This window comes from Artemia sp. Qi Xiang Cuo, chromosome 1 (assembly GCF_049724085.1).
Source record: "Artemia sp. Qi Xiang Cuo chromosome 1, ASM4972408v1, whole genome shotgun sequence".
Taxonomy (NCBI): Eukaryota; Metazoa; Arthropoda; class Branchiopoda; order Anostraca; family Artemiidae; genus Artemia; species Artemia sp. Qi Xiang Cuo.
This window is the reverse complement of record NC_142794.1, coordinates 79,065,263-79,137,351: the sequence shown is the minus strand read 5'-3', so window position 1 is coordinate 79,137,351 and position 72,089 is coordinate 79,065,263. Positions and strand designations below refer to the sequence as shown.

Below are 72,089 nucleotides of genomic sequence, written 5' to 3'. Positions count from 1 at the left end.
TATGGCAAAGCTTCTTATACGATTCCCTGTTCGCTGCAGTCCGAAGCAGTACCGACAGGGGATGGCTGGGAAAGTTTTCCCTCCAGCGCTTGGGAGGTCGTCCTTTTGGGCGGGAGGCATCAATCCTTCCTTCAAACGCAATTTTTGGAAGTTGAGCTGGGGACATCCGCTGAACGTGGCCCAACCATCGAAGCTGTTGAAGCTGGATGATCTGCATGATGGTCTGGGAATAGTTGAGCGAAGACAATAGCCGGTCGTTTGATATTCGGTCAAGGTAGGTGATGCCAGCAAGCTTCCTGAGGGATTTTGTTTCAAAGGCCGCCAACCGGTGTTTGTCTTCAGCTTTCAAGGTCCATGTCTCTGCTCCGTACGTTGCTACTGGAACCACAAGAGCTCGAAAAAGGCGTGTTTTTAGTTTCGGCGACAGATGTTTGTTTTTCCAGATCGATCGCAATGACTTGAAGCATGCTGAGGCAAGGGCGAGGCGTCGTTTAATGTCTTTTGAGGAGTCGTTTTTTGACCTCACCGCACATCCTACGTAAACGCAAAGGTCAACCCACTCGATCTCTTCCCCCGGGATCATAATTTTACTGGGTTGAAGGCCTGTATCTGTATGCCGCGCTTCCTTCATGGCTTTTGTCTTGTTAGCACTGATTTTCATCCCAAAGGAACTAGCTGCATGATCAATATCGTTAGCGCTTGATTGCAGTTCCTCTAGTTGTTCGTTTAGGCGATTAATGTCATCGGCGTATGCAAGCAAGTCAAAGAGGTGTCCACTCATGAGTGCTCCCGTGTCATTGGGCACCAGTACCATTACAGCATTCAGGAATAGGCAGAACAGAGTGGGGGAGAGTAGGCATCCTTGCAGCACTCCTGAAGAGGTTGCGAATTCTTCAGTAAAGCCTTCGCTGGTCTGCACCATGCTTCTCGTCTTCTCGTACATGCTCTTGACACTGTCAATAATGTCAGTGGGAATACCGTAGTGTGCCAGGATGTGCAATGGGCCATCTCGCCAAATTAGATCGACAGCTTGTTTGAAATCGATAAACAGCTGGTATAGCTCTTTCCCGAATTCCAGGTATCTTTCCCTAATCTGTCTGATCACAAAAATTTGGTCTATGGTGGATCGGTTTTGACGGAAGACAGCTTGATATTCAGGGATTACGTGTCTTGTCAGGTTTCTGATCCGATCAAGGAGAATTTTCGTAAGGATTTTAGCTGGTTGGCAAGTAAGCGATATGGGTCTGTAGTTTTCGCACTTACTTTTAGATCCTCTCTTGTGCAAGGGCACTATGACAGATTTTGACCAAGACTCAGGGAAGTATTTTATTTCCCATACAGCTGGTACTTTTTTGTGGTACAGATCAACGACGACATCAGATTCCACTTTTAGCAGTTCTGCCTGTATACCGTCTATTCCGGGTGCTTTATTTGACTTGAGGGATTTGAGTGCGGCTTCTACTTCTGACCTTAAGGGTGGTGGGGGTGGTTCCTCATCTCTGTGTGCTGGGAACTTTCGAAGCACTTCAGGATCTGGGTTTACTGTGAGATTAAGCTTTTCCTGGAAGTGTTCTTTCCAGCGATGTCGAATTCCGGCACAAGTAGTGATTTTGTGGCCATTTTTATCGAAGAGATCGAGGCACTACGCTTCTTTGCGGTTTTTCAGCTCTCTAGCACGTTTGAACATGAGGTGTGAGTTACCCCTACGGGAGTCCTCCTCACACTGCCGACATTTTTCAGTAATCATGTCTTTTAGTGCTTGGCGGGTTTTCTTCTCAATTTGACGTTTAAGGTTTTTGAATCTATCCTTGCTTTCTCGATCTTGCTTGTTTTGGAGAGTTTGTTTCTCGGTACACATATCAATAATATCCTGGGTAATCCATGGCTTGTCTTCTGCAGATTTACGGCCGAGGACGAGCTCAGCTGTCTCGCATACGGCCAGGCTGCTTTGCGAAACAAGTAGATCGATGTCGGCTGGACTCAGCAGATCAGGTGTTTCTTGCAAGGTCTTTGACAGTCGTTCGTTGAGCTGCATTCTGTACTCTTGTCTCGTCTTAAGGTCCTTAAGGGCTTCTATCCGGAATCTTGTAACTTTTTGTTTCGGCTTGACAACGGCCTTTAATCTTAGGCGAAGCGATGACATGAGAGATTGTGATCACTATCAAAGTCCCCACCTCCTAGCGTCACTGTGTCTGTGAATGAAGATTTCCATCGGCTGGATACACGTATATAATCTATCATGTTGGCAGTCCTTACATCGGGTGACCACCACGTGACTTTTCTCTTTCGTCTGTGCTTGAACATTGTGTTTGTGATAAAAAGCTCGTTATCTCGGCAGAATTCAGTGAGTCGTTCTCATCTGCCGTTGATCTGTCCGATCCCGACCTTACCCATGACATCTTCGTTTCCACTATTGTCTCTCCTCGTGATAGCATTGAAGTCCCCAAGGACTAACAAAATGTCTTTCTTCGGAATGGTGTCGGCAAGGCTCTAGATCTAGAGTAGAAATCTGTCGACTCTTCGTCCGACCTTGATGAATCAGGAGCATAGACCTGCACCACGGAGAGGTTTTTGAACTTGCTTTTGAGTCGGATCATCATTAATATCTCCGAGACAGACACCACTGATAGAAGAGATTTCCTTGCTGCTTTTGTCAGCAAAAAGCCGACTCCTTGTCTGTGTGTTCCGTCTTGTCTTCCAGAAAGCAGGAGGGTTGCGTCTCCTATCTGTTCTTCGCTGATACCTGGTAGATGAGTCTCTGAGAGGCCGATGATGTCCCAATTGTAGCGGTTTGCTTAACGGAGGAGCATGTCTTTCTTTCCTGGTTTCGAAAGTGTCCGAAGATTTAACGTGCCGATTCTGGTGGTGATTTTTGTAGATAAAACCAGTCTAGCGTCCGTTTGTGACGGACTTGTCAAACGCTGCCTTGATTCGTTTCCAACGCTGTTGGCTGTCAATACATCGGTTGCCCCGGATGCGGTAGCTTGTCCGTCGGTTTCCCCGGACGCGGTGGCTTGTCCGTCAATTTCCCCGGACATGGTAGCCCTATTTCGTGTTCTCATTGATTGCCTAGTCATAAATCATAATGAGGATAAGTTTCATGGCTAGCTTTTGAAGCAACGGCAAGCCAATCCTCTCTACTTTTAACCGAGACCGTTGACACCCTCGAGGGTGTCTTCTGCTCTTCGCAGTTGTCCTCGCTGGGAGGATCATCCCACTTGGCATCACGGCGTCACCAAGCAATTTATCCCATTACTGGGGGTGAGTTTAACGTCTTAGCCATTTCAATTTCCAATCGAATGAGCCCTTTTTGAAGTTTCTACGCAAACGCTTTCTATAAAAACCTTATATGCCCCCAGGGCCAAACTTACAGTCCTTGCCCTGAGCGCTGTGGGGGCGGGGGGTTTTCATTCTCAAAGACCTAATTCCCAAAATTTTCAACGACGTTCAACAAAATGGCTATCTAAAAATTTTGATTGGATGTGTTTGGGGAAAAGCTGGGCGTGAGAGGGGGGTAAGTTGCCCTCCAAACACTTTTGACTATTAGAAGGGCACTGGCTCTTTGAATTTCCAATCGAATGTGCCCTTTTTCAAGTTTCTGTGACAAAGCTTTAAAAAAACCTGATATGCCCCCAGGGCATAACTTTTAACCCTTGCCCCGAAGACAGTGGGGGGAGAGTCCTGCTGTAAGACATAATTTGCGGAATTTTCAACTGCGTTGAGGTCACTAGCCATTTCAATTTCCAATTGAATGAGCCTTTTTTGAAGCTTCTATGACAACTCTTTCTATAAAAACTCTTTCTTAATAATGTACTTTTTAGTCGTGCTGTTCTCTTACTATTACTTTTTTGTAGTGAGAGGAAATACTCATATATAGTATGTTCCGTGGTATTCAAAAAAAGCAATTATTGCAAATACAGTATTAGTTATAAAAATATGGATTTAACTCCCTCGATAAGGAGTTCTGTCATACCAATATCGAAAAAAAAATTTCTTACCTTTTTTTACAGAAGAATTGTCAAGCGAGTCACCCTTTAAGTTTATAGTCCAAGATTATCAAAAGAAGGTTCATTCTAATGAATACTTGTGGATTTATTGCCCTTTTAAAGGAACTAATTTTATAAAATTCAAGTGTTTTTAAATATATTCCATCAGAAGAACATGCTTCACTCAATTTTCTATTAGAAAAACGTTCCATTTTACTTAAAATTAGCTAGAACGAATGAAGCAACCACTGCTCTCAGTGGCTAGAAAGGGGGGGAGAGGTCAAACAGCTCCCCTGGATTCCGAAACTATGTATGTTTATATCCGTTAAAAATGCTCATTTTCTTCGTATATCTGTTGAGAAAATAAACTAAATTAACATAAATATTGACAAAACAAAAATTTTTGTCTCTTAAATTTAAAAAATTATACATTTTAGTACAGCCCCTCCCTTCGTAGGTTTTATTTAAAATGAGGATAGATTTTAATAGCTGCAATGACAAGTTAGTTTTAATTTAAATACCAGGGGATATTCACTTCAAACATGATAAAAACCTCATGATCAGGACCTCAAACATGATAAGAAAACGATTCGCAGTTAAAATTTCCACAGGTTTATTTACTTGCTATACAATATATTACAAAAATTTTTCGATTATTTTGTAAGTTTGTAATAAAGATTTTATAAATAAATTAAATGGTCAATAATGTAAATAAAATGATTTAATTGGAATAAATAAATTGTTGTGTAAGGTTCATCTTTCATAGAAATGTTGTTTGAGAAAAATTTTGAAGTTAGGACAAGTCTTTAGATTAATTGAAGAATTGCATATATGTTTCCGTCTAGACAATTTTCGAAGAGTTTCTGATTTGGATCTGGCTAACGTCGGTATCCTATCCTGGAGCTTGGAAGTAGTTCAAATTGCGGTGTCCTGGATTCTGGCAGAAACCGGTATGGTCACTAGACTATAAATAAAGAACGAACATCAAAATTTTATACTCTATTATAGCGCTATTGTGGGTAAAACAAGGAATAAAAACAATCGGCACATCAGATAAGTTACACATAAGTATAAGTCAAAAGCAAAATAGAGCTCTGTGAACGAACAGAATTAACATCTTCCTTGACGTATGCCGTCGTAAAATTGACTTACTGTAGTATCTGTTCTTATCAGCTTAATATTTGATACGGTCCCTACATGGGGCCCAGAATATTAAACTGATTTTTGGAAACCGAAGGGATGTCGGGGCTTGCTCCGCTCCGTTTACGCGTTGACCCGGTGTTGTAGTACTTCCGGGATCGGCGAATTCCTCACAAGGGGAAATCAAAGCTCATGAACTCTAAACACTGACGTCTTATGCGCTTCCTTATACATTATAGAAACCATACCTGTAGTTTCCTAGCCGTTGAATATATTGAATTTTTTTTTTTTTATGATCTGAAAAAACGAAAAACTGTTTATAATTTACAAAATTTAGTGGTGAAAAAGCCAATGACCACTCGCCATAATTAAATTAAAATCCCCAACCTGGATTGAAGTCCCCATGCATCTTTTTCGAAAATAGTACGTAATTAATAAATGCTGAAATTTAAATTGATCTAAGATTCGAACAGAATTGCTGAAGTGATTGTTTTTGGCCTCAGAGCGCTTGGTTCTGGGATGAGTTTTTAGTAGTAGTAGTAATGAATAAAGCCCCTTTGGTTTTAACAAGAAGAACGGCCACTGGGTTCTCAGAAATAAAAGTTTTGACTTTTAAGTCATATTGATAACAGACTGAGAAACCCCTGATTTTCTTTTCTCAAATAGGTAAACTTGCATTCAAAGGATTAAGACGTTTGCATATGAAAATGAAATGGGACATAGCTATTTTCAGAAATAATTTAGAGACTTGATTAATGAATGTGAAAAAGTTTTGTAAACCTGCATCTGGCTAATAAGTTGAAGCTTCTGAGTGGCATTCAAAGCAACGGGATTTATGTCAAAAGATATTAGTAAAATGTTTTTAGAAAAGCATACTTACCTGGCTAAAAAGCTAACTTGATCATGAAAGAGGCGCTCCCAGGGTGAGGCCTTTCAATTGAACTTCGGATTGGCTGACCCCTGTGAGATTCAAAACCTTGCTCTGCTACTAGATGTCTGTCTTCTGATCGTTTTCAACAGTCATTGCTGTTGAAAATGAGGGTACTTTGTGTAACCTTCATTGACTGTTATTTTTAGGTACTCTCATGTGACCATACGTTCTGCGTTAGGAAACCATGTCCTGCATAGATATTTCAAAGTTTTTGGAACCGTTTTACACGCATAAGATGCCACAAAATGAATCTGGTGGCAGCTACGCTATACAATCGTAACCCATAGGTAGTTTTCCCTTATAAGTGAAGAAACAGATTCATGGGCCCCCATCATAACGCTTGCAGTGTCACTGCAGAAACCAATCCAATTGGTCAGTGGAACCCCATCTTTTTCTTGAACCTGCAGAGAATTCCTCAGTTTTGAGAACAGTATTTCCGCAGTTCCGTTGGGGCATTCCACTAGGTCAATTAAATCTAGCTCTGTTTCCAAATTTTCATTTGAAAAACTAAAACAGAAGGCTAAATGTTTAGCTGTTTAAACATCAGTCGTCTCATCAATTATGATTAAAAAAGGGTTCCTTTTCAAAGACTCCACCAGCATGTCCTTATAATACACTGACAGGCCCTGACCGACTATATTCGTCACTTTCTGCTTAACTAATCTTATTTCATCAGTAACATTCTTATGCGGCACATTTTTCAGGAATGGTACTAACTTGTCAACCAGCAAAAATGGTAAATTGTTTTCAATAAGAAATGCTGCAATTTTCGTCTCTGTATCTTGTACTGGATCATTTGATGTAGACCCCAGGAACTGAATTATAGACTTTGGAACTGAATTTGAAGCTTTGAGGTTCTTCTTGTGTTTCTCTGACTGAGCATGCTAAGCACCAAGCCAATTCTTCATTAAATTTCTTTGTTAACCAACCAGCAAATTCTCTGTCATTCTCCCATTCTTTTAAATATCTTTGTTTATTTTTTTTCTTCTCTTTCTCAGTGTCAACAGATGAACTTCTTGTCATTCTTATTTCACATGCTTCATTCGAATCTGACAAGCCTTCTTCTAGATCCATCCTACCACGTACCTATAAGAGGTATAGTTAATAGAGATTAAAGTTAAAACTTCTCAGGTTTTAATAAGTCCCTTCAATTGGAAGTGAAATTCTTACTAGGGCACTTAAGTTCAAGAGTGGGTTGGGAAAGGTTTTTCAACAGTTGCCGGTCCATCCATTGAAAGGGGAAGTTATTCTATAAAGAAGTATAAGTACGTGAACCCTAATGGTACAGTCTCAAGCTACTGGAATTCCTCAAGGTTAAGTCCCTCAGCATTCAAGTATCCAAAGTAGAATTTTACCGATTCCAGATTAGGGACTTTTGCTGGTGTTTGAAATTAGTACTTAGGCCATACTCTTTACTTTTTTGATGATTTCTGCAAATCTGGGATCAGACATGAAATCCGAAAGGCGGCTTTCGGCGTTCCCAGGATTTTTTTCGGAGGGGGTTTTACTGAAAGATTTTTTTTCGGGGGGGGGGGGTACACAAAAAAACTCAAAAAACGCATACAAAATTTGTTTATATCCATTTTTGTTACGTTTTTACGAGTAAAACAAATATTTCGGGGGGGGGGGGGTTAAGACCCCCCTAACCTCCCTCGCGTTACGGCCTTAATATTGACAGAATATATTTTCTCGTTATGGATGTTCAAATTAATATTTAGGATTTGCCAAGGACCAAAGAACAGGCAATTGTATTTCTCCAGGATAAGGGGTTGTTGCCCAAAACAAAGCAGCGTCGTCAATGGAGACACCATTACCTTTTACTCATACGAGAAGCAATATCTTTGGAATTGTAAAACCTAAACTAACCAACATTTCTGACCTGCGTTCTGGGCACATAATTTTAAGTTGTATTTTTCTAATTTTTGCTAATAAAGTATTTTATTTTCGTCATATTTTGTTTTATTTCATTAGCATTGACCAAACTGGTACTTGTGCATTATAAGGTACCCACGGAAGAAATCCAGTTTGGTTAATGCTAATGAAACAAAATAAAATAGGATGAATATATAATAGCTTAGAAACAAATTTGGGCTATATATTTTATACATTAGGAGGGGGTGGGGGTAAAGCATAGCATATATTAAATACGTAACCTAACTTAAGTACCTTTTCCCCCCTAAACCCCCCAAAACAATAGTTTAGATATTGTAAACTCAAAGAAAAACAAAGCTTTGCGATCAATTTATCTAGAAAATACCCGTTTGTCTGGTTTTCGTGTAGTATATCCTTGTACAGTCTATAGAGGTGGGTGACATATAATACCATGGTATCAACGAACATCATCTCTCGAGTTTTTCTCGTATAATACATAAGTACTGCATTTTTAAATAAAAGAATCCCTCAAAGCAGTTTTTTAAAAATATATAGAGGCAAACAATCAACGGGGGGGGGGGGTCCCCCAAACACAAATTTACGCCACTGATGCCTAAAATTCAAGCATTAAGTTAGGGAGGGATTAGGGTAAATGATTAAAAAAGAATAGATTTTAAAAATCCGATAAAAGGCAAATGTCGAGAAAAACATGGTACTTGTCTGTTACACAATTAAATAAAAAAAAACAGGGTTTTTTAACTGAAAGTAGGGTACGACGTTAAAACCTAAATCGAACGGAAATTAGTACGTATATGACAGGGGTTGTCTCCTCCACAGCGCCTCACTCTTTACGCTAATGTTGTTATTGTTTTAAAAAATACCGGTGTGATAAAGAGTCTAACTTTAGCGTAAAGAGCATGGCGGTGACTAGGGGACATCCCCGCTCATATACAGAATATATTCTGTTCGTTTTAAGTTTTTACGTTGTTCCTACTTTTAGTTTAAAAAAAACTTGTTTTTTTTTATTTATTTTTGGAACGTTTTTGAATTAATGCAGGTTTTGATTTTGGCTCACCGTACATGAATAATTAAAACAAAATTTGCATACCAATTTAATTTTTATTTGGTGAAATGGCTTTCTCGAAACTTGTTTAATTTTATTTACGAACGTTTTCATTAGTAATAAATATACGAAACTTATGAAATAGCTAACGTAACGAACATCTCTATGCATAGATTTTCAATACGTATATTAGGGGGTTCACCCCGTAGTCAATACCTTGCTCATTAAGCTAAAGTTTGAATTTTGTCCCAGATCTTTAAAAACTACCCCTTAATCACAAAGGCCGTTAATTAGAAAAAATAGCTCTTATGAAAGTACTAAAAAATCTTTGGCTTAAAGAGCAAGGTGTTGACTGGGGGTGAACCCAATCATATATGTAATAATATCTGTTCGTTTTAAGTTTTGATGTTGCTCCTTACTTTCACTTGAAAAACTTGGCTATTTATATTTAATTTCTGAACTTTTTCTTTAATAATGCTAGTAAATCCGGCGCCCTCTTTACAGCAATGTCCCTTTCCCCACGAAAACTTCCTTTATGGACAGATCCTACAATGTAACCCCCGACCCCCCCCCCCCCACCTACCAGAAAAAATCCCCCCTGAAAACGTCTGTATACTTCCCAATAACCAATACCATATGACAACATTGGGTAAAGTTCATAACCTTCAGCCCTCCCCTCTGGGACTTCGGAGGATTAAGTCATCCTGAAAGACATAGTTATCATATTTTCGACCACGCTGAACAAAATGGCTATCTCAAAATTTTGATCGAATAACTTTGGGAAAAAATGAGTGTGGGTGGGGGCCTGGTTGCCCTCCAGTTTTTGGTCACTGAAAAAGGGCACCAGAAAATTTAATTTCCGTTCCAATGAGCCCTTCCACGATATTCTAGGACCTCTGTGTTGATACGATCCGCATTGGGGAAAAAAAACATAAACACGCATCCGTGATTTTTCTTCTGGCAAAAAATGCAATATTCCACATTTTTATAGATAGGAGCTTGAAACCTCTACAGTAGGGTTTTCTGATACGTTGAATATAATGGTGTGATTTTCATTAAGGTTCTATATTTTTTAGGGGGTGTTTCCTCCTTTTTTCCAAGATCAGCCAATTTTTCTCAGGTGCGTAAGTTCTGATGGGTAAGACTAAACTTGATGAAAACTGATTGAAATCTGATTCTTTTGATGTATCTATTGGTATCAAAATTCATTTTTTTAGAGTTTCGGTTACCATTGAGCCGGGTCTCTCCTTACTTACAGTTCGTTACCAGGAGCTGTTTGATAACCACTCGAGAAGTGAAGTTTGGTTAATGCAAATTAAATTAAACAACATGATGAAAATTCAACAGTTTAGAAACAATTTTGGGTTATATATTTGCACATTAGGGGGGGGGGGGTAAAGCATAGCATATATTTTATACGTAACCTAACCTAACCTAGGTACCTTCGTTTGCCCTTCTGGTGGAGTGACAAAGTTTTACGACAATGCTTTCAATAAAAACATTATATGCCCCCAGGGCACAACTTACAACCTTAGCCCTGAGTGCCGTGGGGGCGGGGGTTGTCATCATCAAAGACCTAATTTCAAAAACTTTCAACGACGTTGAACAAAATTGTGGGGGGAGTGTCCCCCAATTGGGGGGGGGGGTTCCCCCTCGTATAAACAGGACGTTTATACGAGCATTCCTTCCATTAGAGCCATATATGCCCCAAAGGCATAACTTATAACCCTTGCCCTAAAGATCTTGGGGAGGAGGGGAGAGTGTCATGCTCAAAGATATAATTTCCAGAACTTTCAACTACGTTGAACTAAATGGCTATCTCAAAATTTTGATTGGATGTGTTTGGGGAAATAGCGGGTTTGGAAGAGGTGTTAGTTGCTTTCCGATCACTTTCGACTATTAAAAAGGGCACTAGCCATTTAAATTTCCAATCGAATGAGCCCTTTTTGAAGTTTCTACTGCAACGCTTTCTATAAGAACTTTATATGCACCCAGGATATAACTTACAACCCTTGCCCTGAGGGTTTCGGGGGGGGAGGGAGGGGTCATCCTCAAAGACCTAATTTCCAAACCTATCAACTACGTTTAACAAAATGGCTATCTCAAAATTTTGATTGGATGTGCTATGGGAAAAGGTGGGCGTGAGAGGGGGGTTAGTTACCCTCCAATCCCTTTCGACTATAAAAAAAGGCACTAGCCCTTTGAATTTCCAATCGAATGAGCCCTTTTTGAAGTTTCTACGACAAAGCTTTCTATAAAAAGCTTATATGCCCCCAGGGCATAACTTACAACCCTTGCTCTGAGGGCTGTGTCCTCCTCAAAAACATTATTTCTATCTTGAAATCAACTACGTAAAACAAAATGGTTATCTCAAAATTTTGATTGGATGTGTTTGGGGAAATGGTGGGCGTAAAGGGGTGCTCGTTGCCTTCCAATCACTTTTGACCCTTAAAAAGGGCACTAGAACTCTTGATTTCCAATCAAATGAGCCCCCTTTGAAGTTTTACGACGATCCCTTCCGTATGAAGTGCCCCTGGGGGGAAAAATAATAAAACATTGGAGCCGTAATGGCTTTACTATATGCAACGCTATAGCGTTGCCTCTGATTTACTTCCAGTGAATCACTAGTCAATTTAACGACGGCATATGTCGAGGGGGTTGTTAATTTTGTTCGTTCACAGGATTCTATTTTGCTTTTGACTTATACTTATGTGTAACTTGTCTGATGTTTCGATTGTTTTCATTCCTTGTTTTACCCACAATAGCGCTATAATAGAGTTAAAAATTTTCATTTTCGTTCTTTATTTATAGTCATGTGACCATACCGGTTTCTGCCAGAAACAAGGACACGACTTTGAACTACTTCCGAGCTCCAGGATAGGATACCGGCGTAGCCAGATCCAAATCAGGAGCTCTTCAAAAATTGATATTTTTACGAAATATGGTGGAATTCTTCAATTAATTTAAGGACTTGTCCTAAATTCATACTTTTTCTCAAAAAAAATTTCTATGAAAAACGGACCTTACACAACAATTTGTTTATTCCAGTTAAATCAGTTTATTTACATTATTGAACATTCAATTTATTTATAAAATCTTTATTACCAACTTACAAAATAATCAAAAATTGTTTGTAATATATTGTACAGCAAGTATATAAACCTGTCAAAACTTTAACTGCGAATCGTTTTCTTATCATTTTTGAGGTCCTTATCATGAGGTTCTTATCATGTTTGAAGTGAATATCCCCTGGTATTTAAATTAAAACTAACTTGTCAATGCAGCTATTACAATCTAACCTCATTTTAAATAAAACCTAGGAGGGGAGGGGTTCTACTAAAATATATAATTTTAAAAATTTAAGAGACAAAAATTTTGTTTTGTCAATATTTATGTTAACTTAGTTTATTTTCTCAACAGAGATACGAAGAAAATGAGCATTTTTAACGGATATACACATACATAGTTTCGGAATCCAGGGGAGCTGTTTGACCTCCACCCCCCCTTTCGAGCCACTGAGAGCAGGGGTTGCTTCATTCATTCTAGCTAATGTTAAGTAAAATGGAACGTTTTTCTAATGGAAAAATGAGTGAAGCATGTTCTCCTTATGGAACATTTTTAAAAACACTTTCATTTTATAAAATTAATTCCTTTAAAAGGGCAATAAATCTACAAGTATTCATTAGAATGAACCTTCTTTTGACAATCTTGGACTATAAACTTAAAGGGTGTCTTGTTTGACAATTCTTCTGTAAAAAAAGTAAGAAAATTTGTATTTTTTTCGATATTGGTAAGACAGAACTCCTTATCGAGGAAGTTAAATTCCTATTTTTATAACTAATGCTGTATTTGCAATAATTACTCTTTTTGAATACCACGGAACATTCTATATATGAGTATCTCCTCTCCACTACAGAAAAGTGATAGTAAGAGAACAACGCGACTAAAAAGTAAATTATTAAGAAAGAGTTTTTATAGAAAGAGGTGTCATAGAAGCTTCAAAAAAGGCTCATTCAATTGGAAATTGAAATGGCTAGTGACCTCATCGCAGTTGAAAGTTCCGTAAATTATGTCTTAGAGCAGGACACTAAGACATGTTGATTGGAAATTGAAAGTTCTAGTTCACTTTTTAAGCGTCAAAAGAGATTGGAGGGTAACCCGCCCCCCACGCCCATTTTCCCCAAATGCATCAGATAAAAATTTTGAGATAGCTATTTTGTTAAAAATGGTTCAAAGATCATATAACTGAAACTCTGGTGTCGACACAACCAGCCAGGGTCCGGGGGCAGGCGTTGTAAGTTGTGCCCTGGGGACATATATGGTTCTTATGGAAGGGATGCTCGAATAAACTTCAAAGAGGGCTCATTTGATTGGAAATTAAAAGTTTTAGTTCATTTTTTAAGTGTCAGAAGAGATTAGAGGGCAACTAGCCCCCCCCCCCATCCACGCCATTTATTTCTAAAACCCAACCGATAAGAACTTTGAGATAGCCATTTTTTAAAAAATAGTTCAAAGACCATATAACGAAAACTCCGGGATCGACACAGCCCCCCAGAGCCCGAAAGCAGGTGTTGTAAGTTATGCCCTGGGAAAATATATAGTTCTTATGAAAGGAATGCCCATAAAACCTTCAGAGACGGCTCATTTGATTGGAGATTGAAATTTCTAGTTCAGTTTTGAGAGTCAAAAGAGATTGGGGGGCAACTAGCCCCCCCCCCCTCACGCCCCTTTTTTCCCGACTACATCCGATAAAAATTTGAAGATAGCCATTAAGTTGAAAATTGTTCAAAAGATAAATAACAAAATATCAGGTGTTGACACAACCCTATAGGGCCCGGGGGCAGGTGTTGGAAGTTAGGCCCTGGGGCATATATGGTTCTTATCAAAGGGATACTGGTATAAACTTCAGAGAGAACTTATTTGATTGGAAATTGAAAGTTCGAGTTCACTTTTTAATATTCAAAAGAGATCCGAGGGCAACTAGCCCCCCTTCCCTCCACGTCTTCTTTTTCCAAACCCATCTGATGAAAATTTTGAGATAAACATTTTGTTAAAATGTCATTTTGCCCCCCTTCATGCCCTTTTTCCCCCAAACCCATCCGCTACAAATTTTGAGATAGCAAGTTTAAAAAAAAACTGTTCAAAAATTAGATAACAAAAACTCCGGTGTCAACACAACCCCCCAGGGCCCAGGGGGTAGTCGTTGTAAGTGTTGTCCAGGGGGCGTGTATGGTTCTTATGAAAGAGATGCTCATAAAAACTTCAGAGACGGCTCTTTAGTAGAAGAAGGAGTGCCAGTCCGGGGCGAAGTGACATCACAGCCACACGCTCATTGAATACTGCCAGTACAAGATTACACGCCTCTTTCTAGACCAATCAGAGAGCTAGAAATACTGCCGGGAGTGAAATCGCCAGATTCCCTGGAATTTCAGCATTGAATTTTACGTAATTTGTTTATCTGCTATGACACAATTTTACCTCGTGAACATTCCACGATAACATATTATCATTAATTTCCAGTTAGGATGATGTGTAATTGATACAGACATGAATTACGTTGAACTTATTGAGCTTCGATTGTGTAAGAATTCATGACAGAAAATCAATAGGCTTCATGGAAATTTAAAATGTATCTGTGCATAATTGCCAAAACAAATTAAACGTCAGAGATTAATTGACATTTTACAGGATTATTTGGGGTGAAATATATTGAGACACTTAAATTGACATAGCTCTAATTCTCGGATGTGGTCGCTATAATAGACTTGTACAGAACATGGGATTAGTGAGATAGCTATGGATTTGAACCATCAAAGACCACAGACACCAATGAACCTAGCCACCAAGGACCGCAACCGCCAAGGGTCCCTCTCCCCAACCTCCAAGAGGCTCCCTTTCATCTAACTGGTGGGGCCCCCTCCGCATTTTTTTTATACATTTTTGAAGTTTATTTTTTTAACATTTTTTTATTTTTTAACATGATAATTTTATTTCAACTTTTCTTTACATGTCTTATAATGACATAAAACATATTTAAAGCATAAAAAATTCACATTTATGCTAGATTTCTTAACGTTTGTAGATGTGTTATGTCTGTAACCTATGATTTGGGGTGCTTGGTTTACTATTTCGCACTTTTCTGACCTAGGTTTCTTAGCCTGTTGTAGGTGTGTGTTGTCTGAAATCTATGATTTGAGATGTTTAGTTTACTATTTTGCACTTTTCTGACATAGGGTTCTTAACCCTTCGTAGGTGTGTGCTGTATGAAACTTATGATTTGGGCTGTCTAGTTTGCTATTTTGGACTTTTCCTTAGCTAGGTTTCTTAACCCTTCGTAGGTGTGTGTTGTCTGAAACCTATGATTTGGGATGCTTGGTTTACTATTTCGCACTTTTCTGAGCTAGGTGTCATAGCTTTTCATAGGTATATGTTGTATGTAACCCATGATTAACTTTAATATTTTTTGGGAGGTGGGGGATGACCCAAGGCCTCATTGGGTACATTTTTGCATATGTTTTAATAAAGTTGGGTTTTAGTTTTCAGAAATATGAACACCTCAGTTTAAAATACATCTGATTTTATTAATAACATTTGATTTTTTTTAATAAAGTTGGGTTTTAGTTTTAAGAAATACGAAAATCCACATTTAAAATACATATGATTTTATTTATAATATTTGATATTTTAATAAAGTTGGGTTTTAGTTTTCCGAAATAAAAACACCCACGTTTAAAGCACTTTTCTGAGCTAGGTTTCATAGCCTTTCATAAGTGTATGTTGTATGAAACCCGTGATTAACTTTAATATTTTTTTGGGAGGTGGTGGATGATCCAAGGCCTTATTGGGTAAATTTTTGCAAATTTTTTTAAATAAAGTTGGGTTTTAGTTTCAAGAAATACGAACATCCACATTTAAAATACATATGATTTTATTAATAATATTAGATATTTTAATAAAGTTGGGTTTTAGTTTACGGAAATAAGAACACCCACGTTTAAAACACATGTAATTCTATTAATAGTATTGATTTTTTTTATAAAGTTGGTTTTAGTTTCAAAAAATTTACATTTAAGCTAGATTTCTTAACGTATGTAGATGTGTGTTGTCTGAAACCTATGATTTGGGATGCTTGGTTTACTATTTCGCACTTTTCTGACCTAGGTTCCTTAGCGTGTCGTAGGTGTTTGTTGTCTGAAATCTATGATTTGGGATGTTTGGTTTACTATTTTAGACATTTCTTAGCTAGGTTTCTTAACCTTTCGTAGGTGTGTATTGCATGAAACTTATGCTTTGGGATGTATAGTTTGCTATTTTTACTTTTGTAGGCTAGATTTTCTAGCCTTCTATTGGTGTATGTTGTCTGAAACCTATGATTTAGGATTCATGCTTTACTTTATTGCACTTTTCTCAGGTAAATATCATAGCATTTTAGAGGTGTGTATTGTATAAAACCCATGATTAACCATAGTAGTTTTTGGGAGATTGGGGATGACCCAAGGCCTCATTGGGTACATTTTTGCATATTTTCTAATAAAGTTGGGTTTTAGTTTTCAGAAATATGAACACCTCAGTTTAAAATGCATCTGATTTTATTAATGATATTTGATCTTTTTTGATAAAGTTGAGATTTAGTTTCAAGAAATACGAAAATCCACATTTAAAATACATATGATTTTATTTATAATGTTTGATATTTTAATAAAGTTGGGTTTTAGTTTTCGGAAATAAAAACACCCACGTTTAAAGCACTTTTCTGAGCTAGGTTTCATAGCCTTTCATAAGTGTATGTTGTATGAAACCCGTGATTAACTTTAATATTTTTTTGGGAGGTGGTGGATGATCCAAGGCCTTATTGGGTAAATTTTTGCAATTTTTTTTTAATAGAGTTGGGTTTTAGTTTCAAGAAATACGAACGTCCACATTTAAAATAAATATGATTTTATTAATAATATTAGATATTTTAATAAAGTTGGGTTTTAGTTTACGGAAATAAGAACACCCACGTTTAAAACACATGTAATTCTATTAATAGTATTGATTTTTTTTATAAAGTTGGTTTTAGTTTCAAAAAATTTACATTTAAGCTAGATTTCTTAACGTATGTAGATGTGTGTTGTCTGAAACCTATGATTTGGGATGCTTGGTTTACTATTTCACACCTTTTCTGACCTAGGGTCCTTAGCCTGTCGTAGGTGTGTGTTGTCTGAAATATATGATTTGGCATGTTTGGTTTACTATTTTAGACATTTCTTAGCTAGGTTTGTTAACCTTTCGTAGGTGTGTATTGCATGAAACTTATGCTTTGGGATGTATAGTTTGCTATTTTAACTTTTGTAGGCTAGATTTCCTAACCTTTTGTAGGTGTATGTTGTCTGAAACCTATGATTTGGGATGCTTGGTTTACTATTTCGCACTTTTCTGAGCTAGGTTTCATAGCCTTTCATAGGTGTATGTTGTATGAAACCCATGTTTAACTTTAATATTTTTTTGAGGAGGTGGGGGATGATCCAAGGACTCATTGGGTACATTTTTACATATTTTTTTTTAATAAAGTTGGGTTTTAGTTTTCAGAAAAATGAACATCCCAGTTTAAAATACATTTGATTTTTATTAATAACATTTGTTTTTTTTAAATTAATTTGGGTTATAGTTTCAAGAAATACGAAAATCCCAGTTTAAAATACATATGATTTTATTAATAATATTTGATATTTTAATAAAGTTGGGTTTTAGTTTTCGGAAATAAGAACACCCACGTTTAAAATACATGTGATTCTATTAATAATATTTGATTTCTTTTAATAAAGTTGGGTTTTAGTTTCAAGAAATACGAACATCCACGTTTAAAATACATATGATTTTATTAATAATATTTGCTATTTTAATTAAAGTTGGGTTTTAGCTTTCGGAAAAAAGAACGTCCATGTTTAAAATACATCTGGCTTTATTAATAATATTTGATTTTCTAATAAAATTGGGCTTTAGTTTTCAGAAATAAGAACATCCACGTTTAAAATACATGTGATTTTATTAATAATATTTGATTTTTTTTAAATAAAGTCAGGTTTTAGTTTGAAGAAATATGAACATCACCGTTTAAAATACATCAGATTTTATTAATAATATTTGATTTTTTAATAAATTTGGGTTTTAGTTTGAGAAGGGGGCGAAACAGTTTGAGACATTTTAGAGGATGATTTGAGTGAAACATAGTGAGACATTTGAGTTGACTTAGCTTTACTTCTCGGCCGTGGTCACTATAATAGAAAAGTACACAATATGGGATTAGTGAGATGGTTATGGATTTGAACCATCAAGGACAGCAACCACCAATGACCCTAGCCACCAAGGACCTCAACCTCCACGGGTCCCCTCTCCCCAACCTCCAAGGAGCCCCCTCCCTCCAACTTTTTGGGCCCATCTCCCCATTTTTTATACTTTTTTTAAGTTTATTTTTTGAAATTTTTTAAATTTTTTACCATGGTAATTTTATTTCAAATTTTTTTTTACATGTCTTAAAATGACATAAAACATACTCAAAGCATAAAAATTTCCCATTTAAGCTAGATTTCTTAACATATGTCGATGAGTGTTGTCTAAAACCTATGATTTGGGATGCTTGGCTTACTATTTTGTTGGGCTTTATATTTGCACGTAAACGGGAGGGTAAAGTATTTGGACAGTTTTAAATCAGAAAATAATTCTTATTTCATGATATGCAGAATAATTGTACCAAACACATTTTCATTTTCCATGCAGACCTGTTATACCTTACCCCCTCTCCCCCTGAAGCGGTGGTGTGGATGAGGAAGGGGCAGTCCTCCTCCTATACGAAATAAATTATGCTCATTTTGGGGTTTAATGTTACTCTTTACATTCATAATAAAAGCATAGACCAGAAATATTCCAAGATCATAAAGGAGTAAATATCAATTTCACATTGTCGATGCGTTTTTTAAAGTTTCTTTTGTACCCCTATCCCTAAAAAAATACGTCCTCCCCCCAAAACAAATCCTGGTTATGGCTTTGGGGATTGTACATCAATTTCTACCTCCACGTTCTCCTCATCTTCCTATTAGAACTAACTCCTTACTTATCTGATGGCTCAATGAGAGCTGTTTTTTTAGGCATCAAAATGCACCCTTTGAGGTATCTCTCTCCCTCCATAACTACAAAAATCATAAATAGATGAAAGTGTTAGCAAAATGAATGAAATTTTAGAGGTTTTGTGAGTTCAGGGTGCTAAAATAGCTTTAAAAATTAATGTTAAGAAGACTAAGTCACTAAGGCTAGGAATAAGTGAAGATGAAAAGGTGAAGTTGGGTAATGAAAAAAATTGATCAGGTGGACAGCTTCACTTGCCTTGGTAGTATTATAGTAAAGATGGTGAGAGAAGTGAAGATGTCAAAAGTAGAATAGCCAAGGCTCAGGGTGTTTTTCACAGTTTAAAAAAGTTTGGAAGAATAGGAAGATAAGTCTGCAAACCAAGATTAGAATATTAGAAGCTACGGTGATGACAGTGGTCAAATATGGCTCTGAAGCATCTGCGCTCAGAAAAGCGGATGAAGGTTTGCTAGATGTTTTCCAGAGAAATTGCTCAAGGATTGTTCTGGGTACCCAGCTGACTGACCATATTTCAAACAATAGGCTATACGAAAAATGTGGTTCAATACCGCTCTCTAGGGCTATAATGAAAGAAAAGTTTGAGGTGGCTAGGGCACGTCGTGCGGATGAAGAATGACAGATTGCTGAAGATTGTTTTTTTCGGCCAACCGTCTAGGGCTAAACGGAAAGCAGGTCGTCCTCGTCTGGGGTGGGAGGACGTCATAAAGAAAGATTGAAAGGAAATGGGAACTTCATGGGCGGGTTTAAAAAGGAATACTTTGAATTTATTGGGGTTGAGGAGGAGCGTGCGTAGCTGTGTTGGCCTCAGGCGGCTTGGTGATGCGGTGAGTTACTAGTAGTAGAAGCAGTATTAACGAAACTTTACTTCTCGCGTGTGCACTCAGATTCTACACAAGTACCATTTGGGCTTTATATTTGCACACAAGGGGAAGGGAATAGTATCAATTACATTTTACAATTACTCTTACTCATTACTCTTTACATACAAAAATCATAAAACTCCATTATAGAAGTTCAAGTGTCTTTTTAAGTTTTGTGATTTGTCCATTGCTTACAGATAGTATTTGTTATTGGGAAACATATGAACATTATTCGCAAGGTAGTTTTCTGCGGGGGGGGGGGCAGCAGTTGGACTACAACTAACTGTAAACCATACTTGTCCAATGAATAAATAATAATAATTTTCCTTAGAGTAGCTGCATTTACCTAGTACGATGTGTAATAGCAACAAGAACAACCAAAAAATAGTTTTTCTTTTATTAGCAACACTTTTTGTACAGTAACAACAATAATAGCAAAAGAACAATTTAATATTTTTCATTTATTGGCAACAACAAGAACAATGACAAAAACAACATGTATTTAAATACAGCAATAGCAAGAACAGCAGCACGGTTTAACACATTTTTAGACTAAGAGAAACATTTAAAAGATAAGACCCCCCCCTCCCCGGGGCCGAAGGCCGGGACCCCCCCCCCTCCTGGGCCGGGCAAGAAAGCGCGGACCGCTGCGGCGGAAAACAAATTCTTTATACAATTGCAGCAAAAGTTAAATGACGACGATAATGACGATGATGGAAACAAAATATAGACTATAAATTATATGGGAAATTGTTGTCCTCCAAAAAAAACAAAAATAGTACTTGGTTGGAGGTTTTTTTTTTAGGACAACAATTTTCCATATAATCTACATTCTATTTCCGTTGCCATCATCAAGTGGGGCGGGATTTATATTAAAAAGTATTAAACAATCTTCAATTTTTATTCTACCTTACTGGATTGTAATTTTTGTTCCTAGCGTGCTTTTTCTCCCTAGTATATCAATCTAATTATTTTAACGAACATTTTACCAGTTACTGTCAAGTGAAACATGGTTTTGAGTTTGAACAAAAATAGTTTAACCAACATTCTTAATTTGTGTACTTTTGTAACAGGTATACGCTGAAAATTTTGAAGGTTCATAATTTCTACAAGAGCTCTACAAGAGAATGAAATTTTCCCTCCATTTTAGAAGGGGTTCAACGCAGCTAAGTTCTTTATTGAAAACAATAAGGAAAGAAATCGATGAAAATTTTCTTAATATTAATAGAAGAAGTAGAAGGGTTATCAGTGAGAGTAAAAATGGGTTCATTTTGAAGAAGTTTTGAAAAGGTAAAGGCCCTACATTTATTTTTTTTAACAAAGAATACTTCCCTTAGTAGAATAGCCTCTATTGCCTGTAATCAAGCTTGAAATCTTTCTCCTCTAGTATTCAAAGAAATCAAACAATTGTTTAATGTAACAATAACATCCTTGATTAGCCTAATAATTTAGTAGTGGTGTTTTTGTTCAATATATGGTTAAGCTTTGCTTAGCCTTTAAGTCCATTTTTTGCAAAAAAAAAAAAATGAAAAAACATCCTTACACATAAAATTTAATTTTTTCTAAAATATAATTCTAGCCTAGGCTATAGGCTATCATGAACCAAAAGTCTAGCAATCTTTTTAATGACTTAGTTAGGCCTATGTTTATAAAACAGTGAACAACAATAAAAAAAACAAAAACAGAATCTATTATCTTTATAAGTAGGCCTATCTTTTTTCTACTTAAGACAATTGGTAAAAAATTGCATCAATAATTTAGTAAATTTTTTGCAGTTCATACTGTTTGACTTACAAATAAAAGTAAACATACCACTCAGTGCCTTTTCTTTATGCTCTTTCCAAATATAATAGTCAGTTTTGTTGCAAATGAATTTTACCCTGCCCCTATATAGCCTATACCAATTAAGGGTATATATTTGCAAATTAGAGAGGGGCAGGTGGTTGTAAAGTTTATTTCTGATGCAAATGAGAGGTAAGTTTAAATTTTACTCCCCCCCCCCCTAATGTGCAAATATATACCCTAAATTAGTGTATATAAGTGTAGGGGTAAAATTCATTTGTGACAAAAATGACTATTATATTTGTAAAGAGCATAAAAAAGCATCAAGTGGTATGTTCACTTTATTTGTAAGTCAATAATATGAACTGTGAAAAATTTACCAATAATTCTTTAAAGCACATGTCCAGCAAGATAAGGTGGTGTTAATCCTCCTGTAGAAATCTTGCCAGTGATGTTTCAAGGTTAAGATTTGACATCCCAGTTCAGCCTCCATTTGGTGTTGGCCCAGTCTTGATCAACTCCTTTCTTGAAGGCATCTAGAGTTTTAGATTAGACAGTGGCTTTGGATAGGCTGTTCCAGAGTGGGACATAACAGACTGAGAAGAACTGTTGGTGCTCTTGCTTGTTGGAACAGGGGGCCTGCAGCTTCTGGGTGTGTCCTCGTGTGGTAGTTGAGAAGGATTGGGAGAAGACATGACTTAATAGGTCATTTTCTAGCAACTTACAAGTTGCTATTGCATCTCCTCTTTTCCTACTGTATACTCAAGTTTTGCAACTTGAGCTTGTGTGTGGCAGTGAAGCTTCAGCTCATTGTCAACAATAACCCCAGGTCCTTCTCCTCACTGACTGCTTCAAGCTGGGCATCTCCTATGTGATATGCAAGTTTTGGATTATTGTGTCCAAGATGTAGAACTTTACATTTTAAGGCATTGAACTGTAGACACCAATCCAATGACCATCTAGATAGTCTGTCCAGATCTTCTTGCATAGTAGACAGATTTAGGTTGATTTGGGCCAGTCCTAGGAACTTGTAGTCATCAGCATATAGCATGAAAGGATTCTTCAGGTTTCTAGCCAATAATAAATTTTTGACTGACTCAATTTAACTGTGGTTATACAAGGCCCAGGAATCAATCTTCACTATAGCAAGGCTGGGTGCAAGCTTGCTACCTGTCTGTAAAAGATACCCAGAAACTAAAATGTTGATTTGATGCTTTAAGCACCATCAGTGGCTTTAGAGGATCTTCACCCTTTTTTTGTAGTTTGAGGACTTAAAATTTTCCCTGTTTAAACATGTGAACTCACAGGAGCTTCCACCAATGCCATAAAAGCTATTTGTGATAACACAATTTTACTACAGAGGTCAATAAGCTCCTTGCCCCAATGACTAACCTTCTTGCTTTTGTCTTGGCTCTACCTGGGGATCTTGTAAGGAGATGGTAAAAACACTAAATCATCACCTAAAACAAAATCAGATGTTAACACTGATTTTGTAGAAGTATATGCATTAAAATCACTGCTTACAATCAGATAAGCACAAGGAAAATTATTCCTAATTTTACAGATATCTTCATGTAGTAATAGCCAAGTATCTTCAGGCCAATTATTATTGTTTATTGAAAACCTGTCTTCATACAAAAAGTAAATGACAGAGCACTACAAAGAGAAAAAACAAAACAAACATAAAATATCACCATACAACTATGACAACATAACTAGAGTTGAAGAAGTTGGCTCTAAGCATGCCCTGAAATCTTTTGATTGTGTTTTTTCACAAGTTTTGCAATGGTTAATGTAGGATCTGCTATGCACAGACTATTGATGAGCTTTGAATTGTGTCTCCAAATTGAATATCTCAGTAGGTATTTTGCAAAATGGAAGAAAGTAGAGCAAAGTAGATATTTGATTTGTCAGTATTAGCAAGAATCTTCCAGGAGGGTGCAATGCAGAGGATGTAGGTGAGAGAAACAGTGTTGTACAGTATTACAAGATAACGTCAATTGAAACAAACCTTAGTAGTGGCTATAGAAGCATATGGAGCTGATATGTGGGGTTTGATGCCTTCTGTTAGGAGATGATGAGTGTCAGAAATTGTATTTCCAATGGGAATACCAAGGTAAACAATTTGGTCAGAAGGGAAGGTCTTTGAACTTCTAAGTACAATTTGATGAGGAAAAGTGGGCCTTTCCAGTTAAAAAGCACTATGTAAGACTTTTCAGTATTAAATTCAAAGCCAGGTTTTAAGCATTTTGCTTGCAGTTTTGGAAAGTTCCTGAAATTTTGTCCAAATTTCAGCTAATGTTAAAAATGCCATCAGCATAAGGGACAAAGGAGATAGTGAGGCCAGAAAGAATGCAAGACATCTCACACTGGTCCTGAGTTTCAAGGACATAGTTATTGAAATAATAATTTCAATAAATATCACTGTCTGGGGGGGGGAGATACATATACTTTTCCTAAAATAACATTTGTTTGGCAATCTAATTTAAATTAAACCCAAATAAACTCAAAGAAGCATTCATAATAACCCTTGAAACACTGAAAAATGGCCTTTTCTTCACACATACTACCACACCTCCATAATTATAGAAATTTCTCAACATTCTTCTGTCACATCTAAATACTTTATAATCTGGAATAAAAAAGTTATCACTCAGTCCTAACCAGGTCTTGATGTGGATATTAACATTATAATGAAACTATGATTATTATTCAACCAATGTTTTTTTTTTTGTTTTAGTCCTTGAATGTTCTGTGTCAGTAATCTAATGTCTCATATATGCCCCTCATCCTGTCTGATTCTTAAAAGACTTCTGCCCTTTTTTGTCATTAGACACTTCTTGCTGTTTAGTGTGGGTAGCTCTGGAATTATTTGTTGTTTTGTTCACCTCTATGTTTTCTCCATTTGACCTCTTTGCTCTTATATTTTGTCCCTTTGCTTACTTCTATCATCAGGGCTGATAATATCTTCTATGACTCACTTTTCACCCTAGTTGGTGTACTAGGCTGCTTAAAATTTTGTAACATGATCCTGAGGGCTCTGGTATTATTACCTTAAATCACAATGTCCAGCAAAATAAGGTAACATCCTGTAGAATTGCTGGTCAGTAAAGGTTGGGAGCCATTGATTCAATTGCATCATGCTCTGTCTTCCATGGTTTAATGGACTAACTTCTGTCATTAGCAATCTTAAAGGCATCAACAGATGGAGCAGTAATAGCAAAGTCAGGAATATTGTTCCAAATGGGCAATCATTCTATTGGAGAAGCAGTGGTTGTGAACTCTGGTGTCTGAACTCTTTGGGGACAACCTCTTGCTATGTCCCCTTGTCCTGGAGGACTCATCAAATTGAAAGGCCTTCTGACAGGAGGAGTTAGCATTCAAAAGCTTATGTCATTATGGCATCACCTCTTCAATGTCTCTACACAAGTGTTGGGAGCTGTAGCTTATTCAATCAAGATAGGCATTTGGGATTCTTGTATCCATCAACAACTTTTGTCACCTGTCTTAGGACATATTCTATTTTCTGCTGATCACACTTGTTCAGGGGCATTGTAACACACATCCCAAATTCTAGCAATGGTTGCACAATGCCATTGTGCAGTTAGGTCATAATTTTATGTCCATAAATTTGTCTTCTTTGATATTCTCTTCAGTAACCAATACTTTATTGGGTGATTTCATGTATAATCTTTTGATTTTGGTGTACTTTTGATAATTTCTACTTTTGCAGCTATTTTTACCCCCTTCAGCATGAACTTCTTTTACTGTCTCAGCTATTTGGTCAAAGACAAACAAGCAGCTGTCAATATATAACTTAGTGCTCTGTAGATCTACTTACCTTAGTTCATTGATTGCTTTGCTCATCACAGATTTTAGTTCATTATGAGTGTTTCTTTGTGTGACTATGCAGTCAGGGGTCAAGGAAATATAATGATGCAAAAACAATATGGGAATTCCATAAAATAATTTCCCTAATTTATTTACATTTGAACTTGACAAGGGCCAGCTCAGTTCCTGGAGGGATTTTTATGCTAAAAAATCTTTACATTCCAATGATGTAATGAAAAATTGGCTAAGCAGGTTGGAATGAGTTCCAGTAACTCATCTACTAAGGACGTGGGTGGCTTAAAAGGCACTTTAAGTTGTAAATAATCACATTAAAATTACCTTTGTGTTCCTTTCCTAGTCTAAGTCACAATTTGGAACAGGTTAAAGATTTCTATTCTTTTAATGCTGAATGTCAACTATTTTTAGGCTCTGAAAATATGTAATTTTCTGTCTGGTTGCTAGTTGGGCTTTGATTGAAGACCCATGCCTCTCCTAGTTGTGCAGGAACTCTATGTAGCCACTCTCTTTCAATGTTGTGCTTGAATATATTTGTAGATTCAATGGACATTGCATCTTCCGAGAGTTTGTTACTTAGATTGGCAACTTTCTGGCTGAACAATTGGCTTCTTTCTCTGTTGGCATCCATTAGAAGTTTCTTCGAATGTCTGCTAGTTGTTTTGCATAAGAAGATAAGCAGGAGGATATTTTTTTAGTATAATTTTGTGGGTTGAAATCATATCTCTCTGATTTCTTCTGTATGTAAGGGTAGAATGTTTGAGATGATATATGATTTCTTTATTGAACAATTGTTGTAATCCGCTGAGTACCTTGTATGGTCTGTATGGCACTTTTTCTGGGACTTGTTGTTCTTTTTTAAACAAGTTGATGTCAAATACATTCCAACCTCAGGCTTTGGTTTTACCAGGCCCCAAAAGGAATTCATGAACCCTCTAGAATGTCAGCTTGAACTTCCAGGTGCTGATGGAAAGCAGAGGATGAGCTGAATTTAGGTTTGTCACAATGAATCTGGAATATGTTTTTTTCAGTAGAGGCAGAAAGGAGGCTACCTTGAAGGTGATATTTATGATTACCATTGCCAAAGAAGAGGAACACATGGCATTCAATAAAATCAATGACCAGGAGCCATTTATCAATTCATTTTTCAAGAGTCTTGAGGTCATTTGGGATTGATTACTGGTCAGAAGGGACATGTTTTTTTTTTTACCAACTAGGTTTTAATTGTGTACAATAAGAGTAAGGAAGTTTATCAGAGGATTTGGTGCATTGATTGTGTAGAGGTTAGAGAGGTTTGGACCAGAAATAACACCCTAAGGGTGTTCTTTACACCCTAAGGTACACCACTTAAGATGGTTGTAGAGGAGAGAAGTCTGAAATACCACAATGATTGAAAACCATAACAAGTTGGGTTCAATGTGATGCAAAGTTCTTTATCTGTCATATGATAGAAGCATTAACATCTGAAGCTTTCAATCTTGTGGTCAGAGACTTGTAAATAACTATCAAAGACCTTTAATAAGTCTAGAAGAACCATGTCAATAAAAAAAAACTTTCATAACTGCTAAAATGATGCTGATGGGATAGTAATTTTCAGCATTGTCTTTGGGTCTTTTTTTATAAACTGGAATACCATAGCACATTTTCCAATCCGAAGGTAGCCTTCCCCTTTGGAAAGATACCTGGAAGAGGCTGCTCAGAGGATGAGAAAAACTATTCCAACATTACATAAGAAGCTTGGGTTATATTCCATCTGGTGCTTTAGATTTTTTTGTTTAAATTTAGCAAGATTAGAAAAAGCAGTTTGTTCATTTATTGGCAGATTGGGCTTTGGGTTCTTTAAATACAGTGATGGAATTGCAGGGATAGACATGCAAGAATTTTTTGTGGATGAAAAGGCAAACTTAGCTTTTGACAAAATTATCCAAAGATGATAAATGGGTTTCACCATCATATGCTACATCAGGAATGGTATAACAGTTAGATCTTCTAGCAGAAGCAAACCTCCACAAATATTTGGGATTTTTCTTTATATTAGAGACAAGCTTTTCCTCATAATTAATTAAAAAAACAAGTTTTTCTGGTGGAATTAAAGAGCAAAGATGAAACTTGAGACAAAAAAATTCATTGCTTTGCAGCTTATGCAACATACAACTGCAATGTTAATTCAAATAAACTGACTTATAATATTTTTCTGAATTTGTCAAATTTTGAAAAACCAGCACTACTGAAAACACAAAATTGACTTAACAAAACATTTATAGGATCAGAAAAGTCCTTTAGCACCATGTATCAAATAAAACACTAAATTGTAAGGCTCTCAATAGTCTTTACTTAGTTATGAAATCAGTAAATCTTAATATGCAATTTTATTTCTCTCAAAACCTCAAGTAAGATTTTAGTAAAGCGCTAGTTTTTCGAAATTCTGCCAGTTTTGGGAAAGATTACTATTCTCTTTGTTGGAACCAGCATTGTAGATATATGTATTTCAGATATATGTTGTAAAAACTGCAAAGCAATATTTTTGTTCATTTTAAATTTTATCTTTGCTCTTTATTTTCATCAGAAAAACTTTGTTTTTCTAATTAATTTTGATTGTTTTTAGGTTTTAAAAATATAAAAATAAACCTTACACACGATTTTGTTTCAAGGTAACGAAAATAAACAAGTCACGTGAGTCTATGTTAAAATAAGGAATTATGGATATTTAGATTTTACCTCCCATCCCTCTTTAGCTTTCCTACAGAAATCTGGAATTTTGTCAATGGAAAAGTCCAAGAGGTATATTATCATGGGCTTGAGAATCTGAAGATAGAAAATACAAAAAATACTTTCCCATATGATATACATAGAAATTTCTGAAAACTGGAATAGTTAAGACAACTTACAAAAATGTATGTCATTAATTTTGCAATTTTTCTGTTGCATTACTGCAAAAAATTTAGAGCTTCTCAAAAGAAAGTATACTTTTGTTATTTCTGCTTCTTGGGGCTACCATTTTAGGAAAATAAAAATTATTTGGCAAAAAAGTGTAAAAAAAAATTCCTGTAAATTTGTTTTCAGAATAACATTTTACTAGTGATATTAATTAAAATAATAGTTACCATTCCTGGATTGGCTACAATTTGATTTTTTTTTTCTGTGTAGGTAGATTAAAAAAAAAAAAATCATTTTTAAGCTTATGGTTACTGAGAGTCATGGCTAGCAATCATGATCAGACTTTAACTTTAACCACCCAGTCCTCTCCAAAAATGCAAATTTAGTCTAAAATCTTGTGAGAATCTTAGGAGAGGTAGTTAGCCCATCTCCTTCCTAACTTATTTGTGTAACTCCCAGCAGGTATGGGTTTCTATTATTCTCCTGTCCTGTAGTTTTAATATTCATTTCAGGTTGGAGATGGATTGAAAAAAAATATTTCATATAAAAATATTTATTATTTTTCAGGAGAAGAACAATTTCTATTCTTCTTCTTCAAAAACAAGCACCTGGAATCCTAAACAGACTCCTTTCAGCTTCCAACTGCACTTTTCTTCTTCTTGATTAGAAATCACTTGGGCTCCAACATTTGGTGTCTTTCTGGCCTCCAAGTTGGTGGATTCTCCTCCATATCATTAAGTTTAAATTCTTCCAAGGGGGGGGGGAGAAAACTAAATTGGCTTTTTCATAAGGGCCAAACAAGGGAAGCGTAGGGTCCTGCTACCATTTCCCTGCAATTTAAGAGAAAACTCGGGAGGTACCTCTACGGCTCTTGTGACAGGACCCTCCCCTTCTTCTGCTTGTCGACCCCTCATCATTAAAAGTTACAATACTTCGGAATTTCTATTCTCTTTTAAATCTTTGGTTGTTGAAATTCTTTTTTCTTTACTAATTCCTGAAATTATTGAGCTGCAGCTGTTTTTGCAACCCTGATCAGACTTCCACCACCCAGCCCTCCCCATAAACACAAAAATTTAATCTCAGATTTTTTAAAAATCTTAGGGAAGGTAGTCAGCCCCTCTTTTTCTACCTCGTGTGTATAAATCCCAGCAGGTCAAAGACAGATTTTCTTTTTTTTTCTTTTTTTTGAAAGTTTTTTTCCTTTTCAATATTATTAAATTGTTGAACAACCAATTTCCTATCATCACTATCATGGGTACACATAGTCAAAATTTGGGGGCAGTCAACTGAATATATTCTATTGCTGAGGAATCAAAGTGTGACATTGTGCTTGAAAAAGAACATTTTAGACCAAAAATATGCCAATTTTGTGTGTTTTTCATATTTTTGCAAAATTCTCTAAATTGGGATAGGTCTAGGGTGGTATCATAGAGGAAGAAAATTTCCTTCCATTCCTTCCCTGAGTCTATGCATAGGAGTGATTGTTTTGAAAATTTTATCTACTTTGATTTGTGAAAAAAAATTTACAACAAAAATTTATATTAAGTATCATATAAAAATGGGTATGATATTTCAACCTAAACTAATAAGAATATTTGTAAATCATAAATTTATACTGTTTTGTCTTGGATCTGTATAACTTTTAAAACACAACTTGAATTAATGCTTTGATTTGCAACACGTCGAAATCTTTGCTGCACCCTCAGACCTCCTTGCTCTCTGTAGTTGTAGGATTTGGGTTGGATCTCATCAAAAAAATTATGGCCAGAAAGACACTTTCCAATTTCCACCCAGGAAAATAGCTTCCAGGGGCGTTTAATCTGTTCAGTATTAAGTTCTAAACAGAAATGGAGATTTAAAGTTGCCACATTTATAATTAAATTATTTAGACATTTCTGTGTGAAGGTTATATGACTATTTTCATTTTTATGGACGTATAACTGATTGTTGTTTTTCTAGAATATTGTTCAATTGTTGGTATGGCTGATCCAGATATAATTGTTGGGGCCTTCGAAACTGTTGAAAATGAGGTTTACGAGACCAAGAATGATGGTGAAAAAGAACAAGTAATTCAAGAAGAAAACACTGTTCAGGATCAGGAAATATTCCAATCATCACCTCAGTAGGTCTATTGAGTTATACTAATTATTATATAAATACTAATAATAATCTGTATTTAAAAGCCTTTTAAAGCCATATAAAAAATAAAAATACTAAAGAAAAATTACACTCCATTTGACATCCTTCCCTTCAATACAAAATTTCCTACTACCGGAATATAACAGGGAGACCTAGACCTCATTAACCCACAAAGCAGTCAATCTTCCTGTTCTTGGATAATTGATCTCCATAAATGAGAAAGCTACTTACACCAGACAAGGAAATGGCCCAACCCATAATCATTCTCCCTACATCTCAAGCAACTATACCCAGCCTCCAGACCTTCCCTCATTTTCCTTACAACCTTATCATAAATTGGAGGAAAATTAGCTTGAATCTGAATCCGAATCCTCATATATTTAATGGGCAATCCCAGCTTAAAATGAAACTCCTGTCCATAATTGTCTTTTACTTCTCTATACAAAGTAAGACTCGGAGATTTATCCACAGCTGTTTGCCATAGTTGCACATCTTGGTATTCAGGTCTTATACTAAATTCCTTGAAGAACCTTTCATGATCTTCTGGCCCTTTTCATTTCTCCCACGAACTTGAAAATCCATTCTCATCTAATATACTTTTTAATTATGATTATAACATTATCATATGATTATAACAGTATTTATCCATGGGTGTTTGAAATTCTAGAATTGTTTAATTATGTAGTCTTAAATTTCCTTTATTAATTACAAAATTGAATTGTTCTGTTGTGTGACTTCTACCTTTTCAAATACATCTGACTATAATAGACTACTATACTGTTGATCATGTTGGTGCCATGGGCATAGGCAGCATTAGGCAGCATATTGTTTAGGGGGGGGGGCAGTCAATAGTGTGATGGAGTTTTATCAACTGCTTTTTCCAAACCATCTGCTTTTTCAGCCATATCTAATGTAAATTTGAAGGTCTATGGGGGGGGGGGGGGCGGGGGGCCGCTGCCCCCCTCCCTACGCCCATGGTTGGTGCTACTTATTATGCTCATGTTTTTGTTGGTTTTTTTAGCCTCTTATATTGCAATTGTAGTATTTGTCTCCTACATTTTAGGAAGCTTCCAGAGAATACATCCCAGGGTGGAGCTAGTATATGGAGACAGATAGTTCATTTTTACTCAAAAACCACTTCAGAGAAACTATAGTAATAGCATTAAAAAAAATAATTACCACTATCACATTCAAAATACAATAAAAAATGTTACACGAATATAAGATTAATAAAAAGGCTACTACCTATGCTGTTAGTGTGTAATGAAAAGATATAGATTATGAGCTCATTGTATATGGTACAAATGCAAAAAGCCAATTGCCGAAAATTGAAACCATAAAGAAATAACCTAATCCAACTTGTCTTTGGTATAAGGAACACCATAATTATCAGGATTGTGCATAAGGAAAGTGGATTTGTAAAAATCACTGAGAGAAAAAAGGCTCTTGTAATCAAGTGTTTCTCAGACAGCAAGGCCAATAGGTCTCAAGCATCACACAAGTGCCTAAGAAAACTATCCCATGTATAGAGGCATTGGTGTTGCAAATGTAAATATTCAAATAAATTCATGTTTTCTACTGGATCCACTGCCCCCAGATTCCGCTTTGACCCCCCATGATTGCGGATACTCCTTCTAAGGAGCACTAGTTTCTCAAATTGAACAAAAGAACTTACTACCCTAAAGTATGTACGGAAAAGTTTGTTGAATTGGCTTGCATTATTTACTACTAATTTGAAAATAAACTATAAACTGTATATAATTTCAAATAAACCGTAAAGTAAACACGCAACCATTTAGAGAAGGCTCAAAAAGCCTCATGACGGACGGCTGCAATTCTCTGAATCTTAACCTTTAACAAATTTCATTTATGAAGGAAAAAAGAAGATAACACTCTCCAAATTAACAATTGATGCCAAAACCCAAAAAAAAAAAAATCCACTAAGAAATAATAATGAAAATAAAGTATTACCTCACCAACCTCAATGAATATTTTTAAAGTTTTACTTTAAATTACACAATGCGTTCAGCCTCCTAAATGCGAGCTGGTATATTGTTCCAAATAGCTGGAGAAGATATGAACAAATTTTCATTCCCATTTTGTGCAATGTCATGATTTAAAAGTATGAACATAATTATGCCATGTAAATTATTATTTTAATTTGTATTAATTTATTGTTGAATTGTGTTGTTGTTTCTTCTTTTTTTTGTATGTTAAGGACTGCAGAAGGTTTTGACATGCTGCCAGATTTGTGCGTTTTCTGAAATTAAAATTATTTGTCTTTTCCAATTTGTATGAACCACACAAGGAAGCTACCTGTATTCAAGACTTTTTAGTTGCAAGCATTTTACCTAGTTGCTATTATAGCATCAGAAAATGGTATCTCATCCTCTAAAGTAGACGAGGTATCCTCATATCCTCCAAGCTGGTAGATAGCCAAGGATTAACCTGGTAAGCTTACCTGATCATAAGGATAGGAGGAACCTCTCCCCATCCTATGATTAGCTAACAGGATTCTATTCCAGGAAAAACACTGTCTCAAACTGCACTTTTTGGCTATTTCAGACGCCCCTTCCTGTTGGCCTTGTGCCTCTGTGTTGGAGGGTAATCTTTTAGACGGCTGGATCAAACGCTAAGCTAAAACTATTTTACCAGTTACTTTTTGCAGGATTAAACAGGAGATTGGAAGAAGAGGGGCGAAGTGTGAAGTAAGGTTTTGCCCAAACACCTCTGAAAAGTTGGAAGAGTGGGAAAAAGAATATTGCACCATTCACAATGAAGAGCACAAATCCTGCTCATGCCCTCCCCCTTTTCAGCTGTATGCTTTCCCATCCAAACGAATTGCCAGTGCGGCTAGAGAGAACTGGATCAAGGTGTTAAAGGAGGATGACACATCAAAAGGGGAAAAATGGCAACCCAAAAGCTTGAGTAGAGTGTGTAGTAGACATTTTGCTGATGGAGAGCCTACCAACCAGAATCCGTTGCCTACTTTGTATATATCTAGGGTAATTTGTTTTGTTTTGATAACTGTTAAGCCTGTACTGATGTGTTATTTGATGGACGCTTGAATGTGCTGTTTCTTTCAAATATGCAAATCTAACCGAATTGGTTTGCTAAGAAATGCTGTATATTCAACAAGAAAAGAATATTCTGTCTGAGCATTAGGTCCCCTAAAAAGTTGATTGAAAACTTAAAGATAGCAGATTTTACTTTAATTGAACAAATAATTTTAAAAAAATTAGTCATTACATTCAGCTTTGAGAATCTTGTATTTTCTGGAGCATTTAAAAATAAAGAAGCGACTGGTTTTCCTTTCCTTCTTGTTTTATTGGCCTTTTAAAATTTTTAAACGAGGCCACTAAAACTGTTGAAAATTCAACCTTCATTTTTTTTTATTTTGCCTGGAATTCGGCCCAGGCACTCTCCTTAATTTGCGCAGAGCTATTCCACTTTTGTGGAGTCGTGTGCTATCTATATTTTCTGCAAACTGATGCAACCACCAAGTCTTGAAACACCACTTTTTTTTACTAATTCGCGTAAATGGTATGGGTATTGAAGAATGACCATTGTAACTTGAGTTTCTGTTGTTTTATGCAAAATTGATGCTCTGCAGGTTTTTCTTGAGAGCCACAAAGCATGTTTTTGTTGTTGCATGACAAATACAAATTTTGTTGCTGTTTAAACTCTACCAAACAGATCGTCTACTATTAATAATATTAATGTGTAGAGTGGAATCTGATCAACTTTGTTCCCAGTAGTTGAGATTTTTGTTGTATTATGTGCTGCTTGGGTTTTGTATGGCAGTTTAATTTATTCCTTTAACAATTTTCTCTGAGTTGAAGGTGAAATGACCAGATGGATCGATTCGGCCTTCCTGCCAGCCAAAGATGCTGCAGTAGATGGAAGTTGAATTACTGTCTCTACAAGGCAGCCTCAGCAGACTCCTTGGTGTAGAGCATGTTTTATCGACTTAAAGAGAGTGACGCTGGTCATGTTGAATGGGCCCAGTGTCTTAAAAATAGAAGTGGATTTTTAAGTATCTTGCAGGTTTATTTTTTTTAGGGGTTGAGGGGCTGGAACCCTTAGCAACATTTCAGGAGTTACGTTTGCTCTCGATCCTCCCTGAATGTTTACTAAATTGTTTTCCTGAACTGCTGAATGAAGCAGTTCATCTTGTCAATGCGGGACAGGTTTTGACAACTTCCTGATTTGTCACGTTTTTGAAGGTTTTTATTAGGAAACCTGTTCCTCCAAGAAGTACTGATCTCCTTAGTCAATGAAGGCTCATAAAATTGGCACTCATAATAATACCCCGAGAGGCTGCAATGAAACGTATGGCTGAATCTGTCAATTCTGGTCTTCTGTAAGAAAATTTTGCTAAGAGATATCCTTTTAAAAGCAAAGGACAGAACCGATTCCCTGGCAATTGTGTACATAAACATGTTTTTATTGCTGAAAAGAAAAAATTGACTTGTAAAAAAAAATGATTTCTTTTGTTTGTCTTTTTCAGTTCAAGCGGCTCCATATTTGTATGTTCATATTTTATTTTTGGCGGTCTCCTCACACTTCATGTGTAAAAAGATTCTAAATTTAAAGAAAAAAAGACAATATTATGGTTTTTCTGTTGATCATAAAAAATTAATTTTGAACAGGAAAAATTTGAATTTGTTTCATAAATACGTCATTTAAAGGCTGGTGTAACTGAGAACAGAATAAGTAAGAAATTTCTATGCTATATGTAGAAGCTTCTTACATTTAGAGAAAAATACGGGTTTCTCCTTTTGTCAGTTTCTTTTTAACTAAATGGTAAAAAAAAATCGGTTTGTACCTTTGATGCAACTTGAAAAATTCCCTAATCCTAAAATCGCTACTGTTGAGAATATCAGCAGCAAAGATGACATAATGTATGTCTTTACTGTTATATTCGCTATTTAACTTTCTCCAAAGAAAGACTGTGTCAGAGGACAAAATGGCGATTTCGACTTTATAGACAGTGGAAACAGCAATATATTCACACATAAAAAGAATTCAGATATCATGCAGAGGTATTTATAGGAATAGAACTCTTTTTTTTGGGGGGGGGAGTCGAGAAGCTAGGTATTTAAATACTATGCTATAATAGCATAAGGAACTCCCCCTCCCCCCTAAGGCATGTCTGATTGCTGCTTAGGTTTTGGGTTTGTTCAGGAGATTTAGGTAAGAAAAGCCCAATTTTTGGAGGTTTTAGATTCTCTGCGGAAAATTGATTGATTGAGAACTGTTGTTTTTTTTACTGATATCGTTAGCATAGAATAAAAGTTTAGATTATAGTAGGAATTTCCTATTCTTAGAATGTTTTTCGGAACGTTTTCGACGATTTTTTTTTATATCTTCGGTCAAGTAATATGTAGTGTAATTTGTACCCATGATTAGGCCTTTTAAAACGGACCTCTTCTCTAGATACTTATCACGCCTATGTCAGATCTAAGTACCTCAGCTCTTTCTCTGTGGGTTGAATATTTCTGCACAACCCAATCCTATTAGAGTAAAAGTTCTCCACCCAGTCTAACTATTATCATTTCTTTTTCTTGTTTTCTATTTTAGCTTGAAAGAATATAGAAAGACGACATCCATCTTTAATACTTGTGTCACAGGAAGAGTCTAATTAGGCTTTAGAAACAGATAAAATGCACTTGTTACGTTTAAAGAAGAAACATTTTCTTTTTTTCTGTTCTTAAAAATGTTTCTTTTCAATTCCTTCAAGCTATTGATTTTGCGGTAAGCACTATGACTATCGATAATTAGTTTTGATAATAAATTATTAATTAGGTTGACATTAAAGTTTCCGTCTTTCAACTGTAAACAATAATAATGCAAAAGAGAAAATGTTGCGTTTATGTACACTTATATTTTTTTTCTTACGTCGGTATTTTAAAGGTAAATGTTTTGCTGTTGCATGACTTTAAATTTATCCATTTGTGTTTAATAGTTGAACATTTGAAGTGGAAGATTCTGCTTAGTCGATTTTTATGCCTTAAAAGCGCTCATAATTTTAAAAATCGAATTGATCCATCTGAACAAATAAGAACAATTCAATATTTTAAAATGAGAATAATGGGATAAAATTACTCAACGCGAAATCGTTTCAAATCATCTTGGACTGATGAAAATTTTAGCAAATGGATTTAAGCTGCTTCTTTGATATTGACATGATGGACGCTCAACTTAGGAAAAAAAGTATATGCTAAAAAATGAGTTTTTTTTGTGATTTTACTCCCCTCCCCTTTCCCTCTTTTTATTATCAGGTCTTTGCTAATTTTTTGAAATTACAATCTTTGGCTTGTATGGATTATAATTTTTACATGAATTCGGATTTCAACGTCAACTTTAACATACAAAGGACAGTAAAAATTAAATATTATTGTTTTAATTGGTTAATTGCAACCTTTCACAACCATATGTATCATAAAAAATAAGAATAAAAGAGAATTCAATTCTAATGAAAAAAATTCCTTGTGCAGTTATGTGGCTATCGACATTAGGGGCTGTCAAAAAAGGGGGAAGATACGTGTGTGAAAAATCACCAAAAATTGAGCTAAACACATAAAACATTACCAAAATACATGTACTGAAAAGCGGCGCAGATCAGTATCAATATCAATGTTTGATCTAAAAATATGAATGGCAGTCCCCAGATTGTGTAATCTAGCTCGCTTTAGGCAAAATTTTGAAAACATACTTTTGTCTTAATCTGCCATTACCTATTCCTTATCAAATGTTTTTTTTTGTTTCAGCTTCTCACTGATTACAGTCAGGTACAACCTGTAAATACATTCATATACTACGTTGGCGATACACCTTCACGACCCGAGGATCATCAAGATTCAAAAGCTGATGATAATACTGCTCAACAAGCTTGGGGTCCTGATACCTAGTCAGTGGCCCACCAGTGCCAGCATTAATGGTTGATCAGCATGGACGTGAAACATTTTCGGTGGAACGTTGTCCTGAGACGGGACGTGCCATTGGTAACTGGAACGGGTTCCGTTTATATAGAGATTATTCTCTGGAGTGCTGGAAAAACTATGGACAAAAATTTGACTGTATAATACCGACCTGTAAAAGAAAGCGTTATAATAATGAAGTGTTCTTGCAAATACCTGTAATACCCACGGACGAATTGACTACTCGATTTATAAGTATTTTTATTTATATTTTGAAGAAGTTTGGAGGTGTTACAGCGAACCATTTTAGAAAGGTTTTGCAGTCACCGTCTCCTCAAATTCGGTTTTGTAGACATCACAGTAAGTACTCTTTTTCGGAATTGGTTTAATCTTTCAGATCATCTACTTATGTCATAGGTTTTGTCAGTAGCTCCCAGCCAGTCACAGGATAAACATGGTGTCATCTTTTTAGTATTATCTGGTTATAGACGATATGGTTCAACTAACTTTTTTAGGTTTAGCTTTTTTTTTCTTCTAGTATTAGCATGTTATTTTTCTGCAGTCCTTGGTTTAAATGTTTCAAAGTCAGACGGAAATTTGGCTATCATTTGGTAGCAGAGATTCACCCCTATCTATCTACTGGAATATATTTTTTTTTTGTTTTGCTTTGCTTTTTTAGGTTGAAAAATATGAAGAACAACATGGAAAAATCAGTTTTTATCTATTTTATAAAGGGAAGTATAGACCATTTTGCAACAAAAAAGCAAGTATTGTCATAATTCTGGCTGGGCATGAATCTTGTCCTTTTTCAAGTTAGAGCTGTATGCTTTTCGCCAGATCAAATGTTTTAGGGGGAATCTAAGTTTTAAGGGATTATGATTGGCTTTTTTAGTAGTACAGTTTGTTTTCACCTTCACATTACTATATTGAGCATAGTTTAAAATTAATCGAATGTCAGTCGATGTCCTGAGCCTAAGGATGATGCCTGTTTCTGAGTATTACGCCTGGTGTAATTCTGATGTTCCGTAATGTAATTCATATTTCGTGCACGTTTTTACTGAAATTGTGTCACAACTAGACGTCGAATGGAGAAATTGACTTGTTTATAACTATGATCACCAATTTTCATTGAATATTTATATATCAGAGTTATAACTTAAATGGAACTGCTGTTAGGTAAAGTGATAAATGCAGGTAATGTTACATTAAAGAGGAACTGAGACAGGCCTAAAATCACAATTGAGTTGCAACTAAACATGAAACGACCAAACCAAAAAGATATAGCCATACGCTAAGACCTGACCAACAAGAAATTGTTTAAATGAAATAAAAATTCAAGCAAAATTAAGTAATAATCAGAAACAATAAAAAAGAATATGATCTCATTTTCAAATTTATTTTCATTTTTAAATTCAATGCTTACTACAAAATAAGTTTTGTTCACAAATTGCGGCATTTACTGCTGTTAATTTGTTGTGATTTCGCCTACGGATTATTCTGAGTACTCGGATGACTGACTGTATTTTAAACAGTAGGCTGTACGAAAAGTGTGGCCAAATCCCGCTTTCTATGGCTATGATGAGAGAAAGGTTTAGATGGCCTGGGCACGTTCTGCGGATGAAGGATAACAGATTGCCGAAAAGGGTCCTTTTCGGCCAACCGTTTAGGGGTAAAAGGAAAACGGGTTGTCTGTGGTTGGGGTGGGAGGATGTCATAGAAAAGACTTAAGGGAAACGAGGAGGGTTTAAAGTCATGAAAAGATTCAACTTTCTGGAAGGATGTAAAGAGGGTGGGTTTGAGTAGATTGAGATGGAGGAGGAGCGTGCGTAGCTATGTTGGCCTCAGGCGGCTTGGTTCCGCGGTGAGTTGTTAGTATAGTAGTATTAAAAAAGCTACTTTCATGTAATTGTAGTTTGAATTACTTTACTTTTTTCTGTGTTGCATTTTCATAGCTTTATAAAAAATCATTAAGAAATAGGTGTATTAAGGTTCGTTAAGAAGTAGGCACATGCTCGCTGTATTTATATAACCTCGTAGCATTAGACGCTCCTAACTGCCCAATAGGCCACTAGCTTTCCAGTATAACGACTAGGTTTTAAATACCTTTCAAATATTATTTAAAGGAATCATAAATGACTTTCAGAGGATTACACTTCCAAAAAATCATTTTCAAATGCATGTACAGAACCAGACAAAACTATTTTTCAAGCGCTTTTACCTAGTCGTTTTCTCCCATAAAAAAATATGTTTTACCTGAGCCTTTGGCTCTTATTGTATAAGTGTTTTTGGTGTATGTATAATGAATCTGAAAGGGGGGTTCAACCTGACAAATTATGGAAGTAAAATAGATGTTTAAGGAAAGATATTTTCGTGGTTAGAGTCAGTCATGTGCGCAGGAATTGGTTTGAGTTTTCTCATTTTCCTGGGCGGTCGAAATTATGTATAAAAAAAAAGATTAATCATAAAAGTAACTAGTAGCTGAAGCTGTTGGGTGATTGGCATAAAAAAGAAAACAAAACGTACCTATTCTCTTTCGTTAAGGATTATGTTCATTATGTAATTTTTAGGGTATTATTTTTCTGCTTTCCTACGATTTTTGTAAATCAAAGAAAAAAGACAATTTTGATATCATTCCATAAATCATATTCAATTCTATCCATCTGCCGAATTATATTTTAGAAATTTGGTGTAGAAGGTTTTTTAGATTAAAAATGCGCTGGAAATTGATTAAAAATCGTTCAAAAAAGGGCCGTTTCCCTATTTTTTAAGTAAGTTTAGAATGTTCCCAAAAAGAAATTCTAAGTAATATCATAATTCTGGCTCGGTGAATGGATAGATCTGCAACTAATGAATCCAATGATATAAGCATTTTGTTCTTTTTGTGCAAGTTACAACTGCAAGATCGTCGTAAAACTGCGTTTTTCAGCGTGGACATAAACCTTAAGAATGAAAAAAAAAAATTTAGCTCCTTATTAAAAATTTGAAGTCCCTTTGCTCTGCCCTTCTCTAAAGAAAGCTTCCCCAAAGTTTCAATTCGATCTACTATCCATGGGACAAAGAGTTTATAAAAACTAGTATAAAATGTGGCACCATTTCAATTGACCCTACTGAGTGTATGTATAATGAGGAACACTAGCTTGTCTTTAGGTACCCGTTATATAAAATAGCACGATTGTTTTCAGAGCTGGAAATTATTGATTGGCTACCAGCTATTGACGGCGACTATCTCTGTAGGTTGACTGTACCGAATTTATTTCGCCATCATTAATAATGGTCTATTAATACAAATTCCATAATACATCACTGCTTATTGCTTACTAAAGTATAGACTGTGGAATAATGTAACAATCTGATACAACGACAAATTAATTAAAAAATAAGACGAGGAAACAGAAAGAGAAAGTATATGCACGTATTAGAACATCGTGCTTGATAGCAAATTGAATATGGCAAGACACTGTTGACAATTATATGCTTGAATGATTCAAGATATGCTGATTCAAACACTGCTATGATGCTGTTTAACTACCCTATAAGCAAGTGAACATCAGCCAATTCAAAACTGTTAACCCAATCCACGGATTCAAAGCAAATCCTGAAAATGATTACATAAAACCAAGGGCCCTGTTTTATCTCCGGCGATTCTTCGTTTTGGATTGCTTGCTTTCATGTTTTTAGATGTGTAAAATTAGGAGCCAGGACCTTGAAGTGCACTAAATAATTACCGATACAAAGTCACATTAATTCACTAATGCAACTTTTTATTATCGTACACTGGGGTTTATTATCCGTAAAAACTATATTCAAGTATTTTTCAGAAATTGATATTAAACCTCTTTAATGGTGTTAGATTGGATAAGAATCTTGTTCGCGGGATAAGCTTGACAATAAAACAATAGGCTTCATTCATAAGTTCGGTCTCTACAAGGAATTAGTGCTTAAGCCTGTTATGTTTATGTACAGGTCTCGTTGAAATTCCTTTGTAGGTTTTTGAAATGGTTATGTATCGGCTCTGATAGTGTCTTACTTTTCTGGTGAGATACCAAATTGCCTGATTAAAGCTCTAGTTCCCGGGCAAGACTGCCCAAAAGGCTTAAAACTTATAAACAATGGAAAATAACCAACTACAAAAAGCCCAATTAGTCACAAACTGAGACGATTTAGTCTGTAACTGAGGCACTAATGTATTAGGTGTCTTGCGGAGCCCTTTTTTTTTTTTTTACTGAAGAAGATCCTTACCGAAGAAACACCCTTACTCGTTTGGTAGTAAAAAGTGGAGTTATTCATTTTGTGTATTTCCTTGCTTTATTTTTTAGTTCCGTCTGTCGGAGCCGTTCGCGAAAGTCCCTATCGATCAGTTTGTAATTTTGTGGCTAGTTGCGCTCCTTTGGACATGAAACCAGCAGAGATTCTTGGAAGTTTAACAACTATGAATGAAGCAGATTATGATGAATGTGCTGCCATCTACAATAGCTTTTTGCTCCTTCGATACTCAACTTCATTTGCCAGCAACAAATTTAGTAGGAAGGACTTTGAGAAAGCTTCAAACTATCCGTACGTTTTTGTTTTGTCATTGTGTTTTTCGTAACATTTTTTCCCGGTTATTGTCTAGAGAAATTTGAGTTGAAACCGGTGTAGAACCATTTCAAGCTATTGATACTGTATTTATCTTCTTTTTTTTAAATACTTAACGAGTATATTGCCTTTTGAAAATGCGGCAGGAGTGAAATATTGGCTATAAAAATGTGGCAGGTGTAAGTAATTTATTTTATTTTCTGTATAGGGGGTTAGGAAAACTCTTAATTTTGAGATTGCTGAGGACCTGAACAGAATAAAAAGAAGAACTTAAATGAATCCTGACTTGACTTATCTTCGCCGGACTTAATCTAACCCGAACTTCCAAGCGCAATTTTGGATACAGTACCATTATATGGTGACAAAATATTCATATTTATGAACTTGGTTGTAATTACTGGTAAATATATGAAAAGAAAAACATAAGATGTTTCTGGGCGAATTATATTATTATTGAAAAAAAAATTTTACAAAATCTGATACCAACAGTAGAGGTTGTGGGCATATGGCAGTAAATTTGTTAATCAGTTACTCAATCCAATCCTTCAATTCCACACACTGGGTTCTGCTAGAAAATTTTGTGATTTTATGAGACTGAATGAAAGACAATTTCTCATATTCCAATTTTTCGTAAAATTTAGCATGTGGGAATTTTAAGTATTTAACTGATGTATCGATTAATAATTATTATTGTGTATATTTTTATTCACCGTTAATTACATATGTGTTATTTGATTTCAGTTTACGCAGGTTCAAGATCTACAGACTATTAAGACTTGTCAAATTTGCTCCACATTGCCAGATACAGAAAATCGTAGTGCGATAATTAAATTGTCTTTGCGAAAAACGACAGGTGTTTTGTGGAAAGCGCATTTTAAAATGTGTAAAAATTGGAAGCCAAGGAAAAGCAAGCAAGGCTTATTATAAAATATTTGAAAAAAAGTTCGTTACATCTGAAATTACACCGTTCCTTAGTGACCAAACGATTTTTCACATCAGAGGTAAAACTGATTTGTAAATATCGTTTTTAAATAGTAAGCTTCAATTTTCCTGTAGCTACAAATTTTTGGAACTGGAACTGTAGCGTTTTCTAGCGTTCGTTGAAATATTCCAATGCGTGTAGCGTTTATTTTTGGCAAATCTACAGCCTAATTGGCCATGTTCCACAAAATTGCACACTGTTTCAAAGAAATAATGTTTATTAGTGCTTATTTAACAATTTTTTCTTCAGGCAAATTGACGAAAAAGCTATGCGGTATTTCGATTTGTGGAAAACGGATAGCTTCACCGATGTCGAATTGATATGCAAAGATGGACGGAAAGTCAAGTCGCACAAAGTGTATTTGTCGGCAGTCAGCGTTTTTCTGCGATCAGTTCTGCTTGAACACGAGGATGAAGAATTGAGCCAAATTCACTTACCTGACTATGCGTAAATCCTTTTTTCTTTTTTTTTTCTTTTTACAAATTGAATTTATGCATGTATTGCATACTTGCAATGCTCATTATTTTTAACTGTATCATTTGGGGTTCATATATTACTATGTGAAGTTTATTTTAAATTTTGCTGACAGACTGATTGACTGAAGAAGCTCTTGGGCTGATATCATAAATTACTTAGTATAAAGATACTGTTGTCACTGTCTTTTTCTACAAGAAGTATCTGATTAACATTACTTTTGATTGGCTAAAATATCATTACCGCATTTGATATCAGGGGATTCGCAAGTCGTCATTTACGTATTTTCACAGCCGGACCAAATTATGTGCTGGTATATCTATAGATTGGTTAATTTATGCTGGCGAGGGAACATGTATAGCGTGTTCGTGCTAGATGTATAATTTGGCTTTGTGCCACTAGGTTCGTGCTAGATGAAATGGCTTTGTGCCACTTACGCTACTAGGAAAAAAATTCCAAGGTTTCTTCGATTTTATTGTTAGTAAATGAAACTCAATGAGAAAAATCAAAGAGAATTAGAGTCAGTGTAACGGGAAGAAAAGATTTGTCTATTTTAATTCGATTATCCAGGGTCTGTTGAAGACGAGGTAAGCAGGAAAAATGTTGATACAAAATAGCCAGAAAAAAAGATAAAAAGCAAATCAATTAGAAATATGGGTTAGATCTACACTTAAAGCCAAATTTATGACCAGGGAGTATTTGTAATGTATCTTAGTAGTTACCGTACATTGAAATACAAGCGCTATGTTTTATGTATACATGAAGCTCCATAAAATAGAAACTTTGAAAGTGAGGCTCCCACGACTATCGAATCTCTTACTTTCGATCCTAATTGTAAAACCAGAAAATGGTTGTAAGATGAATTTCCTATCATCTGAAGGGCAGTATTCCGGTAAAGGCTGAGAGTAAGAAATAAAAACAAAGCCAGATGGACATGGATCATAGTTGTCATAAAACAAATTCATAAATTTTAGAGCCCTTTACCACCTGCTGAAATATATCGACTGATAGAAGATTGAAGTTCTAGTTCATATATGCACCAAAAAAGGCATCTCACTTTAAAAATGCTGATATTGAACTCTCATTGCTGAAAGAGACTGCTTTACAAGAAAGGCCAATTTTTGCTGTATTTGCGGAACAATCTAGTTTATTTATTCTGCTAAATCTAAAGACTTTTATTGCTGGATTCGACTGCCAGTAACATTGCCATTGAAATAATTTCGATATTCGACTGCAGCATATGCATGATCGGCTATTTGGGCCTTCTGTCACGTGTGAGCTCCTCTGATCTCCTTGCTTTTACGCATCATTCGACCGACAAAGAAGAGACGCATTGAGGTTGCTTGAGTGAGGATAACCGCCTACCACTCATTTCTTCTTCATATAGTGTATAATACACCTTTAAATGACTTTGTAAATCTATTTAAAATCTCTGAAAAACTTACTAGGAAGAAGGACAGATAATAATTTGATAAAATATTATATTACTTTATATGAATGGTAAGTGTCGGTAACACCCAGCCAATCATTAATCTGGAAATAATCACACGGTATTGCTCATGGAAAACCGTGGTATTTATACTGTTAGATTCAGCAATATTTTGGGTGCTCACAAGAGAGTTAGTGCTCTTCTCCCTATTTTTTGTGCTTGAAGTCTCTAGTCAAGCCAACACTTTTCACTATAGAGACTATTTTCAGTCAATGAGTTTCACTAAAAGGTGACGGATTGTATGCGTAGTTTCACAAAGTGATCGAGTTAAAACTTCCATGAATTTTTTTTGTGGGTGAGGGGGAGGTAAGGGGACTCAGAATTTACGTTTGGTTAAAAGGAGGATATTTTTCTCTCCGGCCCTCTTAAAAAAAGCACTCTGTATATGTTTTCCTTTCAACCCCCTCGTCTTGCCTTTTCTTTGGCTAGTTGTCTAATAAATAAATATTTAAGAAAATTAGTAGAGGGTACTAGTAAGAAAATCTTGTAGGAAAATTAAAATGAATCATGAATGAAATAGAAATGAGTTATGCTGCGACTCATCTCTATGAAGAGAACCGTCTATTGACAAATGATTTTTTTGGGATCCATTAAATTAATGTAAACATTCAATTTTATAGGACTAAAGGAAATCCAGAGTGAATTTTTAAAGGAAAATAAGGAAATATTTTGTCATAATTAGTTAAACATTCAATGAATATACGGTACTAATCCCGCAAAAGCTCCTTGGCCATTACAAGAAGGAGAAAACACTCGCGTCATTTTAACACATGCTCCTATGATTTTCAAAGTATTGAAATATGTCGCATAACTTTAGCTTTAATTTTAACTTTAGTTACTGAGCTATAATTGTTAAATCCAACCTTGTTTTTATGTTTGGTGTGGATTTTTTCCTTTTTGTATCGAAATTTCATGAAATGTCCAGGTTGCCCTGATTTTCTCCATTCTTTCCCCAAAATGAACTACAGTGTCTAGCTTAACCGAGAAAGAGTCTAAGCAGAAAAAGTTCAGTATTATTTTACTTCTTACCAGTAGCTAAAAAATTCCAATGCTCCAAATTATTGATTATTAGCATATTATATGTAAAAAAAATACTTCATAAGCTAAAATATTAAATTAGTCTTAAATCCTTACAGAAAGATGTTCAGTTTGGCATTGTACTTCAGATGTCGTAGACAGCACAGATTTTTTTGATTTTTTTATCATATAGCGGAAGTTCGATATAGAATAGAAAATGGGATTTATTTTGATTTTATTTGGCCTTATTAATCGACACATCAGGAAAAAGTATCAATTTGTATTGGGGCTAGCTCTAAACAACTGGTTTTCTTTAACGTCGAGTCGCGCCATATTGGCAGCCTTTGTTTTCTAGATCTACAGTGGTTATGCAATGTAACTTTATTTAACCTAAATACTTCTTTCTCTCTTGTGAATATTTTGTAATTAACTTGATTAGTTATTTATCTTTGTAAATAACTTGATTTGCAATTAACTTTCTCGTAATTAACTTAATTTTAGGAGCTTGCATTGCCACTTTTAATTTTTCAAGCTTTGTTATATTCAATATTGACTCGAGTTAAGCCATTAGTCATTTTAGCACATGTAAGATTGTACAAGAAAAATATAATTAATTAAAATAACTAACAGTTATTTTTCATTTAAAACTAGTAAATGAAGTAAACTTTGTTTTTTCTTTCGTTTTTTTTTGCCAGTGATGAAAAATCAGGCGATAGATATAGATGCCATTCGGGAAAGGTATATTTTTTGAAAAATAGCCAAGCTGGGAAATAGAGAGGAGGTACCCAAGGAGAATCCAACGCCTAGCAATGTTACAGCACAACGCGCGGGCGATAAAGCTCCATGAAAAAGTGCAAATACACACTTTGCTACTACTCGTAGTGTCTCACCGATGTATAAAACATAATATATAAACATTGTTTTTCCTGTTTTTACAAATCGTGACCCGAACAAATTATCCGAAGACACGGTACCGGTTGTGGCCCACTCTTTTTTAATCTTGGGTTTAACCCATTTCCTTGTTGTTGTTTTTTCCAGATACGAAGATCTTGTAAATATGGTGCTGTTTATATATTCTGGAGTTATTTACAATGAAAGAGAATCTATAGAATGTTTACAACGCCTGTTAAATGATCTTGGGATTACGATTGAAACTACTGCTGATGGTGAAGAAGTGTATGTGGTGAAGCCGGCTGGTAATCATGTGCTCGCAAAGCCTGAATCTAAACCCAAAGAACATGTAAAATTTGATATCGACCAACCAGTGATGAACGGTTTGTAATTTTCAGTTTTGCTTTATTCTCTTTTATTTTGCTTTGTTCGGTTTTGATCTCTATTCATAGGGTATAATTACAAACTGTCCCCATAAGTAGTTTTTGAGACAGAAGTATCTAAATTTAAATAGCTACAATGAATTGTGTGTTTCACCTATGTTTTAAGCATCCCTTTACATAAATCGAGAAGGGGTTTGGTTAAGTATGCATAGTAGGGGGAGGGGGCTATATGCCTGGAGACCCCCATAATCCTATTTTTTCCCCATTTTCCAAATTTTACCACAAAAACACGAAGCATGCATTTCAGGGGTCATTTTTACAAAGAAAATGCAAAATGAGCTCCTCTACCTCCAATGTCAATTGATTTTCTTTGACCTTTGGAAAATAAATGTTAAGTTTTCAGTCTTTCTTTTTGTCAATATACCAACAGTTCTCCGTTAAAATGGACACAATCCAAGCTGCTATCCTTAAGTTGTCTCCCTCTCTCTCCCCGCTCCCCTCCCCCCGCTCGTTCATTTAAAAAAATTGTTGTTAAAACTGGATGAAAGTTCAAAGCTAAATTGACAGAACGAATAACCGTCATTTTATCAAATTCGTCAAAAGATAATATATGGATTTACTTGGGTCATAATGTTAAAAAGATTAAAAACAAGTAAAGTCTTTAAAAGGGAAAAAAAGGTAACTGAAGTGTAAAAAGGAAGGAAAACGAGCGAATATATACAATATATTGTCAACGTTAATACAAGTAATAAAACGTCAGGAACTAGCGGGATGTTTTGTGAGTTTTTTCTGTAATGTAGGGTACAAAAGTATTTCATATCTGGAAGTAAAGGAGCGACCAAGGAAAACCTAGGAACGGTTTTCCGTTTGTAATTTATTGTTAGGTGTATACAGCAAATTTTTTGTTCCTGAGAATTGTCTACTTGCATATGCTAGAGTTTATACGAGACTACAGAGTTTTTGTAAAACCTTATCAAATTATATGCGCATAAATTATTATCTATAAAGTTATAAATTTGGTATTGATCAATGGTGCCCTTTTGTCTTTCAAATCAAATGCTTTTTGACTTTTTTGCTTGTCGAGACTATAGGGCCGCTGAAATAGCTTAGCAAATTAGATATGCATTAATTGTCTAAGAAATTGCAGATTTGGTATCGATATTTAGTGCTCTCTTTGGTCTTTCAAATCATATGCTTTTCGGTTTCCTTTTTTTGTGTATGCCTGTCTACAAATGACCATCATTTGTTAGACAAACGATTCAACTAATTATTTCGAAAAATTTAAAGAGCTGTTGAAAATTTTTCTTTTTTCTAAAGCTAGCTTTTCGTTGTTTTCTTAAAATAAAAAAAAAATTATTATAAAAATGCAAGAAGTCTAGTGTATATGGGATCAATATTCAGCAAGTTCTTCTTTTTTTTCAGCCCTACCTGCGAAAAGAGAACTTACACAAATTTTGAAGAAAGAGGCGCCGATTTTACCATCCCCTCCAAAACAAAGGAAAGTTGAAGCTCCACCACCCAAGCCAACACTTAAAAAACACAAAGCAGTTCAGTATCTATGTCAAAATTGTCCCTCGGTTTTCTTTTCGGAAGGAGACCTTAATAATCATCTAGCTTCGAGTCAAGGTTGTTATCAAGGAGAGGAGGATGAATTCGCTGTTAAAGTTGAGTGCGTTGTTTGTGGTGAAACATTCCCAGATGATAAAATTGGATTTGTGAACGCTCAGCGTCATGTTACCTATATGCATCGGGGGCAGAGTTTTGGTGATGCTATCAAATTGGTAAGATTTTTTCCAGATTAATTATTAGTAGTGTGACCTTGCAGCCCGAAGTTTGATGAATAATGTTGCAACGGAAATAGTTACTTGATTGTTCTTTAATTTGCGGAAAAAATTCAATTTACGTCCAAATTCAAAAAAATCTGTTTAATCTATGTTTCTATTTTTAGGTAATTTCTCAGCTAGGATGAAATTTTGATTTCAAGAATACAGACTTATCGATATTTCCCTACTCTGCTCCACCTTCTTTTGCCCAAATCCCCAAATTACTTTCTTCTTTTTGGTGGTGTATTTTTTTTTTTAGATTTTTCAGCATTTTGAACCTGTTTAAGGATACTAATACAATGGGCTTAACTTCTGAAAGAAAGATCTTTACTATATCTTCACTGATATTCGCAAATATCCGCAAAAACAAAAGAGTTATGATGGTCCAATGCACACAGGTTCCAAATGTTAAGAAAATTCAAGGGAAAACTGAAAAGAATCATGTTATTAGGATCTAGCCATTTAGGGTAGTATAAAAGTGATAAACTGGGTAGAACCTGTATGAGTAGCTATAGTTTAACTAAAGCATTCTAGCTCCCCTATACTTTGTTGACAAACCAAGTTAATTGATCTTTCTCTTCTAATCCCAAACTGGCAAAAAGTCTTACCTTAACTTTTCTTAGATCTCAAATTGGCACCAGCAGAAAACACACTTTTTTACCTGGTCCACAAAATTTTAATAGTCAGAAAATTCTTTTTCAGTGAAAATAGACAAAAACTAGAATAATGAAAAATATGTTTCATTTTCGATTCATTTCATCGTTCGATTCGTTTCATTTTCATTCGACAAAATATTCGTTTCCTACTGAAAATCCGACAAAATTCCGAAGTCCGACATGAATATTTTTTTCTCCAAAAAGAGCCAAAAACCTAACATAGTGGAAGCACTAAATAGAGAAGGCTCGTTAGCTGATTTCAAACATCGCTATACTTATGCATAAAATAAATAGGTTTAGTGTAAGAGTTCTCTCTTAGAGTTCATAGACATTATAAAGTATTATGTAGGACAATGATTCATTCAATAAATTTTTATTTTGGACATTTGAACTCTTGCCTCTGTATATTTTCCTTCGGAAAGTATACTCATGATGTTTTCCAATATATGTAGAATTTTAAGACTTGGCGCTATACTGAAAACACAAAACCCACAAAAAGAAAAAGCTTTCTTAGGAGCAGATTTTTCCTAATCAAGCTGCAGAAAATGGAACTGTCCCTCAAGATAAGGGTTTGAGTCCTCGTGTTGGTGGTTATTTGGTTCGAAACGGGGGAGTCAGTGGCCTGACTCTGTAAGCTCAGCTAGAGTCGACGCAGCTCTAAATAAGTACCTGGAGAGACCTGAGGAAGCTAAATAGGAAGGGTGTGTGAAACCCAGAATGGGTGGCCTCCAACCCTCAATCGCACTTCCTGGCTGAAGGACCATAAAACAGATATTATCATCACCGCCGGTAGGGACTGTGAAGTTCAGTGCTGTGTTCAGGGACTGTGAAATTCTTTGCCTTTTACCTTTTGTACAATTTAAATTTTCTGATAAAACTTCAACCAAGGGATTAATCCATATCAAGTCAGCACAGCCCATAACCTGACTTTTTCAAACCTAAATTGTAGATTAAAACCTTATTGTAGACTATGATATTAGCTTATTTGCAAAGTTTCAGATTTTCTCTCATGTATCTTCTGAATAACAAAATAGTAAGTTTTTGAAAAAACGTAGATTTCGGTAAACATTACCATCTTAAAATAATATCTCAGCTCCTATTTAACATGGATACATGAAATTTGTCTCAAACTAAAGCTTTTTAGATAAGCTTCTATATGGTACGCAAAATAGTACCTTTGGAAATACAAAATTTGTGCACCGAAACTTTTTGTTTTCTTAAAGTAATTAAAAAAAAACTCTAAAATAAAAAAATGTGAGTTGCTTATTGGATTGAGCTTAAAACATCTGCAAAATTTCAAATGCAAAATAGACAATATCAGTTGCTCTTAAGTTATTACCAAATAAATCTAGGTATGTTCCCAATATATTTTTATATCATGCTTGAAAAAGCAAAATAAAGGTTGTGACAGTATATGAAATTGAAGTGAGAAGTATTTCAGTGTTTTGGCCCATTAATTGCTGTTTTTTCAGAAATTTCTTTGGGGGGGGGGAATCCCTCTCCCCGTGGACTTCAGAAGGTTCTCCCGTCTGAAGTACCTTAAAGGGATGTTCTTTTCTAATTTAATTTCAATAATATGAAATTAAACTCCAAGTCAGAGCTAATGAAGAACTCCTTATTTCAAATAAGCTAGCGCCTTTATTTTATCTTTTTATGATAGATCAAGTCCCAGCCCCTCCCCCCCCCCCCCAAAAAAAAAAACATGAAGAAAAGGCCTAAAAAACAAAAACCTCAAAATAAATCTTACTAGGATATTCTAAATCATATTTTTAACCTGTATTTTTGGAAACTGGTAGAATGTTCCAGAATTCTTTTTTTTTCCCATGGGGAGAATTTTCTAGGTGTTAATTGTCTGCGGAGATCGGGGGATTTTCCTGGGAGGGGGATTGTAAACGGGGGAATTAGACCGGCACCGTGTTTAGATTCGGTAGTAAATTAGGATTCTATTGGTATGTGTTTAAAGTTTGAAAAATAAACAGGATCATTGATAAATCCCAAAAGATGTACCAGTAGGCAAGTCAAATAGTATGTTGTTTTGTTGTTTAATCTTGAATTATTTTGGTAATACACCCTTAGCAATGAATAGCTTAGGTTCTTAGATATTTAATGATGCACACATTTTATTTCAATTTCTGTTTGGTAAAAATTTCTGTGAAATGTATTAGACTTATATTCTTCCATAATTTGGGCTGGTCTATCACTGCTTTTTTACCCTACTTATGCTTATCAAGGGGTCCCCACTTCCTACTACCTTGTGTGTATCTGAGAGTGCCATATGTACCGCGCAATTCTGCCACGCGTAGCAGTCTCCACTATTCTTAGCGTTGTTCTACCACGCCTGGAGCACGTTCACTACGCTTTGCACACACCACCTGGTTTGCTTGATTTCTGAAATCGGGGACCTCTTTGTACTTACTTGGCACAACTCTTCACATTGCCTAGTCGAAATTTGGCACGTGTTTTAAGGCTACACCTATCAACAACCTACATATTTTTAGAAATTTTAAGAAGGCAGCTTTTAAAAATTTGCTTTTAAACAACGTTTTATGGGGGGAATTTATGCTTCTAAAAGCATGTGTTGTATATTATATTCAGGATTATTGAAAAGGCCTTAATCTGATACAAGTATAGTATCTCTATCTTAATTAGGCGGTGAGGAATTCTTTTTTTTAAAGATAGTAATGTTTACCAAAATCTGCGTTTTTTTACTATTTTATAACAGAAAAGCTATATGAGAGAAAAGTAAAAAAATTTCAAATAAACTAATTTCATAGCCTAAAATTAGTGTGCAGAATTTTATAACGTTCTGAGAATATGATGTTGTAAAGGGATTTAGTGTGTTGATTTCATATGGAATAATCACAAGCTCTGTATTCAGTAAAGTGCTAGTTTTAGATGAAAGTATCAGGATTCAGTTTATCTGTAGTTATTCTGTAGATGTATCCTCCAAAACAATAGCTTCATCTCCGCTCTTTGCATTCGTAAGAAAACTTGGTTTTTAGAATTGAGGGTTGCTCGTTTTATTTTTCAAAATATAGACAAAAAATCTTACAAAAAGATCTTTCTTTTACTAAGGCGATGAAACTAAAGAAGCCAGCAGGATTTTTTGTTGGGACAGGGCATTAAATAGGGGCAAAACTTCTTACATCATGTACCCTAAATTTTCCCACAAGATATTTGTAACTTTGTCACGTAAATAAAACGTCCTACGAGTATTTTGTCATTAGTATCTTTGAGAATGTGCACATTAAACATTTGATTACTTTCATGAAAATAAAAAAAAACACAATAGTACCCTAGTTTTACTTCCCAGCCCTTTCACTCCCGAAATGTATCGAAAAGTTCCGTAAATTTTGAGTTGAAGCTATTAAGCCGAACTTATAAGAGACAGCGCTTTTAATCAAGCCATTAAGCGTTTATCTGCGATATTGCTTTCGTCTGCTAGCCCTAGCAGAAAAAAATATACCTAACTAAGTATGTAATGCTAGCAATACCTGCATATTGTGTTTTACTTATAGTTCATTACCACGAACTGTTTGGTACTTCATCCAAATCCAACAAAAACACCTGTCTATACATCCATTTTCAATCTTCTCATGCTCAGTGCTTTCAACCTTCTGGGCTCCCTTATTTCAAATTGATGGTAACAGATCACAGTAAGGAAAGAACCTTAATCCTCTTTTTTCAAGAGAGGATGGGGCTCAAAACCTCGGTTGAGGAATTTAAACCATGAGAAGGCGATTGGCTTAGTATTTGCATTTCCAGCATTTATGCCTTCCTTGGACATAAATTGTTTTGTGGCACAAAATGTGACACGATCCACAAAATGTGGCACAAAATGTGACCACTTTGTGACATGATCTTTTTTGGTTCTTAAAAAGGTCATCATCTGCTGAAGATTTATCAGCAGCCATGGTGATCACTGTAGCAATCATGTCATTATCCGCTGACAGCCTATGCATAGACGTGGAAGTAGTAAAGCATTCAGGTCATAATTTAGAACTTGGTCCTCCTTCTATAGAGCTATTTTACAGTATGAGGGTTTCAAAATGTTCTATTAAGGGGGTTTAGACCACTATGCTATGTTAGAATAGGCGTTTCTTGGCATTCAATCCTCTTAGGGTAAAATTGATATTTTATCGCACGAAATTTTAGAAAATGTCACTTATGTGGCACGATTTCTTTTTTGAAGCTTAAAAAGGCACTAGGTTTTGTGATCTCCTTTCAAGTGAGCCCTCTCCCAACGTACTATAGCTACTGGTTTGGCACAATCACCACTGGTGATTGTGAAAGAAAGAAAAGGGGACACATCAGTGGCACTCATGCCGGGGTTTGAGTTCTTATGCAAAAAGTGATTTTCAATATTGTTCAAAGGGAGGGGCTGTAATCATTGCGTCGTGGGGCGATTTCACTTCGACCATGGCGATTTAAATGTTGAAATTATGGTTTCAATCCGACGACATTTTCAAAGCGTTTTGGGCTTTCTTTTTTAAATTATGATAAATTTGTTTTCGCAATAAATTATCAGCATTAAGATTAGCCGGAACAATAGTCACTATTTTTGAAGCTGCTTCAAGTGACATTTTTTTGTCCTCAGACAGGTTTTTTCAAACCTTACTTTTAATCTGTCAGTTAATATATGCCGTCGTTCGCCCTTTCATAGGTTGTAGCTATTTCTCCAATCATGATCCGCCAAGGTAATGTGTTTTACTTATAATATCAACAAAGTTTCTCCACTCGCTTCCAAGCTGTGCTGCAGCGAGTGTACCATCCCAATTTGGACATAAAGGAATATTCAACTTGTTGTAGTGTATTTAGACCTTATGCTTCCCTCGTCTGTGTTTCAATTCATATTTTTTGGAATACTGGAGTATATTCTCTGCATTCCAATATTCAATTTTAATGTACAGATGTTACATGCAAAGTTGTTTTATAGGTGTTTCGAATCAAGCTTGATTTTTTTTTTTTTTCATCCATTTGTTACTGATAGTTAATTGTCCACCCTGTTTCCTTTTTTTGTAGTTTTTTTATATCAAAATTCTCTGGTTGTTTTTTTCTTCTTTTTTTTCATTATCGTAAGAATCAATGCAGGTTAGTTTTTGAAATTAAGAATGAAATATATGTCCTACCGTAGGGTATTTTTGGATTCTCTTTTCACCATTACATGAATATCTAAAATAGTTTTTTTTTAATTTGTTCATCTTTATTGTTAAAGATTTGTACAAGGGATACGCTCGTCATCGATTTGCTTCATTTCCTCTTTTAGATTCAAAGCTCCAGCTTGTGTGACATGTGTGGTGAGCTGCTGTATTCTGATCGTGATTATTGGAGTCATCGGAAATTACATTATGATATGAACAAACGGGATCCTACTGTTCATTCGTTGAAATCGTAAGATACACTTTCGTTTTTCTAATCCTTGTAATAACGAACTGTAAGTAAGAAGCGACATTAAATCGTAACACGAACAGATATTATACCGTATTTCAGAGGGGCCGTTCTCTCCTTGATCCCCCAGTCTTTGCGCTAAATGTATAGCTTTTTGTCCCAATTCTTTGGAAACGACTGCTCAAAAATGAAAACCATCGAATCGGAATAAAGAATATTTTTCCATAAAATTATAGAATTTTATAGTTCTATTTCAATAAAACTGTAATGTAAAGAGTGGGAGGTTGAGGGTGGGGTAGCCCGCCTGATATACGGAATAATTTTACTTGTTTTAAGTTTAAATGTCTCTCTTTCGTTCCATTTGAGAAAGCTTGTTATTTTTTAACTAAGCTTTATTCGAGGCTGTTTTTTTCGTATTTTTACGGCGCGAGTGAGTAAAGCTAAGTTAATTTTCTTGTGATGATATTTTTTTATATTAAATATAATAAAATTTAATTTTGTGTATTATATTTGCATGTAATCGTGTATTACATTTATGCATTATATTTGATATACTACAATGCATATATATTTTTATCTAATATTCACATTTATTTATTTGTATGTGTAACTTTGTATATTATCTATAATGGATGCTCCATTAAATGTAATTAAATATTCACTAACTCAGCGTTGATAAAGACTGAGCAATTTATGCTTATTGAGTTTTAACTTCACTCTTTAATAATAATAAAAAACAGCTGTTCACTGTCTGTTTTTTTTTTTTTTTTTTTTGCTAATTTCTCGAGTTTCCAATTGAGCAGTTCAACTGTTCTAAGTCAATTTAATTCCAGTGCGTAAGAAAATTATGACTGATATCGAATATTAGGCGAAGCAGCTTGGAACTGAAAAAGATTTAGGGATTTATTCTTCCCGAGTTTAAACTGCGCTCTTTAACCAAAAAAAAAAGAAAAAAAAACCTTTATTAGTCAAATTGAGTATAGGTTACATTATTTCCAATTCATTTCATTCATACTTATTAGGGAGCTCTAGACTGTGATATCCCCTTTAGCATTCGTTGAATTTCTGGTTGTTTTAACTTTATTCCGTTATAATATTACTATTTCTATTCTTTATATTTATACCGTTATAATGTTATATAATATTTGTTTAAAGCATATGTTTTTCGTTAATTTGTTCTTCTGATTCGAAGTGTTTCTAATGTAACAGTTTAGCTTTTTTAAGTCAATTCACCTCAATGCATGTGAAACCTCTAGAGCCAATGGGGGGGGATTCCCCTATATATTTTTCTAGATTTTGACCCAAATACATTCTGAACCCCCCTCCCCCCTTGGAAAATATTTGTGAATTGACGCCACTGATATGAATCCCCAGGAAGAAAAATAATCCCGAAAGACTAATAATAGATAGCAATTGAAATGAAATTTACAAAACTCAAATTACCGTTGTTAAGTTCACAAAAACGTATTCACACAAATAGACTTAAGCAAAAAAAAATAATCAGATAAATTCCTAGTATGCGTACTCATGTATCTACTCTATATTTGCTTAGCTTTCTTAACTTTAACAGTGCTTCGAAGTGTAATGTATGCAACTCTCATTTAGAAGCTTCAAAAAAATAGGTCGTAAGTAGCACTAATCCCTGTAATGTATTTGTCTCGTATACTTTCTAAGGATAAGACCTTCGCTAGAACTCGTTAAGTTTAAAAAGTATCATACTAAGTAGTTCCCTACAGAAACCAAGCTAATTCCTTCATAATTACCAAACTTACTCTTCTCATCTTTATTATAAAGGCACTAGGTACTTCCTTTTTTATCAAAATCATAATTATATAATCTTCAGTGATATATCTCTAACTTCATCACCATCTTATTTGAAAGAAACTCGTTTACCGTACTGTCAGCACCTGGGGCCTTCCATCGGCGCCCATGGGCTGAATTTTAGGGGTGGCGGGGCAAAATATTGAAAAATACGTTATATCCTTCAATTTCCGTATATTCTTCCAATTTCATTCGAGGGCACCTTATTGTACAAACACACGATTTTCCCTTTTAAAATGTAAAATGTAATTTTGATATTGGCCTTGCTTTCAAAACCAACAAAAACGGCCAAAAAAATAATGGTGGCAGAAAATTTTATCAACATTGGTGGGTTCTGCTAAAGATCACATTTGCCCTCTTAGCGAAATTCTCTGTTGTGAACCACATGAGTGAAATGAAATGAACCACATGAAAGTGAAATGAGTGAAACTGGAGTTTGCAACATAATCACAAATTTTAATCATTAAAAATTCAAAAAATAAAAAAAGGGATTTAAGATTTTGATTTATCCAAATCTCAAAAAAATTGAATTAACTCATGAAAAGAAACTTACACAGGATCTTTAAATCACAAAATTATAACTTTTCAGAAAAAGCAAATTGTAGATTTCGCTTCTGTTTGGAAAATTTGTCTATAGCCAGCTCTTCCAAATTGAGCTCTTGTACTTTACACCTGTGAATGCTTAATAAGCTCAAACTTGATAGGCGTTTCTCGCTCATAGTGCTCCTCAGCCATGTTTTAATTCGCCTCAGGGTGCTAAAGGATCTCTCCACAGTACATGTTGTTGGTAGGATGGTTAGATAATTAACAAGGGCTCTCATAATTGAAGGGAAAAATGTAGTTTCAGAGAAGAAATCTATGAGCTTCACTTCCTCACCACAGTCTTTGTTTTTCCACACATCGTACCAGGTTCTTGCTTCCACTTCTAAATTTTCATTGTCATAGAACTTAAAAAGATCTTTCATAGCATTAACAAATGTATCCTTCTCCGTATTTTTTAAAATGTTGTGATGAATAAGAATTCCTTTGAATGGGGTTTTGTTGTGGTCATTGAATATCGATCCAAGTGACACAATTAACGAGTTCAAATAAGGAATAAAAACAGCTAACCTATAGTAATCTATTGGATTAGTCATAGAAATGTTTGAGTGATGACTTTGTCTTGAGGTAGTCCCAGGTGTTTTGATTTAAAATTTCAGTTAAATCGCAGGTTTCTTGTATTTCCGTGAAAATTTCTTCAAATTCGGTGACTGCATCTCCTCTGTGATTTTGAAAAACCCATAACAATTTCTTTTTTACGTGCATATGTACAGCATGTAGGTCAAAATCGACGGACTGCATTTTGTTTACAACTGGCTCAAGGTATGAAGAGTATCTGGAAATGATTTTCGGAAATAAGATAGAAATTGCTGATGATGTTGCTATCTCCAACTGGAAGGCTTGTAAACCCGTTTCTTGGTTCGGCTCGTCATTGAAAAGTTGACCCAAAGCTCCCTTGATGGCTATAAAATTATTTGAAAAGTTGCGTATGCATCTCCACTTCTCAGACCACCTTGTTTCACACAGAATAGGAATTTTCGGGATTTTTTTCCTTCTAAGAGTGCTCTCCCTGAAGAATCGGATTACTTTTTTTATTGTGCCTATTGTGTTTCTAATTTCTGGTACAATATTGAGGTCATTGACAACTAAATTTAATCCATGAGAGGCACAGTGAAAATACACAGCTTTTGGATATTTTTCCCGGATTCTTCGTTGAACTCCAGTATCTTTCCCGGCCATCGTTGGTAATCCATCAAATCCTAAACCAATTAGCTTTGTCATGTCTAGTCCTATCTTGTCTGTGAAATGCAAAATTGCATCAGCAATACTTCCTGCATCTAATTTTTCAAGTTCGGCAAACCCCATAAATTCTTCTTTGATCACCCATCCAACGTTTGAATCCGTTTTTATGTAATGTACCCCTATTGACATCTGCTCTTTCGCACTAATGTCAGCAGTCTCATCTGCTAGCAAAGAGAATGATTGGCTATCATTTACTTCTTTGACTATTGTATCTTGTAGTATAGTCCCACAAATATTTATTAGCTCATTTTGGACTCTATGAGATGTATATTTAGCTTTTCCTGAATATGCCGTTATGTGGTCTTTAAGGACTTGATCTCCTGCTTCAATGCGAAAACGAAGCAGGTCTTGAAAGTTTCCTCCATTTGAATGATTTCCACGGAGAGCAATGTCGTGAGTACCACAAAATATAATTGCTTTTAAAATTGATATAAGTTTGCTTCGGTTTATCTGTATAAGATCAGATATAGCAGAATCCAGTTGTTCTTTGGTGTCTTTTTTCTTCATCGTCATTGAATCAAAGAAGTTATTAGCATCAATTACAGCTTCGTGGTGCCACTTGGATTTGGCATGATTCCGTGCGTCTTCATGAAAATTTTTGAAGTCCTTGTGAGCTTTTATCACGAAAGAGCCGAAAATTTCTCTCTTCAAGGCTGGCTTAAATAACACACAATATTTACAAAGCCTATCTTTTAGTGAAGTCGAATACACTAACCATGGATAAGCATACAACCAGTTTTCCTTAAATTTATAGGCATCTTTACCAATAATAGAAACATCTTTCTTGAAATCATGAGAATAACGGTTTACACTTGGGTTTGTCAGCAATTCGTATTTTTTACAATCAGAAATACCTGGCTTTTCCAAAAAGCTCCCTAAATCAACACTTTCAACCGCACTGTCATTAACAGTCGTGATTTTGGACTTTAAGGATTGCTGAAACTCATAAAATCTTCTTGAAGTTCCATTACAATTTCTTTGGCTGTAGATGACAAAACATCTAAATCAGACACCTGAAGATCTTTTTCTTTTTCTGGAGGCAAGGTTTCATAAAACTTAGCTTTTTTTAAATTTTTTTATTAAAAAAACTTCCAGATATCCATTTTTTCTAAAAATAAAGAAAATATATCTATTAGAAGTGCCTCATTAGTAATTTGGAGCTAGGGTTTTGTTTGAGCAAGGAATGATTTCGATTTAAATGGAACGAATTTTTATAGAAAACAGCAAACTTGCAAATAAGTAATGTAGGTGCCATTAATCAAAGCCATCAGGGCTTTTAATAACATCTGCAACGATTTCTGCGAATCAATGAATATTCTTTGGCAAGCGTACATTAAAATACCAAATAAAAAAATAGTTTTTTCACCTGAAATTAAGGAGCAGCATTAAAACTTAAAACGAATAGAAATGAACCTTTAAACACCTGACTATTCACACTTAGATTTTTTAGTACTTTTAAAAAAGCTTCTTATTGTTCTAATTAAATAACATTTGTGTTTCAGGAATCGTTCTAACAGAATAGGGACAAAATTCAAACTGTAGCGTAAATAACGTGGTTTTAAAGAGGAGACAAGGACAACCCCCCTCTGATATATATGTAATAATTCTTGTTCGTTTTAATGTTGCTCCTTAGGCCTATTTTCAGACGATAAAAATTTTTTTTGATATTTACGGTTAGAAGATTGTATGGTACTTACGCATTAGCCAGAAAACACACGAGAAATTGTATAGCGAACATGATACAACAAACTAGTTAATCAGCTTCTTTATCAAGAGAATTCCTTGGGCGCTCTAGGCAAAAAAGGGTTTCTCACTCCGTGAACAATATTTAAAATTTAGTTTGTTGGGGTTGAGGGGAAAAAAAAGGTGCCTAGGTTAGGTTATGTATTTAATCCATACTATTCTTTACCCCCAATACCACCCCACCTAATGTGCAAGTATATAGCCCAAAATTTTTTCTAAACTATCGTATTTTAATAATATTTTGATTTAATTCATTAGCATTAAACAATAATCACCTCTCGCGTGTTTTCTGGCTAATACGTAAGTACTGGCTGTATTTAGGGAGAGTTATTAAGAAGAAATTCAATTATAAAACACTTTTAAATTCTATTGTTTCTATCTCAAGAGCCTTCATACAGGGTTACTAATTGTTCAAGCATTAGAAGTTGTAAAGATATGCCTGAATATTTAAACAAATTTACTAGGCTGTCCCTAATTTGAGCAAAATATCTTTTCCGTTAAATTTTCTTCGCCTACCTAACAGCTTTGCAAGACTGTAAGAAGATCCTAAACTGCAATTTAAAATGTTAAGCATACCGAAAATATTGCACGGGTGAAGAACCAGAATAATAATTGTGAGGGAAGGGGAATACGTTTGAAGGAAGAAGGTGGCATGACAAGTAAAACTCTCAGATAATAAAGATCTTAATTTCTACACACCAAATGAAACAAAATTTAAACGGTAAGAATTCGTGGAAAAAAGATCGGTGCTTTCCGATTATGTCGGCCTTTCTAAAAAGTCCAGTTTGGTTAATGCTAATGAAATAAAATAAAATAGGATGAATATATAATAGTTTAGAAACAAATTTCGGCTATATATTTGCCCATTAGGTGGGTTGGGGCTGGGGGTGGATAATAGCATATATTAAATACGTAACCTAACGTAACCTAGGTACCGTCCCCCCCCCCAAAAAAAAAAAAATTAAGTTTAATATCGTATACACAATGAAAACCACGCTATCATTGCCTACTTTATATTGGTTAACACGTCAAAAACGGGTTTTATCATTGTCTACTCTATAGCGGTTAACCCGAAAGGCCCACACAATGGGAAAGTACCAAAACATCAATTCCTTCAATATATCATGAGTTCACTAATTATTTATTAAACATTAATACATTATGTCCAAAACCAAAGTAGCAAAAAAAAAAAAATAACTTGCAATTCGGCTTTCAAAAGAATTCTCCTCTAGATGTTCAATTTCAGAACTCAAAATACAACTGAAGAATCCAACTTCAAATAAAATTCTTCAATAGTTTTGACCACAACCACGAATGATGTAGAATCGTATAGCATTAGGAATACTAGATTTGAATCCAAATGGTTTAGTCTCATTTCAGAAAGAGAATACTTTTGTAAAAACCTGTTTGAAGAACAAGAACCGTCTATCATTTTAATGCATAGTAACACAACAGACAAAAATTAACGAGCAAGAGAGTAAGAAAAAATGTATGGCAAGTAAAGTAATCGCTAGGGATGGATAGTCATTAGTGATAGATCACTGGGGGTGGTAACGTGATTGGGTGATTTTCAGGGAACAATATTTTTTTTTCGGGGGGCCACAGAGATTTCGGGGAAATACTAAAAAATGCGGGGATATTAGAAGCCCTGAACGCCACGCAACCTTATTTCTGTAAATTTAAACGGGAATATAGGCCTATATACCTAAAATGAAGATTAAAAACTAAAACTAAAAAAATTAAGAACATTTCGCGCATTTTTTGACCTTTAAAACTTTAGCAGAAGTCCGAATTTGCCTCAAACTTACAGGGCTCTTATTTGAGATCCCCAAAACATATTTAAACTTTTTCAGCTTTTGACGATCTCTTGGGAAGCAAATGTCTTATTTACCTGATCTAATTGGCACTTCCAATGCTATATATAATAGAAATCTCAAAACAAAAATGTAAGGCAACGTAATTCAGCCAGGGGGGCGGCCGCACCCCTGCCCCCTCCCCCCCCCCTTATGGGCACCCATGGGGCCTTCTTATTATTTTTGATCCTTCAGTACTCTCTCTAACTCTTCTTCGCAAAATTTATCTTCTTTCACTTCTAAATTGTCAAAAGCTTTTTCATTTTTTCTATGTCATTTCCTGTTTCTTTTTTACGATTTAAAACGTTCTCAGAATGTTCTTTCCGCCCCTCCTTAACACCGATTGAGACCCTGTTTCTTTCATTAAATGGGACAAGTACAGATTAACTATTCCCTCTCAATTTCTTAGCATGCTAGTATAATATTCTACTATTTTGCCGTCTGGCTGTATCTTCCAGATCTTCTTCAATTTTGCCCATGACCTGCATTTCACATCCCCTTAATCCAGATTTAATTATTTATTTTTTTCCATATTTCCCTTGCATTCCTCCTATTCTCATATGATCCATCCATTGAATATACTTCTTTTTCTCATATGATCCATCATTTAATATATTTCTTGTACAAACCTCACCTTTTTTTTCTTTTTTTTCCCAAGCTTAAAGAGTTTTTACTAATATTCCTATCTGCATTACGAATTTTACCCTATAACAAACCATCTACTACTTTGCAAGCTACTATCCTACATCATTACTGTCAAATTTTAGACTCCTTAGGAGTCTCTCTTATCGTGGAGTCTACCAACGTCATAACTTCACGGAAAGCTGTTACTTTTCCTAAATTTCAGCTTTAGATTAACTCTTGACAGTACTCGTTGATGATTTTTACTTTTAACATCAATAACAGTTAAAATTGCAGCCGTCTATAACCGTTGCTATTTTACTTTGTTACACCAAATTCACCTATGCTAGGATGCCATCTACCCCTATTCCTACCAAGCTGAGAATTAAAGTCCCTAATAAAAATTCACGTGAGTCACTACCATCTCTGTCAGTCGGTTCTACAGGGGCATATACTGCTATGACTGATACCTTGTACTTTTTAGTTGTAAAATGAGCAACTAAATTATATTATTAATATCATCTCAGCCTGAGCAAGACTTGGCAGCGTCCTTATTTTCCATGAAACCTACTCCCTGCCTATGTACCCCATCCTTCTTGTCTGGGTAAATAAATTCTATTTAACCTACTTTTATGTTTGCTACCCCTAGTAGATGAGTTCTAAGGCAATTGCCTAAGGTCAGCCATCATCTCTGGAACCAGAAATGCATGGAGAAGATTTGTAAAATGATCCAAGATTGAAAAAATCCACTGCTAAGTATTGAAATGCACAGCATCAATGTTACTAGTTTCGAACCAACTCTGATTATGCAGCCTTTAAATCATGAAGAAGCTGTTTTAGAAGCAATTTATGAAATTCACTAATGAACAGTTTTAATTATCTTTCTGTTCAGGCAGGATTTCTACGTTGTTCTTTTTTTTACTGTCACTGCTTTTTCATCCATGGCTGTTGGTGTTGTGTCGACAACTTTTCGAAAATAATTGTCTAGTTGTCAGATAAATGTTAAAGATTTTTGACTCAATGAAATACTTGACAAAGCAACTACTCTTTTGTTGCAGCAACTAAATTGCTATGACGAGCAAATATATTACCAACATAAACGTATCTGTGGACATGTTTAAATTCAGGCTAACCAATGACTTTTGAATTTTTGCAGTTGAACGTGATATCGTTCTGTCTCTCCCGTCTTCAAATTAACCTACCTTATTTAAATTTATGGAAAATGCAGTGGAACCTCAGTTTTCATTTGCCCCGAAAACATGGTCGAATGCCAACCTGATTCAAAAGTGATAAAATGTTTACCTAGAGAATAGTTCAAAGTGGACTAATGCGTTCTGACTACCAGACAAATGTCTCTCTGCGTGTCTATGGTTGCATATGATTATATTAGCTAAAGTTGTTTATTATCTTGTCTGACAGTTGCAGGATTTATATTAAAACAATTGATAAAATATAAAAAAATGAAGAGAAGGAGGAATAATTTATTGTTTGAAGGAGAGCTCTTGGTCACGTTGTAGGGAACAGGAGAAGGGAACGTTGTAGGGAACGTTGTAGGGAAGGAGAGCTCTTGGTCACGTTGTAGGGAACAGCCAGATGAGACATACTGACGGTCTTCTCGAACTTCGTTAATTTCTTTTTTAAATTTTATTTATTTGTTTCTTTTATAATTTTTCTCATTTATTTTCCTGTGGAGTCCCTGCTACCTTTCTCAGGACCCATGACTCAGGTTTCAAGTGGAAATGTGCTAATTGATGCAAATAATTGGTTGTTGGCCCTTTTGTCAGGCTCGATCTGTTGAACTAAGCTTTGAAAAAAAAACGGGAAGAAAAAGAGAAAAGAAAGGAAAAGGAAGTGATTGTACTTTTTGTTGAGTACAGCGAAGAGAAATTTTGGTGTCTTGTCCATTTTTTCCCTGGGAAATACATGTTTATAGCTTTGTTTGGTACAAACATAAATTTGATAGTCACAATATTGATCAGAACTAGATATGCTCGGTCATCGATCATCCTGCCATCAGCTCAACCCCTCTCTTTTACTCGGCTGTACTGGTCTATTTTGTCCCATCAGGAAAGTTTTTTTAGTCTCAAAATTTTAGTTCTAAATCCGTATTCCTTGACTTGAAAGTCTTTCGACTACTGATGTTCCACTGTACTAGTGTTTGTTTGTTTTAGCCTAAATAATTTTCTTACCTTTTTTGGTTTCAGGCCTTATCTTGAAGATAGACACAAGGGAGAAGCACTAGCTGATCGGAACCCACTAGCTATCAATAAAACTAAAGAGGTAGAGAAGGGCTCTTTGATATCATGTGATCAATGTGGTGAGAACTTTGTAGCAGAAATAACCTATAAAGAACATCTGAAACTTCACCTGAAACATTCGTGCAAGCATTGCGAAGCATTGTTTGCATCTGAGTTTAGTGTAAAAGAGCATGTGTTGACTGGCAAGTGTAGGGCGTTAAACGCTACTCTGGGGATTTTTGACAAAAAGAAACGAGTTAGGAGATCATCCTCAGAGAGTGATGATGGCACTCTGGAAGACGCTGATAGTGAAGCTGATATTTCGGATGAGGAGTTTGTGCATTTTTGCTAGATCTTTTTATTTTTTGCTTAATTGAGTTAAAAAAAATATATTAATAAAAGTTTTTTCTTTAATGAACCTTTATTTAACTAAATTAAGTCAGTTTTCGTCTCTACTTGTGCTTTCTTTTCATTTCCAGTTGTCTGTTTTATTGTACGGCATTGTGGGGTGTATTTGAAACAGTTTTCAATGTTCCTTTTTAATAGTCTACTGAAATTAACATCATTTATTAATAAAATGTAGAAAGTTAGCAATAAATTGGAATGATCTTAAAAAAAACAGGGTCTTTGACTAATATTTCTTATGTGTCTTCAAGTATAAGAGGATTTCTCAAACCAATCTATGATTTATTATAACGGGAATATATATTAAAACCTTTCTCCATAACAGTACCTATAAATCGCATTTTTTGGACTGATTGTCATAAAAAATAATAGACAGTTTTAAAGAAAAATTCATAATTTTTAAAGTGTAAATTCCGAAAAGAAAGTTGAAACTAAATTTGCTCCTAGACTTGGAAAACAGAACAAGAAGATAGGACACCATAGGAAGAAATTCGGCATAAAATGGAACACAATTTATTCTTCCTAATAAGCAGTGAGGCTTGTAAAGCTAAGGAGAACCAAAATATTGTCTCAAGTAACAAAATGCTAAGGTTGGTGTTTTCTTGCCTCTCTGCCAATTTTGGGTCATATCGTGGTTTCAGCTACAGCTGCAACCAAAGCCGTATCCAGGGGGTACAGGCCCCCCCTCCCGTCTCGAATTTTTGTTCTGCTGTTTTGATTTTCATTGTTGTTCAAGTCAGGGAACTAAGTAGCCTGAATAGAGTTTTTAGCAATAGTGGTTCCAATGGTGCACCTTTTGTTTTGATCCGACTTCGTTTTAAGGAGATTTAGGCTATTCTAAATTCCCCTAAATTTCTTTTCAGGATAACGGTTTAATATTAAGACTAATTTTTAGATAATAGTTACCATTCCTGAATCAGCTAAGAATTTTTTCTCACTTGCCAGCTATTTTCAAACGTGTTTTTTTCGTTACTTTGGGCCGTGGTTTGTTTCTTACTAAGTTGCATCCGCCGCTGCAACCCATAATGAAGTTTATGCTAACTTAAAGTCAGGTTGAATAGCTAAATATGGTAGATCAATTTTGTCACTCTTTGGGTTAAATTTGAAACCAGGGGCGAATCAAGAGGAGGGAGGGGGTACCCCCTTCCGAATTTCACTTATGTTTTTAGTTTAATTTAGCTTATGTATCAGAATTTGTCGGCACATTGGAGATTTTGTTGGCACGTTCTTTATAGCCTTCCCTCCACCAAAAAAACAACAAATTAGTTTTTTTTTGTGACATTATACCACCTAAATCAGGGGGAGGGGGAAGTATAGCTTTCTGCGAAAACGGGTATTTCTCGCTAAAATTTCATTGTTTCCGTTTGATCAATTGCTGCATTCAGGGGGGCAAGTAAAAATGCGGATAAAAAATACTCGTCTTGAAAACGTACCTGTACAGCTAAAACCTTCTGGTGGTCAGTAAAAAGAAGGTGTTGGTTTCGTTTTTTTATATATTTGTTTGCTTGATAATTAATTATATGACAGTCAAATAAATCAATAATAATAGTAATAATAACTGATTTTCTTACCGACTTGAACAAAAAACAAGTTGAAGGCAAAGGGAGAAAAAGAAGAAAAACAACTACATTAAAGCATTATACAATACAACATCACACCATAACGTCATACAACACAACAAAGGTTAAAAAAAAAACAGAAAAACTTAAACTTGTCTGCATACTAAGCGAATTTTTTCCATACTAAACGAAAGTACGAAGATTTTTTTATGGGAAGGCAAGTGATACTAGGAGCTTTATTATAACCAAGACTTAAATGGGAATCTTCATTTTCTGATTTGTGCACATTTTTTAGTCTACATGTTCCTCAGGGGGGTGGGGGGGGGGTATGATCTAATGATCATAGGGTAAATTCCTATAAAAAATATTTGTTTAAAGGACTGCTTTAAAACCGTGGGTAGGGTGAACTTGTACTTAATTTTTGGTATTTCATACCCCCTCCCCCTGTCATAATAAATATTTGGAGGTGTGCACTATTTTAGGCATGAACATTCATTTTTTAAGAACTACTATACGTATATTAAAATTGAATGTAAAGACAGGACTGGAGACGATGTTTTTTTGGGGGGTGGGATGGGGGAGGGCGATATTAGTTTTTTTTTTCGGAGAGTGAATAGACTAAATGAGCTTTTTCTATCGAACCATTGTTCTAGAAAAGTTTAGTTTTAATTCAGAGTCGAGTTTCTAGGGGCGGTAGCCCTCCTGGCACTTAGGGCGATCATGGTCATGGTGTTAAAAATCAGCAGAAGTTATATTTAAGAATAATATTTTTTTTTTTTTTAATCAAAGTGAAGAGCGATATCAAATTCTAAAACAAACAATTTTTTTTTCCTTATATAAAGGGGGCTGCCTATTCTTAGCCCCCTGAACTTCGTACTATTTGAGTTTTTGTGTAAGGAGTAGGGGGGGGTTTAAGGATGGAGTATTCTCCCTCATATCCGGAATGATTTGTGTTTGTTATAAGTTTTAGTGTTGCTTAATGCTTTGGAGAAAAAAAATATTTTTAAATTGATTAAAGAAGAAATTACTACCAATTTCAACCATTCCAGGTAAACACTAGTTTAGGATCAATTGGAAAAGGTTAATGAAAGATATGTAAATTTGAATCCAATAAACCTGCAATAATATCACCAGCATAATAACTATGGGGTTCTGAGCAACTTGATACAAGTGAATTACGTGTTTTTAACCTCGGATAATCTAGTGATAGTCCATTTTTGCCTATTTTCATATGTTAGTTCTAACCCTCAAAATTACATGCACACCTGCAATCATGGATAACACATCTATTTGATTAGTACTGAGAGACTTCGATATTATTAATACTCAAGCTAGATCATAGTCACACCCGTCGATAAATAGACAACAATTTTTAAACGATATGTGTTCTTCGTTGACTTTAATACCATAGTTGCATTATCAACACCAATTTGCTCCAAAAAATTGTCCACTAGCACTAAATCCATATATGTTTGTTTTTATCGTACATTGAAGAAAACTGTTGTTCCAAGCTTTCATCTATTCTGATTTCTAAAAATGGTGCCTCGGATGATGAAAGTGGTGAAAGAGATTATAAGGACATGGAATATCTTCGAGCTGGTCATAATATTTTTTCTTAAATTACCAACAAGGTAGAAATAAAACCTTACCGTATCTCAGACCCATCTTTGTTTTTTTCCTGAAGGCACCAATTTTCTAAGATGTTTCTTTTGATTGTTTCAAAATTTTGAATCTGTTAAGGCAGTACCACATTTTTCCAGTGTGTACCAAATATTGGTACCTTATAAGAGTGGAAACTGGCTCTAGTGTCAACAAAAACTATCAACTCCATCTAGCGTCTGGTGAATCAAGATTTTTAATCGTTTTCCTATCAGGAACTGAGATCAGGAACCTATTACCACCCTAATTTTACCAATTACACTAATTAGATTAATTATTCTTATTATTACACTGATAAAAAATATAAATGTGATATATTAAATTTTTTTAAACAAGATAAAAAGGCTATAATCATTGGTGCAAATCATAATGGACTGAAAACATATAAGTAAAACTGATTAAATATTTTTGACAACGCTTTTGTAAAAAAAAAACTCGAATATTAACGATCTGTTGGTTCTCAAAGGCAACTACACATAAGTTTTTATCATAGGCAGCGCTCTAGCGCTGCCTAAGTAAAGAACGATGTGGGCACAATGTGTTGTTATTTATTTGGTTCTCCATACCCGGGCGCTTCGTATCGAAGGAGTTGTCGTAGAAACTTTGAAAAGGGCTCATTCGATTTGAAATTGGAGTGGCTAGTGCCCTTTTTAATAGTCGAAAGTGATTTGTGGGCAACTAGCCCCCCCCCCCCCACACGCATCATTCCCCAAACACATCCAATCAAAATTTTGAGATAGCCATTTTGTTCAGCGTAGTTGATTTCCAGATAGAAATTTTGTTTTTGAGGTGGACACTCCCCCACACCCTTCAGGGTAACGTCTTTATGATTTTCCATGTGTGCAAATGATGCTTATATTTAAAGTTTTTTCGTAGAAAAATCAACAAAGTATAATTCATCCAAAAATTACAAGGGCTTGTACCCTAATTAATCGTCAAAAGTGATTTGAGGGCAACTCGCCCTCCCCGCCCATCATTCCCCCAAACACATCCAATCAAAATTTTGAGATAGCCATTTTTTTCAGCGTAGTGAATTTCCATATAGAAAATAGGTTTTACGAGGACACTCCCCCACAACCTTCAGGGCAAGGGTTGTAAGTTATGCCCTGGGGGCATATAAGGTTTTTATAGAAGGCGCTGTCGTAGAAGCTTCAAAAAATGCTCATTCGATTGGAAATTCAAAGAACTAGTGCCCTTTTTAATAGTCGAAAGTGATTGGAGGGCAACTAGCCCCCCCCCCCGCCCATCATTTCCCAAACAGATCGAATCAAAATTTTGAGATAGCCGTTTTGTTCAGCGCAGTTGATTTCTAGATAGAAAATATGTTTTTGAGGAGGACACTCCCCCACAGCCCTCAGGGCAAGGGTTTTAAGTTATGTCCTGGGGGCATATAGGGCTTTTACAGAAGGTGTTGTTATACAAACTATAAAAAAAGCTCATTCTATTGGAAAGTCAAAGGGCTAGTGCCCTTTTTAATAGTCGAAAGTGATTGGAGGGCAACTAGCCCCCCCCCCCTCCCCACACACAAACACCCATCCTTGCCCCAAACACATGCAATAAAAATTTTGAGATAGCCATTTTGTTCAGCATAGTTGATTTACTGATAGAAAATACATTTTTGAGGAGGACACTACCCCACAACCCTCAGGGCAAGGATTATAAGTTATGCCCTGGGGGCATATAAGGTTTTTTTTGAAATCTTTGTCGTAGAAACTCGAAAAAGAGCTCATTCGATTTGAAATTCAAAGGGCTAGTACCCTTTTTAATAGTCAAAAGTGATTTGAGGGCAACTAACCCCCCTAACCTAACATAAAGCGGAGACGACACACACAAAGAGGCGACACAGACATAGAGACGAAACGCACAGAGACGACAAACACACAGAGACGACACACACACAGAGACGACACACACACACAGACGACACACACAGAGACGACAAACACACAGATACGACACACAAGGAGAGATAATACACATAGATACACATAGAGATAAGGTTTTTACTGAAATCTGTGTTGTAGAAACTTGAAAAAGGGCCCATTCGATTTGAAATTCAAAGGGCTAGTACCCTTTTTAATAGTCGAAAGTGATTTGAGGGCAACTAACCCCCCTCTCAGGCCCACGTTTTCCCCAGACACTCCCCCACAACCCTCAGTGCCAGGATTATAAGTTATGCCCTGGGGGCATATAAGGTTTGTATTGAAATCTTTGTAGTAGAAACTTGAAAAAGGGCTCATTCGATTTGAAATTCAAAGGGCTAGTATCCCTTTCAATAGTCGAAAGTGATTTGAGGGCAACTACCCCCCCCCCTCTCACGCCCACCTTTTCCCCAAACATATCCAAAATCAAAATTTTTAGATAACCATTTTATTCAACGTAGTTGAAAATTTTGGAAATCAGATCTTTAAGGATGGCAACCCCCACAGCCTCAGGGCAAGGGTCGTAAGTTATGCCCTCGTAAGTTATGCCCTGGGGGCATTTAAAGTTTTTATTGAAAGCGTTGTCGTAGAAATTTCAAAAGGGCTCATTCAATTAGAAATTGAAAGGGCTAGTGGCTTTTTAATAGTTGAAAGTGATTGGATAGCGACTAACGCCCCTCTCACGCCCACCATTTTTCCAAACACATCCAATCAAAATTTTGAGATATCCATTTTGTTCAACGTAGTTGAAAGTTCTGGAAATTAGGTCTGGAAAATAGGGGGGATGATAACCCCCTCAGAGCCCTCAGTGCAAGGCTTGGAAGTTATGCCCTGTGGGCATTAAAGTTTATATCTAAAGTTGTTATAGAATATTAAAAAAGGGCTCATTTGATCGGAAATTGAAATGGCCCTTTTTAATAGTCAAAAGTGAGTGGAGAGAAATTAACCCTCCTCCTACGCCCACCATTTCCCCAAAAACATTCAATAAAAGTTTAGAGATAGCCATTTTGTTCAGCCTATATGCCCTGGGGGCATATAAGTTGTTTATAGAAAGCGTTGTCATTTCCAAAAGTGCTCATTCGATTGGAAATCGAAAGGCCTAGTGCCCTTCTTAATAGTCGAAAGTGATTGGAAGGCTTGACATTTTTATAGTAAAAATCGATGTGGGTATAATGTATTATTTTTCTGTTCTTGTTGTTGTTTAG

The 72,089-nt window shown here is 35.4% G+C and overlaps 1 protein-coding gene and 1 non-coding gene across 2 annotated transcripts; both read left to right on the top strand.

Annotated features, from left to right (window-relative positions):
- The first annotated feature begins 5,115 nt into the window (after positions 1–5,115).
- LOC148956760 (U2 spliceosomal RNA) lies at positions 5,116–5,298 on the top strand. The gene has a single exon (XR_016142543.1). It is a non-coding gene; the product is annotated as a U2 spliceosomal RNA (small nuclear RNA).
- A 25,171-nt stretch (positions 5,299–30,469) lies between these two features.
- LOC148956759 (uncharacterized) lies at positions 30,470–65,766 on the top strand. The gene is made up of 8 exons (XM_089087227.1): positions 30,470–30,604; positions 37,395–37,904; positions 41,861–42,098; positions 43,351–43,548; positions 47,120–47,355; positions 48,778–49,136; positions 55,101–55,225; positions 65,307–65,766. The coding sequence occupies exons 2-8, from the start codon at positions 37,562–37,564 to the stop codon at positions 65,689–65,691; spliced, it is 1,884 nt and encodes a 627-aa protein (XP_088943353.1). The 5' UTR covers positions 30,470–30,604; positions 37,395–37,561; the 3' UTR covers positions 65,692–65,766.
- The last annotated feature ends 6,323 nt before the right edge of the window (positions 65,767–72,089 follow it).

What these genes read in the sequence shown, in the direction of transcription:
- LOC148956759 (XM_089087227.1), top strand. Translation starts at nt 37,562, where the DNA reads ATGGTTGATCAGCATGGACGTGAAACATTTTCGGTGGAACGTTGTCCT. An exon ending in ATTCACTTACCTGACTATGC is followed by an intron (nt 43,549 to 47,119) that starts GTAAATCCTTTT and finishes TGTTTTTTCCAG; the next exon opens with ATACGAAGATCTTGTAAATA. An exon ending in TTGGTGATGCTATCAAATTG is followed by an intron (nt 49,137 to 55,100) that starts GTAAGATTTTTT and finishes TTCCTCTTTTAG; the next exon opens with ATTCAAAGCTCCAGCTTGTG.